At 34.1% G+C, this 62,809-nt stretch overlaps 3 long non-coding RNA genes across 3 annotated transcripts; 1 reads left to right on the top strand and 2 right to left on the bottom strand.

Moving 5' to 3' along the window:
* Positions 1 to 799: 799 nt before the first annotated feature.
* On the bottom strand, positions 800 to 8,376 carry LOC138140569 (uncharacterized). Its single transcript, XR_011162613.1, has 3 exons — positions 7,305 to 8,376; positions 2,986 to 7,255; positions 800 to 2,935 (listed from the first exon to the last, which is right to left on the bottom strand). It is a non-coding gene; the product is annotated as an uncharacterized lncRNA (long non-coding RNA).
* Positions 8,377 to 40,511: 32,135 nt separating this feature from the next.
* On the bottom strand, positions 40,512 to 41,710 carry LOC138140515 (uncharacterized). Its single transcript, XR_011162536.1, has 2 exons — positions 41,255 to 41,710; positions 40,512 to 40,784 (listed from the first exon to the last, which is right to left on the bottom strand). It is a non-coding gene; the product is annotated as an uncharacterized lncRNA (long non-coding RNA).
* A 10-nt stretch (positions 41,711 to 41,720) lies between these two features.
* On the top strand, positions 41,721 to 46,260 carry LOC138140516 (uncharacterized). Its single transcript, XR_011162537.1, has 2 exons — positions 41,721 to 45,413; positions 45,466 to 46,260. It is a non-coding gene; the product is annotated as an uncharacterized lncRNA (long non-coding RNA).
* The last annotated feature ends 16,549 nt before the right edge of the window (positions 46,261 to 62,809 follow it).

Here is a 62,809-nt window from a genome sequence, read left to right on the forward strand (position 1 = left end):
GTTTATGATAATTTTGTAAACAGTACTTTATTTGAGACATTTGTATAAAGTTTAAATACTTAGAGTTTTAAATAATGGTAATATAGAAAAATAAAAAATGGAATCTAGTAAGAAAGTAAATAAATTAATGAAAACAGAAAGCTGACGTCTCGAAAAAAAAAACTCAAGGACACAATTAAAATCCTGAATGGTATAGAGAACGATCAATTCGACTTACGGCTAGTAAATTTGGAAAGGAAAAAAGAAAATAAATTTAGATTTAAAATATGGTATAAATAAAAAAGGCAATAGAATGTGAAATTATGGAAAATCACTTTGAAAAATTTTGTTTTCGGGCTTTACTTTCGAAATTAGTGGATCCTAGACATCACAGAGGACAACCGATTAGAAAAATGCTAAAAAAGAGTTATAATTGAAAATAATTTTAATATAAAAATATTATTTCAGGAGGAAAGTTATTTCATTATAAATCTTTACATTTAATATCTCTTATAGCCATATTTCTATTGTATCTTGAATCTAATAATTCAAATAAATATGCAGATGAATAAAATCTTTCCAATTTTCCGACCATTTGAATGAACATCCCACATTCTTCAACATGTAAACTGTAGATACTTTCAAAAAGTTCCCGAGCCGTTGTTTCATTAACAATGCCATGTTGCAATGGTGCGCTACGTTTGATATTTGTCTGGTCTGGCAAGTCTGGTAAGTATTGCTTCCCTGTTGTAACTCACCTACCGGACTCAAATTGATCATTTCCTAAAAAAAGCCCATTTGGCTTATACCTATAACCTACAGTTCATAGAAAATCACATCCCATTACGGTATCTACATTACCTGACTCGAGTTTTCCTATAATCCACAATGTAAATGCAAATAAAATCAAAATGCGAAATGGCATTTCTGAACATTCGCCTCATGAGAAAGTCATCGTGAGTGATATATACAAAAAATTTGAAAGTGCTGGGTTTGTAGGAGCCCAAAGACCTCCTTGTTTAAATGGTTGGCAATTTACCATAAACAGTGTTCTGTTACTGGCAAAAGAACTGAGGGAAGATTATGGTGTTTCCAAATTATTGACCAGGCACTTACAGCAAGATCCACTTGAGAATTTTTTTTTCAGTTGTAAGACAACAACATGGCTGCTGTAAGAATTCCAGTATTGAGCAATTTGAAAATGGATTAAGGCATACTTATATTACAAGTATTTCCAAATTGTCTTCCAATTCAAATTGTGAAGAGGATTTTAATATAATGCTGACCACTTTGAGGAGCATGTCAAATGTGCAACAGCAAGTTAGAAACATGCCTTCTGTTACAATACCAGATAACGGTCACATTCCAGAATTAGTTAACAGTGTGTCAGTTTTAGATGCAGATGCTATCTATCACGTCTCAGGCTATTTTTGTCGAAAATGTTTAAAACTTCATAATTATGACATTTGCAGATTCATTATTTTGGATAAAGAAAAACTCTTGGTGGGAGAACATCAACTTTTTACATATTTTCGACAAAGTGATGCTCTGGATTACGTCAACGAGGGCTTGTTGTTTCCATCCAATACAGTTTATCAATTTTTAAAAATTATTGAACTGGTGCATAATGAAAATTTCACCAGTTTATTAAAAAGTAACTCATTAAGTGAAGATTTCATACATATTATTCGTGCTCTGCCTAATGTGCCTATTATAAACTTATGCAGTGAAGAGGTCTCTAATTTATTTTTTATTATGTTTTTAAAAATGAGACATCATTGGGGCGCACGATTAGAAAATAGAAATAAAAGTATTAAAATTCAAAATACTAATAATCAAAACTTAAAAAACATTTGTCAGGTATAATTATACAGGGTGTCCCAGAACTCGCGGATCAAACTTACAATGCGTTTTCCTTGGTGATAACTGAAAGCAATAGCGTTTAAAAAAAAGGGCAGGGTATAATCGTTTTTTTGTAATGAATAATTAAAGTTGACCAATCAGAAGAACGCTGTTAATTTGAATTTCACGTCAATTTAACCAACGGTTTGAATTGCTTAGCAACATAATTCTAGTAAGAATAGTATGGAATTTCAAGTAAATGTTTGGGCAACTGTGAAGATTTTAACAACGTCAAGTTATAATTTGATTCGAAATTGTCAAACTTCGTATTGAAATCATGTATACAGTTGCAGAGTGTGCCGAAATGCTCATAATTTGTGGAGAGGGCCGGCGCAATGCACGTGAGGATGCAAGGGAATATGCAATACGTTTTCCACGACGTTTGCCACATCCAAATTATAACGTATTTCTATGGTTGGTGTACCGTGCTCGAGACACTGGGTCCTTGGTGCGTACCTGACAAGAAATTGGTGGTCCCCCGCGCGAAGTTAGAACGCCAGAGACTGAAGATGCTGTTCTTCAGTCCTTTCATGACGACGGTAGAAGCATATTTGAAGAACTATATTTACCGCGAACCTATCAATATTTTAGAACTAAATGACCAAATTCACGAAACACTGGCTACTCTTATTCCTAATATGTTTAGACTGGCAAAGGAAAATTTAATAAAACGAGCTCGCCTATTCCTTCAGATGAAAGGTGGTCATTTTGAACACACTTTATTTTGCATGTTTCTTATTTCATTTGTTGCATTCTACATCGTTTAGTTATAAAATTAGTCCTTAAATTTTTACTAATAATAATGCTAAAATAAATAGGTTAGTTCAATCCAGTTTTGTCTTCTTTCTTTCAGAACTGCCACTATGCTTGATCTGTTGTTCAAAACCTACGTGTAACTCCTTTTTTTGCAATGTCAAGAATGTTCCTAAAAGTCTTTTCTTTCATTTGGACGATGAAAAGTCCCGCTCGTGTAGCTGCGCTAATACGTTGCAGATGCAGAGTGTGCACAGGGGTCAGGATAAATTTCTTGTGATTCCGATTCACTTCACAGGCCCTGCATATTTCACTTTTTACTAAGATTTTTAAGGTAGTAATATTACTCACTTGACGCTACGTCGCCATTTTACCTTCCATCAACAAAGGTTCAGTTCATCATATCCCTCCCGTCAATTTCCCATACCCCTCAAGGTTACAATTGCTCTGGAAATTTTCACTCATAACAAACCATATTTCATTCATTGCCGGAAGAAGAAACATCTTGTGTTGCCTGATTTAGATTCTATACATTTGTTCACCTCCTTTTGGCGAAATTATCCCATTTTTGGTTATTTAAAAGTACCTGCCACTTTTGACGTTTGTTCCGACAAGTCGACCAGATAAATATTGAATATAATTTTATGATTCTTCGAATTATACGTTGCTTGGCAATTGAGGGAAGGTACTCAGTTTTCTCATAAAGGAAAAATTAGATCGAGCTCTATTGGTCAATTTGATTAATTCATAACTAAAAAGCTGTTGCACCCTGACTATTTTTCTAAACGTTTTTTACCTTCATTACGATCAAGGAATATACGGTTTAAATTTGATCCGCGAGTTCTGGGACACCTGTATATTATAATAATTGACAATATTACTTTACCTTTCAGTACATACATACTTACTTCCATTCATTTATCAGGCAAAATATACCTGTTACTGTTATTAAATAACAATGATAAAAAATATGGCAACAAATAAAAATATAAATTCTTGTTTTCAAATTTGCCGCGTTCTTCTCATGAAGACGCCTAGAACGCCACATGCCTTGCATTCCGTCATTTGATTGATCAAAATATGTCACGTGATCTTGTGATCTTGATGTGTTTTTTCATCGTGTTTTTGTCGTGTTGGAGTTCGAGTACCAATTCCTAACTTTGACAAGATAAGTTTTCGTGTTTTTCTATTGTTGATTTTACTATTTAGTTCAGAGAGATGGGTGTCATGTGCTTTGTGTGTGAAAAACGTTTTTCAACCCAATTCAATTTAAACAAACATACCATAAAAAAAAAGAAAATTACAAAAAGTAATTGGAAAAAACCCACTGATTCTGAAATTTTGGATATTGGTAAAAATATAAAAAATAACTTTTCCAGTTTATACAGGGTTATTCACCTAAGATGACGAGCCTGACAAGGTAAAAATACAACCCAAAAGACAATTTACAAAGCAATCTCGACCCCTATTACATTATTCGGCATTATCATAATGCACATAAAACAAAGACAGCTTTTAACGTCAGCCTAATGAATGTCAAGTTCTGACAGAAAAATACCTCTCTCAACAAAGTATGATTTAATAACAATAATAAGCAATTGAAATCACGAAAGTAATGGGTAGGTAGGATCATATCGGTTCTGTCATCGTGCGAAAACCTTTTTAAACACTAAATATGAATGAAAAATGCAATGACAGTATCTGGCTCAAAATCACCAAGGCGGCAAATTTGCTTCGCCAGCAAATAAATTACAAAAATTACCATTTTATTGCACAAGTGAACATTAGTAAATACTAAAATTTATTTGTTTTAACTGTACATCACACAATATACTTCAAAAGTAGATAATATTTAATATTATTTCAAGATACACTCGCCGGCAAAATTAGCAAGACACGCAGAAAAATAATATTTTTGTTAGGTTTTTCGGATCACGGTTGAGTTTGATATTGTTTTCAAATCAAGTTGCCTTATTACTAATATTTGATACCAAATTGAGAGCTGTCAACCGTTCATGACGAAGTCATAGCATCCTTTGAATATTTATTAAGAATTTCGGCATCTCAGTAACTTCGAAAAAGTTGGGTTTTAATTTCTTGGGTAGCCTATCAAAGGTTAGTTCATTTGCTCTGTTGAACTTTATAAGAAGACGAACATGATATGAGAGATTTAGCCCCGACACATGTTGCTAGGGCTGTGGCGTTGATTGAAAGTGCTCAAACGTATCGCCCAGTGGCTAGAGCCCTCGGAGCATCAAAATCAACCATTAATCGCAATGTTTTGAGGTATAGAGCGACTGGTTCGTATGACAGAAGGCGAGGGCAGGGCAGAAAACGGTCAACCACAGTCAGGGATGATCGTTTCATAGTGTTGCAAACTCTGAGAAACAGAAGTCAAACAGCAGTGCAGACCAGAAGTGCTTTAGAAGAGGTCCGAGGAGTCCAGATAAGTGAACGAACGGTGAGAAGAAGGCTCAAGGAAGTTGAACTGGGGTCATACGTACCAGCAAAAGTTCCAAAACTTGAGGTACGTCCTCGAGTATCACGACTAGCTTTTGGCCGTGAACATGAGAATTGGAATATTGACCAATGGAGTCAAGTTTTGTTCACCGACGAAAGCCGTTTTTGTGTAAACACAATCTACGGGAGGGAAAGAATATGGCGACGTCGAGGAGAACGATATTCCCAATGTAATTTCACTCCAAAAGTCCCTTTTGGTGGAGGCTCAATTATGATCTGGGGCGGAATAGGTTTAGGAGCGCGCACAGAATTAGTAATCGTTGACATGGGCACTTTGAATGCTGATCGGTACATAACAAACTTTTTACAAGATCATGTGGTACCTTTTGCTCCACATATTGGCGATAATTTCATCTTAATGCAGGACAATGCCCGTCCGCACATCGCTCGCTGCGTAACAAACTTTATAACCGAGACAGAGATAACCAAGATGGACTGGCCTGCTAGGTCTCCAGACATGAATCCTATAGAACATGTCTGGGACATGTTGGGCAAAAGGGTTAAGGCTAGAATTCCTGCGCCCCAAACTACCCAAGCGCTGCAAACCATGTTATTGGAAGAATGGGACAATTTGCCTCAAGAGTTGATTGACAATAGCATCAGGAGCATGCCAAGGCGAATGATTGCATTAATACGAGCTCGTGGAGGAAACACACGTTATTAAAATTAAATGTCTTTGTCATACACAAAAAAATAACAAAAAAGGAAAAAAAATGTTTAAACGCCTTTTTTTTGCTTTCTCATACATTTTTTCTTTAAATTGGTGTCGTTGTGTTTAGTTATTGTTGTTTACTCTAGATTATTTTGATTTTTTGTAAAATTAGCAAATACATTATTTTTTTTGGAAAAAAATTAAATTTTTTCCCGTTTCCCGCTAATTTTGCCGGTGAGTGTATATGTATGGAAAGTCATTTCGAGAACGCGTCCCAAGGATCGATCCTTAGAAACATACACCAGGAATTCCCATAAAATAAACGATATTTAACAATTTCCACTACTTATCAGCGGCCAATTTTATTTAACATCTAATTTTTTTAACTATTATTCAAAAAATCTAATTAATTTAAATAGAAATATGCTTAAATATTTTGTCATGTGACCAAAAGTTGGCCAGTGACAGCTCCGGGCTCTCAGGGGGTTTTTCGGGGCAGAGGGCGTGGGTTCGGAAAATAAAAAATGGGCGCCAGGCAGCTATTGTTTTGAGCTTGTTGTTAAGCTTGTCCAGCTGCCGGGACAAGTGCTCAGTACTCCCTTATACTTCGGAGACAGTACACAAATAAAAAAACTTAATCCCTTGGAATTAAATAAATGAGTTTATTCAATTTTAGGGCCAACAGTCCAGGAAATGAGATGTGCTTATTTAGGGTGCACTGGTCCGTGGAATTGGCAAACGTTACTCTACGTAATTCTGTGCAATTGGAAATTTCGAACCAGTTCACCTTGATGATCTTATATAATACTCTTATTCTGGTCTTATTAAGAAAGCTTTCCCTTACAGGTGACCTTGTAACTTATTGTTGTGAATAAACTTAAAATTAATACAACTCCGATGTAAAAAAGGAGAATCTGTTACATATGTGAAACAAAAAAACGAAACGCAGTCTTCCGCTTTTATAAATTTACAACGTTGATTTAGCTGTGATTTTATGCTAACAAATGTCAGATTACTGCGGTCGGACAAGTTCCGAAAATTCGACTATTTGGCTATTTGAAAATTGCAAATTCTCTGAAAGTAGAAGAACTGCGGTAAATGATTGAAATGCAAAATTGAAAACTTGAACTTTGTGAAATCTTACTAAAAACTTGAGATAATTGAAATATGAAATTTTACAAATATGAGAAGGTTTTAATTGATGAGAAGCGGGAAATTTGAGGCGCAAACTTTTATGATTCCGCTAAAAAAATGTGGCGACTTATCTTATGCCGGTAATGTGGTGTGTCCTCGATTGCGTCCATTCGACTTGCGGCGTGACCTTGACGATACTCTTTAGTCCTTCCGAAACGATATCCAATGAAACGATGCGTGGTCCGACGACCTTAATGAGCGATATGCGGTCTGGCGATGACCACTCTAAAGAACGATCGCCCCTGCGAACGACCCCTAACGAATTGTCGTTAGTGTTGTGAAAATCGGAAGATTCGGTAATTACCTTTCAGCGAAAAATGGGGTTCTTGGCGCTAAATTGAAGTCCTTCCGGTACTCCGCTACTCAAAAATTTTCGGTACTATAAAGATGCGGTACGGTAAGGCACGGTACGGTACTGGATCAAATTATCCAAACTGGATCAAACTTTAAACTGGATCGAACTCTAAACTGGATCGAACTCTAAACTGGATCGAACTCTAAACTGGATCGAACTACCCCTCTACAAGACGAGGGGTCACTCGACCACGAACTCTGAAATGCGCTTCGCTGGCGTCGCTTCGACGGCTCTCGACGAAGTGTCCGACTTCCGCATTTTTAATCTCGGCACCGCAGTCCCATAAATCGCGAAAATCGTCACGCGCGCGATTCTCGACCTTATTCACTTGTGCGTTAAGGCGTGCTGCGCTTGCGTGGTACTGCGCAATCAAAAATGTGCATTTCCGGTGGTACTACACGTGCGCGTGTCATGACAGGTGGACCGTCATGGCGTCGGTTTGTTTACCGTCGAAATTATACCGAGCGGGAATATTCAGATTTTGGAGCGGTATTGTGTCGGTAAGTCGTGCACGTCTATCCTGATGTTAATTGCCGTAACTCGCAGGTCAAAAAAAAAAGGACAGGAAGAAAGATGGGGTTGAAAAGAAGGAGATGACTTTCCGGCAAGTTACTAAAGAGGAAAAGGGACCCAACATCGCCGTACGGTCACCTATCGCTGAGAAGAGAAGAAGAGAAAGTGAAGAGAAAGAGAAAGTGAAAGTGGGGTTCTGAAAGATAGGTTGCAGCTCGCCAACCTAGAGGCGTGAGGCCACCTCAGCCTGACATTTGCGGGGGTAACATGTGTTCTTCCAGCCCCCCCGTGGTGGCTGGCACCAGTGACTCTACTAAATTGATCTTTCCGCTTCCGGAATGAGCGACGTAAAAAAAACTTGAAGGCAGGGTGGGCGCGTCGCGTTGCCAAATGCCGTGCGTTATCTGCTAGTTCCGGGTCTTCGAACAGCGATCTATTAGTCCCGCGAGCATAAGTAGGACCTCGTGGCCTCCTACTCCGGCCAATCGCCATTGTGGCGTTTTGTAACGCTACAGTCACACAAAGTATGCATCATTTCAGTGAACGCAGTAACTAACTGAAAAGAATTTATGATGAACACAGCCTTTAGGTGCTAGCCGCAGTTTGTGGTAGGAGATGATATTATAACCGGCCGTCATAAGTGTTTTTCGCCAAATTAATTATAATTAAGTGATAAGTACCTTTCAATTCACTATTTACAGAGCGTACATCAATAGGTCATCATTCCGGGAATGCGTTTATAAGTTTGGAATATTGAAAAAATTCCTTTTAGATTACAACATTAAAACAATAACCTGAAATATTTTACACTAACCATGTCAGACCGCGTCGAAAATGGCTGCCGTCAAAAAAAAAACAGCGTTTAGTTGAAAACGTCATTTCGTGAACGGTCATTTCGGGAACGTTCCCGGACATGATAGTATGTTCTCAAAATGATAATGATGTTCCCAGGATGACTGTTTCGTTCCTGGAGTGATATCTGCTATTGCAAATTCTCAATAAATTTATTGTTTATGTTGTGTTTACGCAATTTTCAACAAGATATTATACTTGTTGTTTTTATCATAGCAATATGGCACCACGAGGCTGAAAATACAAAAACAAGGCCGAAAAAGTTACTAAAAAAAGATAGTTCGTCTTATTTGCGCTAATTTGCGCCGAAGAAAAAAAGCTAATGCTAGAAAAAGAAAGTTATCGAAATGACGATTTTTTGCGATGGCTTTTTTGAAAAACAAATTAGAAAAAAATTAATGTGTTTTGTGCTTGCCCAATTTAAATATTATATATACACAAGTTTAGTGACGATTTAAGCTAATTTTCATAATCATAGCTTCCAAGTTTTTTCATCATAAAACCAAACTTGTAATTTGCCACCTTGGTTGTTTATTTTTTTAATGTTTTTTATTTACGTTACGTTTGAATATTGGCATAAGTATAAATAAATGCAAGTTGATCAGAACTTAGTTTTTTTTAATATTAAGTGGGTAGGTACTTTCACTTATTGTATTTAGAAAAATTAAGCAACCGAAAGTAACAACATACATCAGATTCATCCATTTCACAAGTTTACGTGCCAAAAATAACTATTACATGCTAAAAGTTTCATATTACGAATTTGTTTAACAGGTTCGTAAATTTCTTATTTTTCCCAGTGAAAAGTTAAAAAGGCGGATGTAGTTTTGGAGATTTTTTGTTGTGATTTGGGGATTTTTCAGCAAGACTTCTGGGGGCAATTTTTTTTTAACATGACAACACTGATCTTCATCTCCGTAGTCTTTGATTGCAGCTAGGTTAAGTCGTTAAGTGAAACTTAACTGATGAAACTGTGCCAATGACTGGAAAAACTCAAGTGCCGATCGATTTTAGATAATGTGTGGGGAAAAAATAAGTAATACAAGTACTAGTTGGGAAAATATAAAAGGATTCATTACTTTAGAAGAGTTTCGAGGCATCATTGGTGAACAAAAATATCAACTACTTGCCTCTATGAATGCTGACCATACCGAAAATGAAGATTTAGCCTTATAAAAGAATTTGTATGATGAAATGCATGGCACTCACAATGCACAACATTCAGCAGATCAAAACATAGAAACAGAAGATTTCAATAACGATAAATACGATGAAGCAGATCATACTGAAGAAGGACATTTGGACAAGCAGGATCAGAATCAAGATACACAGAATTTGGCTGATCAAAATATTATTCAAGGTGAAGATATAAACAACTCTGAAATTTATTGGAATGAAGATGCACAGAATTCGGCTAATCAAAATACTATTGAAGCTGATGATTTGAAAAACGATTCTTACTTTGACATAGAATATATGCCCGTTATAATTGATAATTTTACTACCGACGAAATGCCACTCTCTAATTTTTTGGCTAGCACCTCAGAAAAATGTGTGCCCTCAAAAAGAGAAAAAAGAAACGGGAAGAATCTCTAAAGCAAAGACGTAAAACCGAGGGAATTCGGAAACAACAGAAGAAGCAACAAAAGCAACAAAACAAATTAAAAGATAAATTGGAAAAAAAAAGGTAAAAAGTTCAAATTATTGAAAACAGCAATGATGAGGCAGCAAATTGTCCTACACAACAAACTATTGATATATTACTTGTTAAAAAAGAAAACAAATCAGACAAGTTCACCTCTCCAAAAAATGCTGAAGCTGCAAGTGAAAATAACACAGAAAGTCATATGATAAACCAAAGTTAAAGCAAAATCAAATTTCTAATAGTTCTGTTGTAAGAAAGATTTTTCAGAATGTTGACAATGATTCCCCAGGCAAAAAAAATTAAAATTATTTCAGATATTTTACTGACAAGTGAAAAAGGTTACACGGATCATGCAATGCAAGAACGTCAAAACATCCATAATCCTTTCAAGAATACTACCATAACTACTGGAATATCCTTTACTTGTGTAAAAAATATAAACATGAGCCAGAATGGCGTAAAATGCACGACCTGTCGAAGAACGTACCACATACCCTGCGTTCTCAAATTCAAAAAGGACACGATAACTTCAAATGATTATTTTAAGTGTTTTTCCTGCTTGCATTGTGCAATTTTGAATAAATGTGTTGGAATTGTTATGTAAACATTTATCTTGAGTAAATGCAGTAGCACCATCTGATTTTCCACAATTCTTAGCGTATAATGTGCTATTTATTATACAGGGTGGAACAAAAGTATCAAATATTGGCTGTAACTTTTTAGTTTGACAATTTATGAAAAAATGTTTAATATAACAGTTGATTGGTGTATCCTGCATCATCTGGTCTTTCTAGTTTGTTCCTATCTTCTTTTGTTTCGCTGCTATGGCAACCAACTTTGGTTTTTTAAATAGCACCCATACATTTTTTGTGTGATTTTCAAACAAGCGTATCTTTCTGTATTCATAAATACAGTTTTTCCATTATGGGGAAAAAGAATGAAATTTAAAAAAAAAAAAAATTAACTTACTAAGTGATAAAATGCAATATCAAGAATGCCATGGAAATTTGACAATTTTTGTTGAACGTCATGCATGATAATAAACCAAACATTTTTTATATTAAACATTTTTCAAATTAAAAAATAGCCATAGCAGCGAAACAAAAGAAGATAGGAACAAACTAGAAAGACCAGATGATGCAGGATAATACACCAATCAACTTTTATATTAAACATTTTTTCATAAATTGTCAAATTAAAAAGTTACAGCCAATATTTGATACTTTTGTTCCATCCTGTATATGTACATATATACTCTCGTGTCAAAAATAAATTACTCCCTAGAATTTGAACTTTTAGGGAAATAACATTTTTCATGTTGTGTGTAACTAGAATTTTCAAAAGTTATTTGAATGCCTAAGGTTGGTTACTTTGAATTGAGAGATAAAATCCAAATAAATATGCCGCCAGTAACCAAAATTGATTGTGAAACCAAAAATCATCTATCACTTAGCGAGAAAGTAGTCATTTGCAACTGTTACAATTAATTTACTGTCTTACATTTTTTACATATCTTTTGTTTGTCACCAGAAACCACATAGCCTCCAACCTAACCAAATTTATGGCAACCTAGTAACGAATATCGCTAAATCCTAGGGAGTAATTTATTTTTGACACGACAGTATAAAATACTTTATGTTTTAATCTGTCAAAGTTTAGGTAGATGCTTAAGTGGCCAATCACTGTACCCGTTACCCTATTTGATTAAGAAATGAACTTCAACATCAAAATTAGGAACCAACATCCCTGAGTGCGACAAACAGTCAAAATTTTGATTTTACATTGGTAGGTATTAAAATCAACGGTTTTATTAGTTTCTGTGACCTTAAGGTGCCAATCGTTGAGGGATTAACCCCAAGACTAAGTACCTATGTTAGGAAAGACTGCGCATAAGTAGGGTTAACTAACGGAAAATTAATTTAACTTTCCTAAACTGGAAGTATGAAGACACAAAAAATAAACTTTTGGGACAATAAGTAAAATCGTTACTGTTAGAAGATAGGTACATTTACTTACCGATGGAAAAATGCCTGGTCGAGAAACTTCCTTTTCGTATCTCCTGATTCAAATCGGATCTGCACCTCAGCACTATTGAATAGTTAGTTGAACATGAAAAGTCACCAAACTTCCCACTTCGACAGCGATTTCTTGCGTCTTCATGAAGTAAAAAATCACCAATTGATTCTTACTCGAAATCCTGTTCGTGCTCGTTATCGATTTTTATTAATAGAATTATTGAGACATCATACCGAATTTTAAAACCTTTCGCTTTAACCTAACCACACTAAAAGAAATATCTCTGAACACCAAAACCGTCACTAACGTAACGACCACACACCACATAACCACAACGTTTTCTCCGTTTTCTAATGTCTATCACCTGTCCATGTCAGTGACGTGGAAATAGAATAGACGGAGCATCACCATGTAAAACGTTGATTCCTATATGCAACATTATAAGTAAGGGCAAGTTATGCAGCAATAATAGCAAATCTGTTCTTTATTTGCCTAACATTTATGTGGCAGTTGCGCGGGTTGCGGAGGTATCGTATTTGTTGTTTTTATAAATTGGAAAAAAGAACAATAATCCTTCTATAGATAATATCATTACAAGGATCTGTAATGTTGTTTTTGCTACTTTACCCTCTAACTTATTTTATATTAATCAAACAAATACTTTTTAGTTATACCAAAATTAGACTTCAAAAAACGTTGTATTCAACTCGTTCGTGTGTAAATTGGGCCTTTTTTAAACTGGCCGACTCATGCCAAAAAAATCCCAATTTACACACAAATTCGTTAAATTTACTACTATGTATTTAACAAAGGTTGTACTTTTTAAACATCGATAAATTGATTTGGCTTTTGTCCGTTTTTATTTAATGTATCTTTTATTTATTTTGTTATCCCCATCACTATAAAACTTTCGCAATAGCAATCAGCAATACAATCGGTGGCCATCTTGGTAAGGGCAAAAATGTACAGGTGGGAATCAAAGCGGTGTAAAGTCCATTCATTTTGTATTGGACTTTTCAAGGTCAAATAATTTTATTTTTTGGCTTTGTAATTATGTTTTGTATATAGTGACATGCAGGTAAACACCGTAAACGTTGAATTGAGCATTGCTAAATCACATTATGTTGGTTATAGGCACGTCACTATTTACAAAACATAATTACAGTGCCAAAATTTAAATTATTTGGCCTTGAAAAGTTCAATACAAAATGAATGGACTTTATCTTACGCTCCGTCTATTCTATTTCCACGTCACTGGTCCATGTATGCAGTACACAGCACATGCGTCGCGGTCTCACGCTTGTCCTTGTCTATATTTACGCTCACGAGAAAACATTTCTGTGTATAGAGTGTTGTCTACGAGTGGTAACAAATTCTCTCATTTTAGTTTGAAAGAAGGGAGTGCAGCTACGGCATTTTCGAATTTCGGAATGAATAAAAGGTCGCCGGCACCCGGTGCCAGTAGCCAGTGTGACATTTATGTTAAGGCTCGCGTTTACCTGAAAGAAATTTCGAAGCTGATGTACAGTGGGTCCTCTATTTACAAATTTATATTTTGGTCAAACCTCCTTGGGTCAAACAAACCGAGAGACGCAGGTACCTTGAATTAGTCACAGACGCTCAGTAGGGGGTAGAGGATTACGATCCTGTCCTGTTCCGTACCTAAATACGGACATAAAATGAAATTTTGTGTTGGAAAGACAAGTCCTACAATGCCAAATCTGAATTGGCTTTGGCTGCACTGCAAACTGTTGTTTTATTCCATTTTATTATTTATTAGCTGACCCGACAGACGTTGTCTTGTCCAATCCAAATTTCAGCAAATTAGTTTGTGATGATGATTTATTTTCTTCCATTAAATTTGAATTTACAATGAATCTCAAGGTGTTTTATTTACATTTCGATTGCAAGATCGATGTTCAAGTGAACAATCCGATAGCGAAATAAATTGGTAGGTATTGAAATAAAACAACTACATTTGTTGGACAGATCGCAAAACAACGCAAAAGTAAAAACGGATGTAATTTTAATTTAGGGTAGCATGCGTTTTTCCAGATTTTTCTCCAAATTTTCCAAAAACATTTTTTCAATAGAGTTATTTCCATCCCGGGAACAAACCGAACAAAAAAAAAGAGTCAATTACAAATGTCGTCAGTTATGATCGAGAGTGCATACAACAATTATAATTTTTGAAGTTTGTCCGAATTATCCGACTTTCCTTTGTATTTCTCCCAATTTTTTTTTTAACAAAAGAAACATTAAATTTTAAAAAATTAAAAATATTGAGCTAAGAATTAGTTTTATTATTTTTTGTAGGTACATAATATACCTACAATTTGATCGTATAGGACATTTTTCTGACTTTCAAGGCCGGACTAATAAAACCATAACATTCACCAAATACAGCGAGCAGCATTGTGTAGTTGTATTTTCCCAAAGTATTACGATTAAATCTGCATTTACTCCCTGCAGATGAGGAAATGAATATTAGTTCGGAGTTTCTACCTGATTTGTCAAGAATTATGAATGAGACAAAAATGACCCTTATGGCAAAATATTTTTAAGGTAAAATTACAATGAAATGGTTGGTTGTTGGTTTCATCGTGTGTCCCTTCGGTGAATAATTGAACACTATTGGTTTATTAGTCGGGCTTTTAGAGTCAGATAAATTTGCTATAGATAAAGTATAGGATTATAGGTACTGGCAAGTAACGATTTTTATTCTTTACTTATTCTGTACTTGCTCATCATGTTATAATAATACACTATTATTTCATACTGGAAGTCTGTTCTGTATCATAATTTTATTTCAAAAATCACATTATTTTGTGAAAATCGGATCATCTTTTTTCCTGGGGCAATGGCCGTTACTATTGTTTTTTACAATGATTATTTCATTCATCATCGTTTTCGACCAATCGTAGGTAAGGCTTTATTTTTTGGATTACAGCGATAATTTTTCGAAAATTTTTTATTGTCCTTTTTCAAATGTTTTTTTTTTATTTTTAAGACAATGGTGAATACTAGTGTCACATTTTTTATTTTTATATCAAATGTCAACTTGAATCGTCAACTTCTGACGAGCAACTTGCAACCATTTTAAAGGACTTTAATTGTACAACTTTATTCATGAAATAATCTTACCGAATTACATACATTCGTCCTTCTGAAATAATCTGTTGTAATACTCAAGTTGATTAAAACGCAACACTCGTATCGTTTTTCCACAAATTTCTCTCGGCTACTGCCTCGAGAAATTAAAACGTCAAAAAATGACACTCGTGGTTGCTAATCAACTTTCGTATTGCAAATCGATCATTTCGAAGCACTCAAGTGAATATTTTTCGACTTTTGCACTTTTCAGTGTCAGATTTGATTTGTAAAAATAAAACAGTCCGGTAAGTGTTGCTTAGCGACTCAAATTGATAATGTAATCGAACATCTACCGGACAGTATAAAATAAAATATTTAGAGATCGTGAATTTTGACATGAAATAAAGGAAAAAATTGTGCTTATTACTGGAAATTATTATTCTACTTAAAAAAAAGGACCGAGATTTGCGTAATATTAAAATGGGTGATATAATACTCGTAATCTGATGAAGCTTTTCCTGATGGAGCAGCAGTATTATTGACTGTTGTTAATAAAGCTCAAATCGTTTGTTACAAATTTGGAATAAAAATGCAAATACCTATTATAAGTATCTCCTAATTTCTTAAGAGGAGGCTGATGTAATTTGTACCCTTGTATAGTCCCCTTTCCGTAAGCTGTTAGCTCAGGTAGCATGTAGGGTTGGTTGTCTACAACGTAAAATGACTTCATTTTTTTCGTTTTTTTCAAGTAGTATTCAAGTAGGAAACACCACTTTTCGTCTGCGTCACATTCACAACAATATCTAGTGAATGACGTGAGATATTTTCGATATCTCTTTTCGTTTTGCCTACACAGCTTCTAAGCAGAGCATTTTATTTGTGGTTTTTTAACAAATTCGTCAAAACAAAATTATATTATTCTCTTCATAGTTCACTAATAGAAATGTTCATAATTTATGTAGTAAAGAGAGAAAACGTTCATCTCGTACTATTTTCTCAAAAAACGTGATCGAAAATCCACTTTTTCGACCGTTTCAAACTCCGGTAAACGCGAGCCTTAATGCGTATCCCTTCCCTATGATTTCTAACCTCAAACAACATTGTCACTTGTCACTCTTGTCAGTTGTCACAAACACGTGAAAAATTGAGTCTGCAAAAAATAGTAAGTTATAAATGATAATGGGCCGGGCAATTGGACCGTCCCGTATCACGACACCGTTATTAAAGTTGCCGTTAACTAAATTCGTGATTGAAGTAAATATAAAACTACATATTTATATAGATTTTGGCAAATATAACCTGCAAGAAAGAGTCGTCACCATGGTAATTAGAGTCATGATTAAATTTAAGGCTGTTGCACAGTAATAAAACTTTTGGGCGAGGTGTAGTTCAAGTTGCAGAAGTATTCAGAATTCTTGGATCGGTCAAACACTGCAACAGGTACCCTCTCGAGACCCGTCAGTCATAAAATTAGCATTTTACAAGAGCATTGTGAACAAATTTGTCGGCAAATTTTAGATTTTCTTATTTCTTGTAGTTTGGATGTATTTATCTGTGCACTTTAGTGGCTGAATCTCTTACTTGCAGAAAATTCTTTTGAAGAAAATAACGGACAATGATTAATACAAATGTAAAGGCTATGATTTTGACAGTGTCAGATTTTTCGTATCTCTGCTATCTTTATAATTGATTTCATATAAATGTTCATCAAGTGAGCTGTGCATTTGTAAAAGCACCTTTAATTTAGTCACATTACAAAAGTCACATTTATGAAGGTCATGTCCAATAAATCTTTACTTGGTAAAAATACAAAGACAAAAACAAATAAAAATTACTTTAATTTAATCAGTAAAAAGACGTAACATTGCTTTTGAAATCAGCAATGTTAAAATGGACAAAAACTAAAAAATTAGTCAAATCGGGTTCGCGCAGAGCAAGCAACTTTGAAAGTTAAAGTCACTAGCTTTAGCTTTACTACCAACAGAAAATCAGATTTTCATGGCTTGCTTAGATGCACATTTATATGAAATTGAGTATAGCTAATAAACGTCAAACAACTGACACTATTAATCAAATTTTAACGCAAAAATAGTTATTAGAGTCCAATTTTTACCCATTTGCGATGACGTCACGATTTCCTTCATCGCTTTCTCTCTATTGAAACGACAGAAAGAGTAAAAAACAAAATAGCGGTGCAATGGCGGACAAAAAATTTCGTCCACTGTCATTCCACTCACATATGCTATAAAGCGACCTTTAGGAACGAATAACCTCGCTTCACATGTTGACATGTGTCAATCAAATTATGTCTATAATTTATGTTTTTATGGGTGACAGTAATAAATTTCAAATTTTAATTTGCAAACGTCAATCATAATGACAATAAAGCTTAAACTACACCAAATTTTTGTGAAATGATAGGAAAAGGGTGGACAACATTTTTTGTCCGGAACATACGTTTATTTATTGCTGGTTACTTTGTGGTTATTTTATGTTCCTGTCAATTTGACAATTTTTAATTTCTTCCACTTATTACATTACCTTTCGAAGCAGTTGTCAGAAAATTTCATAACATCGGTATGGCTTGCGACTACAATCGTTTTAATACCTAACCTTATAGTTATTTATGATCAATTCAAATTAGTTTCTGATCCTAGCTCAAACATACGTGAAGTTACTACATAATGACGTCATCGCAAATGGGTAATAATTGGACTCTAGGATCAGAAATAAATTTGGATTGATCAAAAATAACTATCAAATTTCAATTTTTTCAATTTTGTTGACAATTGCTTCGAAAGTTTACGATTGTAATCAATGTAATAACTAATAAGTGAAATATAAAAAAATGTCAAATTGTCAAGAGCATAAAATAACCACAAGTAATCAATAATAAATAAACGCATCCCATTTTTTTGTTTGTTCCTGTTGTTTCAATAAAGAGAAAGCGAGAAAGGAAATCGTGACGTCATCCCAAAAGGGTAAAAATTGGACCATAACTTCAGAGTTCAGAGATTGAATCTTATTTTCGTAATCCTAGGGATTATTTAGCGTAAGAAAGGTGGGATTACAATAGCGCCCGTTTTCATTACCTGTATGTACAAATCATTTCCATTAAAAAAAACCTGTTATCGGATAATACTTACAACTTTTCTCCAATTGCAGAAAAATACTTAGAACTCTGTCAGAATCATTTAGACATTTATTGGAAAAAATTATAGTTTCTGTATAAATTAGTAGGGGTTTTAATATTCTATATTCAATCGTTACTGAGAACAACTAATTACCTACAGCTTGGCCGTTTACTCGACGTTACTAGACGCAGGTAGTTTGGCCCAAACGACCGATACCGGTTCGATATTGGAATGGATGGGAACCAGGGGCGTAGCTACCGCCGCATCAGCCGTATCAATGATACGGGGCCCCCAAGCTACAGGGTCCCGACGTGTGTAAGCAAAATTTCGTCAAATGTTATCCACAACCTCAAATTCTTATTGATAATTTTTGAGAAAATCTATGAGTAAATTTATCAGAAACTGGCACGTAGTCTGTTTGCAACGTGTTCTAAAATTTTGAGGAAAAATGTCAGGAAATCTGCGCAGAAGCCACAAATTGGTACAAGCATCAGCTGATCTTTATGTTATAGCTTCACAATGTGAAATCGCTAAAGACCGGAATCCGGATAGAATAGAACGAATTCAAAGTTTCAAAGGCAGCGCATGCGTTCTGGCTTAACTGTTTCAATTTGTGGCTTGTGTGCAAATTTTCGCACATTTTTATTTGGATTTAGAACACGTACTGGTAAATTTCTGTAAAAATGTACACTTCTGTTCACTGAAAAAGCATACAATTAACATTTTGCTTGTGTAAATCAGATTTACCATTCGATTTCAGTCAGTAAAAGTGGCCTTAATGCCCCCTCTAATGTTACTGTTATCAACATTATAGGTATTATTCTTCATTTTCAAGGTTTATTGTTGGTTCTTTTAAGTCTGACATAATCAAAATTCGTTTGTAAGTTCTTACCTGATAACTCAATATGGGTAAGTACGTACACATGGAAACAAACATCAAGTAAATTTACACAACCAAAAAATCGCAAAAATCTCTCTCAAGACTTGTATGCTTTTTCCGTGAACAGAAGTGTACTATCGAATTCATGAAAAACTAGTAGAGCAAAATTTTGTTGGGCTACATGAAAATTTCAAATATAAACGTCTGTCATTATGACAGTTTGAATTTAGCAATACTCGATCCAACGTCCAACGTCAAACCTATTTAGGTTATCTACTTGACATGTTGGACATTAGTAACCAGTTAACATAAAGCACGTAAAAACGTTACACTACAACATTTTGGAAAAGTTGATATACCTAACTATGACGTTTTGCTGTCCTAGTTTTTCACGAATTCAATAGTATCGGGTATTCTTTTTAATTTCACCTCGTAGTAGGCGTTGAAGAGTCGATGTGAACGCAGCACTCGTGTAAAACGTCAGATTTAAACAGCTGATCGGTGATCCGTAACCTGTATAGTGCATTCACAATCGACTCTTCAACGCCTACTATGAGGTGAAATTTAAAAAAACACCCCATACATACTTAGGCCCGGTTGTATAAAGCGATGTCAAGTTCTTGTTAAAGTTAATATAATGTCAAGCGATCTGATTGGGGGATATTTAAAATTGGATTTGAATCAGCCAATCAAATAGGCGGGTTTCCGACTTGACGCGTTGTTAGCTGACACGATGTTAACTAAGCTTTATACAACCGGCCCTTAATGAATTTATTTGCTTATTTTGTGTATGACACGGTGTTCTAAATTTTCTCAAAAATGTACCAGTAAATTTTCCGTGTCACACTAGCTCTAAATATACTTTTTTTATTAATGCAAGTGTTTTTGTTTATTTTTTTAGGACTTGCACTTTTTAAATAGTCTCTAAATAAAAAATTGAGCAAAAATAGCTAGAATTACTGAAAAACGTTATTAATTTTTTTATAAAGAATGAAGCGATTTTTCAAAAAACTGAGAAAGTAGCCCGGTGAGATACGTTAATGTTTAACAAAAAATATAGTCACCATAGCTTCAAACATAAAACTGTGGAAAAATAATTAGAATCCTTTTAGCGCGCTTTAACATTGCTTGGCCATCCACTAGGCAACAGCCTTAAACTCGTCGCGCGTGCTTTAAAGGCTTCCTTATAAACTTGTATCATAATATACTATTTTATGGGCAGATATTTATAAAAAACTGTTTTGTAAAAAATTTTAATGTTTAAATTTTTGCATCAGAATATGGCTTATGGCGTATTAAATCAATATCTGCAATCCGTTTCGAAAAATGTTTGATAGTTTTTGAATTAAATCGATTTTAATGGAAAAATTGCTTTTATTGGTACTCATTGACCTTTAGTGTTGTAAATTTTCTTTAACAATGACTACCCTGTAAAACTGACCTGCTTAGGTGAATTTGTTCGATTTTACGAATAGAGTTGTAAAGGACCCACTGCGGTGGCAATAAAGATCCCCTAATAGATCTTATTGTTAAGATATTGGGACATTATGTCGTAAATCATGAAGCAAATACAAATTTGAATATCAAAATGCCTTTATTTCAATAATACCATATGCTAAAATTAATTTAACACGGTAAAATTGTGTGAAAATATCTGAGTGTGCATATGCCACAAGGATGAATAAATTAAACAACTAATAATTGAGAAAATGCCAAAATTTGACCTAATTAACTTATAAATTTCATTTTTCGATATTATGTGCCTTATGAATAATAAATTAGGTCTGCAAAATATGAAAACGAAATTATAATTTTTAAGATCAATTTTGCCACCGGCGGTAAAAGATGAATCACCTTGTATATACAGTTACTCCTGCAGCTCTGCACTGAGGTCAGTCAGGTCACAACACAACGTACAATGAAAATTTAAAATTGACAAGTGACGCACAGTTGATTGTTTTTCGCTCGCTCCGCTAAAAAACATGACTCCCTTGATTTTAGCTTGCCGGGCCGCGAACGATTTTCCGATTTTAGCTTGTGCTGCGAACGATTCTACCGTGTCGTATGAAACTAATTCATTGCCCGGGAATAAAATGTATGTGGCGCGCCTAAGGAAGTTTTCACTTCAAAAATGGGAAACATTTGAAGTTTTACGGCAAAATTTTGTTTGAAAAATAAACGTTCTAAAAAAAATGTTTACGCAAACAGAAAATTATTTATCAAGCTGATAGTGATTACGGTACACCTACAGTTGAAGATTTAACTGCAGATGAATTTGAAATAATTAAAAATGAGTTTTTGATTAATATTGAAAATGCCAAAATACTCAGGGACAATCTGTAAATCCAAAATGGCTTCAAGAACGGATGTATCGATTAACCTCTAGCAATTTTGGAAAAATTTGCAAGCTTCGACCAACCACTTCGACTGCATCGACGGTAAAAAATTTAATTTATAGTACACATATTAAACGTAGCGCACCATTGCAACATGGCATTGTTCATGAAACAACGGCTCGAGAACTTTTTTAAAGTATCTACAGTTTACATGTTGAAGAATGTGGGATGTTCATTTATCCACAACATAAATTTTTGGCTGCTTTTCCAGATGGTCTTATCGACCAAGATGCCATTTTGGAAATAAAATGTTCCCTACGCCGCTCGAAATATGGAAGTAGAAGATGCAGTAAAAAAATGTAATTTGAGAGGAGGTGTAGACGTCTTGGAGGCGCTAGTGTCGACATGAAACACTTATTATGACGTTGCAAGTGAAAATGTATTTGTTTTTTACAGCTTCACGACATTTTTCATGATCCCACCCTCTACCTCGCTCTCGCAAATAAAAACCATTTTAGAGAACGAATAGAGTTCGTGCAATTTTTGGCTTACGGTTTAGAGAACCGCCTTTTATCTTCCACATATAAAAGGTTCGAGAGACTAAATGCGAAATATAAAAGCGGAAGGTATGTATTGTATAGTATTTATTTTGTGACGTTAAGTTAGGCACACGTTAATTTCAATCATTGGCAGGTCACAGGACTCTCAAGCACGCTCAAGACACCACCTCAGTGGCGGCTTGTGAGGGAGGGCTCTGGGGCTGCGACCCCCCAGGAATTAATAATATGTCTTTATTAACCCTTTAACGCGCAAAATTTTTCTGACTAGTGTTTGCAATTTTTTTAAATAAAGGTGTAAATTAACTAATAAATTAATGAAAAAATGGTATTGGATATACAGGGTTATTCTAAATGATTGTAGTCGAAGTAGGTCATGCCCATGTTATTACATTTTTGCCGCTTTCATGTGAACTGTCAGTTTTGTCGCTGTCACTGTCATTTTTCAGGTGAAAAGTGGGGTGATAAGATTTTTATTTATTTTTGTTAAATTAACGACTGAATCCAGAAATATTGAGTTGTTTTGCACCCAATTAACTCCCGTGTGTGAACGGTGTGTACTCACTTATTCACATCATTTTGATGTTTTTTTATGTGGAGCGGCAACCATAAATTTTACATTCAGTTTTCACGCCTACTTCGACTACAATCATTTAGAATAACCCTGTATTTTTGCATTGTACACTTTCAATCAAAAGTTGTGTATCGGCTTTCAGCCGGGTGTACATTGTATACAGCACAAATTAGAGATAGGGGAATTGAACGTGTGTTTAGTGTCATGTAAAGTATATATTTTGTTGCTGATTGTTATGTGTTGCAGAGGTTAAACGTTTTGCTACCGTGGACGATACCACCGCTTCATTTAATAGCAACGAGATTGACTGTATCACCCACAACGCGCCAGAAACTGCTGATAGCAGCGCTTCACAATTGAAGTGAAAAAGTTCAGTCAAGCAGAAGACCAACAGATCAAGAAGAACTGGCACGAGTTCTGCCATGTAAGTGAAACGTTTTTTGAAATACATATTGTAATTGGTGTCGAGAGAGTAGTTCGTAAGGTTCTGGATAATAAATAAGGTAACGACGAATATTTCCATCTCACTTAATTTTTACTTAATGTTAAGTTAATCTGTTTGACACGTAAAATTTCAAGTCACAAAAATCCCTAAAAAATAGTGTACTTTGTCTTTGTCACACCCACATCATTTATCGATAATTTGGAGTCCAAAAATGAACAATGAGTTGTCGCTACCTTATTTTTCATCGAGAACCTTAGTAGTTCGGCGTCGGCAGCGTCCTTAACCGATGGATGTTTAGTCGCGGACTACCTATTGTCCAAGCCAACTAAGTTTCTTTACCAAAAAAAAAAGCATCAAAATGTCATTTGAGAGGAGGTGTAGACGTCTCGGTGGCGCTAGTGTCGACATGAAACACTCTTTTGAAAATTATGACGTTGCAAGTGAAAATGTATTTTTTTTACAGCTTCACGACATTTCTCACGATCCCACTCCCTTCTTCGCTCTCGGAAATAAAAACTGTTTTAGAGAACGAATAGAGCTCGTTCAATTTTTGGCTCACGGTTTAGAGAACCGCCTTTTATCTTTCACGTATAAAAGGTTCAAGAGACTAAACGCGAAATATAAAAGCAGAAGGTATGTATTGACTTTTGTGACCTTAAGTTAGGCACACGTTAATTTCAATGGTTGACAGGTCACAGGACCTCCAAGGACGCTCAAAACACCACCTCAGTGGCGGCTCGTGAGGGAGGGCTCTGGGGCGGCGCGGATTTTTTTTAAATGTGTTAAATATTTTTTAATTAAAGATAGCTATTGAATTAGTTGATTTATTTATTTTATGTCAATAATATAAATTTATCGTATGCAAAGGTTGCAATAATCGAACTTAGCGATAAGTTTCATATTATTCATTCTCCTTTCTTAGGCGAGGGCGGCCAGCTCGGAGCCCGCGATCGCGTATACTGCATTAATGCAGCGTAGGGTGGCGTTGGCATGACAACATCACCTGTCACCAACGATCTTATAATAGGTAGATGAAGCGTTGGTATATCTTGCGCGTATGCGGCATTGTCGTGAACATTAGAGAGAGAGAGTGACAACGTACAAATTCCAAGAGCGACAAAGAAGGAGATATTGATACCACGTGGGTACGGGCAACTTTTAAACCGTTTGTATTAACCAGATTACTAATTTAATTTAAAAATCGTTATATCGACGAGATATGCATGTTAATTGTTAAAGACAATTTGAATAACAGAAATAAAGTGTGACAGAAATTTTGTTAAAAACAATGCAAGTACAAATTAAGTACATAATTAACTATTTATTTATTAATTAGATATTTTAAGTAATACGATGGATTAAGATTAAATTAAATTATGTTATATTAATTAACCGATAATAATTCATTATTTTTAATTTTAATTCTTCTGAATTAACGAAACAAAAAAAACAAAAAAATTGTATTAAAAAAAAACGAAAACACAATTTTTTTTTAATGAAACCCCCAATACTTTTTCTTGATTCTGATAGCGCCTTTTAATTGTCTAAACGACAGTATAAAAATTAAAATTAACTTACATAAGGAAATTTTTGAGAAAAAAATATGGAATTAAATGTTCGATTTGCCATCCTCCAGTTTGTTGACAAGAAGCAAGTCTATGAAGAAATTTCTCCTGTTTTAGCTTTTATTATTTAGTTTTATCCCCACACCCATTCAAAATTAAAATTTCTAAACCTACGTTGTGTTTGTATTAAATGAGCCTTTTTGGAAAACGTTTTGTAAAACAAATAACATACAAAAAAGTATGCCATGCCTATGTCAACATCATCTAATATTTCTCTTGACGAAAATGATAGTTTTTTTGAATTTAAATATCCTCAAGACTCAAGATTTCGTTTACGAACTACCCACTGGAAAATTAGTGATAAAGATTTAACCGACGCAGGTCCTTCGAACGTTAATATCAATCTTGACGAAAAATTCGGAAATGTCAAGAAATGTCAAAATACAATTTATGAAGATAAATTAGTTTTTCAATGTGAAGAGTGCAACAGGAACTTTAAAAATGAAAAGGGTCTTAAAATTCATAGAACAAGAATCCATGGACTAATGGGACAATCTTTTTTGTGTGAATCATTTTCATCAAAAATTGATAAAACAAGAAGGAAAAATGAAACAATCCATCAATCTCTACTTACTTCCATGGACTATGAGAAACAATCCGGATCACAAGATAGTCAACCTGATGGATCTCAACGATTACGTTGTACTCTATGTCCTGGAAAATCATTTAAGGATAACAACAGATTGAAAATTCACGTAGATAAGTATCATGTCGATAATAATCTATCAACTTTTTCTACTTCTTCTTCAACCGATTCAATAACAAATTTGCTAATTAATTTGAAACTTCAGTTACCAACTATTAGAAGAATTCCAAAAGCTTGCAGACATTTAGCTGCAGATAAATTAAGTTCCATTATTAATAATTGTCTTTCAACCAAATCATTATCATCCTTTGAGAATCTTTTGCTTTTTTCGTATAGAGCTTTCAATGTAGCGGAGAAATCTGATAAGTCGTTGAATAAGCATATAAAAGAAAATCTTTCTAATTTTGAAGTACCTCAAATACGAACTGGTTCTAAGAAACGTACAAATTTATCATTAGCTAAGAAAGTAGAAGCAAAAGTAGCCGATTTTGATATCAGAGGAGCTGTTAAATTATTGTCCTCGGATGACTCATTAGCTTCATTCAACGAAGATGTTGCTGAAGAACTTAAAAAAAAACATCCTTCACCATCTCGCGAACTTTTTTTCCCAGACCCTTTCAAACCAGGAGACATTAGTTTAATAGTCAATGAGCAAAACGTTCGAGAAGCTATCAATTCATTTCCTGCTGGTTCTTCACCAGGTTTAGATGGCATGAGACCACAATACTTGAAAGATATCATATCTTTGTCAGCCGGTGAAGCAGGTCAGAAGGCACTAAGAGCTTTAACCAAACTGTGCAATTTTTTATTATCTGGGCAACTTCCTTCAGAAATCTGCCATTTATTGTATGGCGCGTCTTTATGTGCCCTTAACAAAAAAGATGGAGGAATTAGACCGATCGCTATCGGAAACTGTTTGCGAAGATTGACCTCAAAGCTAGCCTGTTTTCAAAGTCGAAATATTGTAAATTCGTATTTATCTCCACACCAACTTGGAGTTGCAACTAAACTAGGATGCGAAGCAGCAATTCATACCACACGAACCTTTGTTAATAACGATCAAAACCGTGGCAAAGTTCTTCTTAAATTAGATTTCAAAAATGCCTTTAACTCAGTCGAACGGGATTGTATTCTGAAAGAAGTCCAATGTCATACCCCACTTCTGTACCCTTATCTTTATCAATGCTATAGAAATCCTTCAACTTTATTTTTCGGTAATCATTTAATTTCTTCTTCTGTTGGAGCTCAGCAAGGAGATCCCTGCGGTCCCATGATTTTTAGTCTTGCCATTCAACCAATTATTTTATCTTTGGATTCTCAAATGAATATATGGTATTTAGATGATGGAACCTTAGCTGATTACCCAGAAGTAGTTTTATCCGACTTTAAGAAAGTTATAAATTTATCTCAGGAAATTGGCCTTGAATTAAACTTTAACAAATGCGAGATCTTTTGCTGTTCTGGAGACACAGATTTAAAAGTCATAAAGGAATTTCAAAATTTAGCACCAGGCATTAAAATCTGTGACCGTGAAAGTTTATCTCTTTTAGGCTCTCCAATCTTTGACCAAGGTTTCAAAAACACCGTCGAAAAAACTATAATTACAGTTGAAAATCTTTTAAACAAAGCTGAACTCCTTAACAGACACGTGGCTTATACTTTAATCAAAAACTGTCTTTTCATACCAAAATTTAATTTTTTATTAAGAACAACTCCATTTTGGAAATTTTCTAATTATGTTAATTCAATTGATTCTTCTTTAAAGTCTTGTTTAGAGAGAATACTTAATTTACGTTTAACTGATTTACAATGGCGTCAGTCCACTTTACCGATTAGATTTGGTGGTCTGGGAATTCGTCGCATTTCCGATATTTGCCTCCCTGCATTCCTATCTTCAATTAATGGGGTTAAAAAGCTTGTTTCTTTATTACTAAACTCAAAGGATAATGAGCTTAATATTCACCATTATGATGAAGCTTTAGCAGCCTGGGGTGTAGCAAATGAGAACGAAATACCAACAATTCCACAATTTCAGAAGAATTGGGATAATATTAATATCAAAGGAATAATTGCCAATGACTTAATCTTTAATTCACCTAGAGACTTGGCTCGTTTTAAAGCTTTGCAATGCAGAGAATCAGGATCTTGGTTACATGCAATACCTTCTCCTAATATTGGTACTCTTTTAGATAACACTTCCTTCCAAGTTTGTATTGGTTTAAGATTGGGTTGTAATCTTTGTACACCTCATATTTGCAAATGCAATGCGAAAGTTGACGAAATTGGCACCCACGGTCTAAGTTGTTTCAAAAGCAGTGGTAGATTTTCAAGACACACTGAAATTAATTCCATTATCAATCGGTCTTTAACTTCAATTCATGTGAATTCAACTTTAGAACCAAACGGACTGTCTCGGGATGACGGAAAACGCCCAGATGGGATGACTTTAGTACCGTGGATTAAAGGTCAACCTTTGGTTTGGGACGTTACTGTTGTAGATACACTTGCAGACAGTTACGTATTGAAATCATCTGAAGTCTCAGGTTTTGCCGCTGAAATGGCTTGCAAACGCAAACATAGCAAATATAGTTCAATCATTTCGTCAAACTACGTGTTTAAAGGTTTAGCATTTGAAACCTTAGGCCCTTGGTGCAAAGAAGCCATCGATTTCATTAATGTCATCGGAAACCGACTTATCGCGGAATCAGGCGATTCAAAATCAAAGAAATTCCTTTTCGAGAGGATTTCCCTTGCCATTCAACGTGGAAACGCTGCAAGCATTCGAGGCACTTTTCCAGATTCCGCAATATTATCGGAAATTTTTGTATTATAAAACAAAAATGTTTATGTAATTATGTTATACTTAATTTCTATTAATGTTTCATTATATTCGATGAATAATAAAACATACGAAGTATACTCAAAATAATGTAAAAAGTCCCATTGCAAAAATATGCACAAATGGACATTTATGGCAACGGCTTAAAAAATTTAAAGTAGGAACATTCAAAACTACTTTATTTGACATCCGCTTTTCATTTCTGTTGCAAATCGAAACTTTTACTAGCTCAAAATTTTATTTTTAATAAAATTACACATCCATTGTCACGTTTAACATGGAACTTCTTACATTATTTAGATTATAAATTGACAGTACCATTTGACTGTTTGATTTACCTACTTGATTTTTTTTACTTGTTTTTGTTCGTTATAAATTTTTTTTTGGTTCGACACTGTCCGAATTTGAGAATTTTCTCCTATGTGAACGGATTTTGATAAATGTCACAACTTGTCAAAACGAAACGTCAAGCTAATTTTAAAGATTTTAAACGATTTGGAGCTTTTAAGGGGCTCGTCGAACCAAAAAACGTTGTATTCAACTCGTTCGTGTGTAAAATGGCCCACACGTGCCAAAAAAGGCCCAATTTACACACAAACTGGGAGTGAGTGAGTGTGGTGCACAGACGTGTTCTTCGTGCTCTCCGTTTTTAGCGCTCATACTGTGATTTACGCAAGTATATTTACATCTAAATTTGTATATCGTCGATTCCTCGTGAGTCTCATAAGAAACACCCAAATTGGTGCAATTGTGATTTGCAGCAGTTAATTGATTCATGACATTGGTGGCGTTTACTTGCTGGTATTATCGCCCGAGTTTTTGTTCACCGGAGATAAGTTTCTTTTAACGGCAACTCGGTGGACGTACTGTATTTGGATTTCTCCAAGGCTTTTGATCGGGTTCCTAAGCGACGGCTAATCTCCAAACTACAGCATCTGGGAATATCAGGAAATCTCTTGGCGTGGATCAACGCTTTCTTAAGCGAACGTACTTTTTGTGTAAGGGTGGGCGAGTCATATAGTCGCCCTGTCAGGGTACACAGTGGGGTGCCGCAGGGTTCAGTGCTGGGACCCCTGCTTTTTATAGCCTATACTGCTGACCTTGGATGCATATTGAGATCGCCTTTTGCAATGTATGCTGACGATATCAAAGTATACAACATAAGCAACCAAAGTATGGCATTGGAGCAGGATCTCTTGGCCATTCATGACTGGTCCTGTGACTGGTTACTCCCCTTGAACTCGGATAAATGTGGCGTACTGCACATAGGTAACACTAACCCCAAACATATATATCGCATCAACGGCAAGGAACTGGCCAGTTTTGACAACTATCGTGATCTGGGTGTTACAGTCTCCTTTGATCTGTCTTGGTCCAATCATATTCTAAAAATAACTAAGAAGGCCAACTCCATGCTGTTCCTTCTAAACAAAGTCTTCCGCAAAAGTAGTCCAGCAATATTTGCGAAACTGTACAAGACATATGTCAGGCCTGTCTTGGAATTTGCGAACTGTGTTTGGACTCCTGTTTTACAGCGGGATATTCAATTGCTTGAGTCGGTTCAACGGAGAGCAACTAGAGTGCCGTTTGGCAGAAGCAGACCCCAGTATACAGCCAGGCTTTCTTTGATGGGCATTCCGAGTCTGTCAGCTAGGCGTGTGAGAGGTGACCTCCTGGTAGTTTTTCGCGCCTTGTCCTCTGAACAATCCCCCATTAGGCATTTGTTTACTCTGCACGAAGGGGGTCGCACACGTGGACACTCTTTGAAACTATTAAAGGACAGGTTCGTGACAACTGCAAGACAGTACTTTCTTACAAATAGAATTTTTGACCAATGGAATTCTCTTCCACCAGAGATTGTCAACTGTAAAACCGCTGATTCCTTTAAAGCAAAATATGACAGTCTCTTAAAGTCTAGACCACCAGATGGACCATAACGCTAAGCGCTACCTATACCAATAGCGCGGGCATAACAGGCTTCTGCCTCTGCCCGATCGCTGATCATAATAATAATAATAAAAAAACTCGTCAAATAAACTACTATTTTCCAACTTTATTTTTTTTTCTCAAAAACTTCCTTATGTAAGTGCTTATTCACAATGGACATAAGGCATAAGAAATTCATGATACATGTAGTGTGTATACGTCGTGGTGTATACTATTAATTTTTACGTAACTTATGAGAAATGATCATTATTGTTGTGTACAAAAAGGCATGGAGAATCATATTCGAGTTATATGGACACATAAATTATTTTCTAATTGCCCAAATTTACAAATTATTCTTAGGTATCTCTTATGTCCATTGTGAATAAGCAATAAGTTAAAAACAGTTTTACACAGTCGTTTAGACAATTAAAACGGCTATCAGAATCAAGAAAAAAAAACTGCGGGTTTTCATTAAGAAAAATATCGATGACGTCATCACTCGAAAACAAATGACTGCTTGGAATTTTATTTGGCACTAAAATATGTATTTTTATAAACTAAAATTGATCTATGCAAAGATTATTTTGAAAAAACAATTTGTTTAATTTTTAATTAATTTATTCCATACTTTTGCCGCAATAAGCACAACAAGATTGAACCATTTTGTTATATGTAATACCTAAATAATTAAAATAATCAGAGTAAAAAGGTACCTACTTTTTGTGGGTATACCCACAATAATTAAACATGTAATTGTTTTTTACGATAGTCTGTAACGCTATCCTAATACACTAAACACTAGAAAAAGTCAATTAATTGTATCAAATAATAATTGTTCACTGTAAAATCTTGTTTTCTAACACATCGAATCATCAGAAAAGCTAAAACTAAAATTAAAACTAGAAAACATCCAAAAAATTACGCAGACATCGACCAGCTCTGTAGTTTTTAAATGACGGTTCCCAATGTTTTGCCCGTACCCAGCTGATCGCGGCTCTGCCCATCTCACTCTAGTGTTCATCGCAATACCTCTCACTCGTCTACCCATCTATGTAACTATAAGATCATTGCATGTCACCAATCGATCCTTGGGCGGAGAAGTCACTTACCACTATTTAATCAATTAAATTTAGAGCATGGCCAACTGTATCGATATACACTAGACCGTCTCTTTTGTGGAGTACCCAGCTTTCATTTTACAAAAAAATCACTATAGGTAGTGTTACGTTAATTTATTTTCCCTGATGGGGAAATTTTCCCAAAATAACGATTTAACAGACTTCGGGTCGAGATGCACTGGAGACTGCTCGAGAGTACAACCTAAATATGGGGGTGGGTGGTGATAATCGGAAGAAAGTAAGCTCCGAGTGATTTAAACGAAATGAATATATTTTCACTCAGTTCAGCACACGTACAAATCTGATTATTTGACAACAAAAAAACGTTTCTCACACTCAATAATTATGTACAAAAATGAAGGGTTGCGCCCTCGCCGCGACAAAAAAAAGGAAAAACTCTCGAAAAATAAATTGATTTCAAAAACTAAATTAAAAAAAGGGGAGAGCCGAATGTGAAGCCCGATATCGTCCTCGACGCTATTCTTCTACGCCGCCCACGATCGGCGGGGCCGTTCCCTCGGGCCTCACCTCGTTTCCCAAAAAAAAAAGCTAAATTCGAAATAGAAAAGCAAGTCGGGCGGCGGACGAGGACACAAAAGATAAAGAAATAAATTAAACAAGAACTCTTACAAAAAAAAAAAAACTGTTATCGGCCTGACCGGCCGTTTGCAGGCGAGGTCACTAGCAGACCGATAACTCAACCCGAGCAAAAAAAAACGTTCTGCCTGAAACGACGCGCTGGCTTCGCTAAAACTAAAAAATTTTCTTTCACCCTGGCCTTGATCGTCACGAGGCGGTCGACGTCTCTGGAGACCTGGACTTTCTCGGGCCCACGGTAAACGACGAAATCCAGGCGTGGAATTTGACTCCGCACTCCGGCGTTTGGTTCTTCACGAACCTTCCGTCAGGGATCCCTAAATCCGCTCCTCGGCGTCTGGGTTTGGACTCTTCTTCCAGCCTCACCCTCTTCGGACCCTCGACGTCTCCACACCCTTTTCTCGCCGTTCAACCACTCGCCGTTTCAGCCCCTTTCACAGTCTCGCACCGATCTGACCTCTCTAGACAAAAAGCCCTTCCCCGCGCTCTCTCCTGTCTTTTATAGTTTCGCCCCTCTCAATTCGGATTATTATTATTTTTGGCGGAAAACGTCGTGCGCACGGAGATCGAAACATTGACAAAACTTGCATTTTTTTAAAATGTAACGGTAGGTACAATAGAAAATTGAAAATTCATTTCATGTTGACAGTTTGGGTCAGTGGTGTGCAGACATGGTGGAGATTCCTGTGGAGATTGCTGTACTTCACACTTTTCTGACGACAACCAATAAAAACTTGGCTGTTTATTAAAAAAAAAAGCCCAAAAGGTAAGTGCATTTAAAATTTTTATGAAACTTTTGTAGAGTATCCAGATTTCATTTTACAAAAAAATCACTATAGACTCAGTAAAAAAAAAGAAAAGGTTCTAAAAATGTTTTTACAGATAAACATATCATAAACATTAATGGTATGTAATTCCAACAATGATACCTATAAGTTTAAATGACAGTTTGGAAAACTTAGATGACGATGTTTTTTCATAAGAAAGTGATATTTTAATTGCATTTTCTATGATATAGATAGTCTATGAAAGACGATATGGCTGAAAGTTATTTCAGTTATATACAAATGTACTGTTTGCGGCTTAGAAGGGACATTTAGTAGTGAACCCGATACCGATTCTTCCGAAATTAATAAATCGGTAGTATATGGAATTGTTGCGATGGATTCAAGTTTTACTCAATTTTCCTATTTATCTGCAGCATTTTGAAAATACATTTAGGTTATTTCAAAAGTATGTACAAATAATAATTATAATTAAAAATTTGTTACACAGTCTAGGACTGGTTTACAAATCTATGAGGGGCATGATGACCAACTCAATAGACCGGGACCAATGGCTTAACGTGACTTCCGAATCACGAGATACAATATAGCCTTTTTTTCCGCCCTAGGTCGGAATCGAACCCGCGACCCTCGCGTCCCTGAGCCGAAACGGACTCCCTTAGGCTATATTCTACATATAAATAGATAAAATTAAAGCAAATAAAATAATTCTTTAAAAGTAGAACAGTCCCAATAACACTGGCAGCATTACCCCTCTGAATCTGCAGCATTAGATATCCCCATGACCTCGGAAACATATTTTGCTGTAGAAAATGAAGTATTAAATAGTGTTAAAGAAGTCGCAAGAAATGAAATGATTGATGCAGGACAAGTAGACTTTAGATTAGCGATTCAAATGTAGTGGCAATGGTTACAGTTATTCATTTCTGACGGAGCATGAAGTAAACGGTCTGACTCTAAAGGCCCGACTACTTGAAGTAAAAATCAATGTCAGAAACACCGAATCGAATCGCCAACGATCTGCCAACTATACTGCCGAGGAGAAAACATCTTGCTAAATCTGATTTATCAAGAAAAACATATAATAAAGTGCAAAAAATCTGATGGAGTCACATGCCGTCATAAAGAAGACAGTTGGGCCAGAGTAACAAAATTATTCAAGTCAATAAAGGGTGTTTTTTTAAATTCGGCGTCGAAGTAGGCGTGGGAGAGTCGATTGAGATCGCACCACTCGTGTATGGTGCGTTCACAATCGACAGTTCAACGCCTACTGCCAACTTATGTCCTGCCCAAGTTTATCGGCGAACAATATTCAGTACGGTTGGCAACTATGTTCGATTCGGCGCAAGTGCAGTTGGTTGAACTGTAAACATTCAAATTTGACAGCTGTGCCCGTGAGCTATTCTGGACAGCATTAAAAACAATGGACAATGAGGTTATAGTTTTGTTCGTATGTGTTTCGCTAATGGTGATAAGATTTCCCATTCTGAGTAACGGTATCAATTTAAACATCGCCAAAGTGCAAAGAATAGTAGTGGCAACTGCAGTGTTGCACAACACTGCAATTGAAAACAATGAAGACCCACCCCCATTAAAGCAGCGGGAAGAAGCATTATTTAATCAAGCAATTGACGTTTCGGTAGATTTGATAGCAAATACAAACGACGGCAAATAATTTTAGAACTCAGCCATTTTTAATTCATATTTATGGCAACAGTAGACCTTTTCCAATTAAATGGAGATGGTTTTGTATTTGGCAAAAAACATTACAAATTTATTTTCAAAGGGTTTTATTTGTGGTGCCCCGGCAAGGGCCTTCATAAAGTTTATAAAGGGCCATGCAGGATTTAATATTGTGAACGGTGTGTTGCTCGAGGAAGCTGGATTAATCATAAATTGGTTTTCTTAGAAAGCAATTGCGAAAGAAGAACGGATGAATCTTTTGTCAATCAATTAGACAAAGCACATCACAAAGGCATTTCTCTGTTAGTAAATATTAAAAACTCGGAATTAATAACTGGTTGTGCGCTTGATTACATGCACATGGCATGTTTAGGTGTCATGCGCAAATTGTTAAATTTTTGGATAAATGGCAGTATCATCTTCACAAAAAACTAATGTCTAATAAGTACACGATGACAACAAAAAGGTAAATAAATCAGTAAATTTGTTGCTGAGTTTCTTAACACAGTGTGTCCCCGGATAGGTGAAACGACTCTTGTAAAAGATTTTAAAAAATTCATTTTTTGGGGTTTAACCCTGCTTGGTTAAAGACTAATTTTTAATACGGCGAGAATATGTCCATTCTACACTGAAATAATAAGATTAACAATAAAAAAATACATATTTTGCATAAAATATGGTTTTAGTACATATTTTTAGTTTTTGTGGATAAAGTGAATATTTTGTTCTTTTCCGACATAAAATCCGATATTTTTGACAAATTCTTTAGTTTATTACTTTATTACAGTTTTTCCCACTGACAAGATAAGAAATGCAACTTATTTTAGTTTCTATGAATTCTGTTGATTTACAAGAGGAACTATATTTTACAAGCCGACGGCGACAGTCGGTCCATTGAAGGTAAACGAGCTACTTTACGACTTTACCTGCAGGATTTCGAGTAAAAGCCTTTGAACCCTTTTAACCGCCTTTACTTACTTGTTATCCGCCAGAATTCCTTTCTAGTTTACATTTGTCTAATTGTATTTTATTTTTATAACTGTTTCAAAAATTACGTACCTTCGTGTTTAAAAGGTTTTGAGATTTTTCAAACAATTTATGGTTTTTTAAGTAGCTTAATTAAAAAATTAGAGACAGACCTTTATGCGAATCAATTTCTGTTGTAAGACATTGCGAAAATTGATTGAAAAAGGGTCCAGACTGAGTTGATAAAATCATTCTAGATAAATTTAGTAGTATTTTAGCGATGCCACTGATAAAGATAACAATGATTTAGATCCGGAACATATTTCGTCATTAAAATACGCACCATACACTTCAGTCGACGTTGAAAGAATATTTTCGACATATAAATAGTTATTCTTTATACAGGTGTCCCAAAAATGGCGTACTAACGGTGCACTACGGTAGTAGTTATATAGTGCTGGTTCTGGCTCACTCAAAAATCACGTTTTAGAATCATGTGTTTTGCGTGATCTCTTCAAAACGCCAGTTTCAGAATCATGTGTTTTGCGTGACCTTCAACTGTATCAGTCATGTCGCGATCAAAACGCTAGTTTTAATTTGCGTTTGTAGTTTAGTCAAAACATAGTTTTTGATTCAGAGTAAATTATCTGATCATTACATCCGTTTTGGTTCCATCAAATACATGGTTTTTGATTAATGTAAGTAAACGGTATTTTGCGTGACCTATATTTTTCCAAACAGGTGTTGTGTGTATGTGTTCATGTACATAACATTGAGGTAGGTAATGGAGTTTCATATCTCTGTGCGTGCATTGCATTTTATAGTAAGTAAATCATAAAAAATATTTTCAATCTAATTGTTGAATTCTAATAAAAGATAAAAAATTTGCATTGTTTGTGACTTGGAAAAGTGTTTTGTTCGAGGGTAGGGTATTGCGTAAGAAATACTGGGCGTTATTTTGTTAACAAGGAGGGGATATGGAGTATTAATTAAGGAAGATTTATCGTTTGATATCAGTTTAATATCAACAGTAAGAATATTTTGCTAAAGACTTTTAATATGAGTTCATTTTTGCAAAGTGTTAATGAAGCAACTTTTTTCGTGCCGTTTGTAAAATCAAGCCAGCTGGAAGTTAATAAAAAATTTCAAGTTAATCGGTTTAGTAAAGAGGATTCACAGTTTGGTAAACAAGTTGTGGTTGATTGTGGGGATTTTAAAACATCCTTACCCCAGCGTTTTACATCGCAATTCACTGAAGAGGCCATTACAACTCTCAACCAGGAGTTAAGAGACGGAAAAACAATTTTTATGATTAGTCGGGGGAACGTTGGCAAAACAACAAATATATCTTTCATTGAAGAATAAAGGTGACAACAATGAAAAATCAGAAGAAATTTGTTCAAGATCTGAAAGTAGTGAATAAGAAGAAAAATTTGTTATTATTGTCACATATACAGTCAATAAAAAACTTAAAATATTTAATTGCAATGTATGAAATTAATAAAAAAATTCAAAGTGTTAAAATATAAATAAACTTTTATAAAAGTGAATATGTGGTGTTTTGTTTGTTTATGAGTGGGGAATAAAATTTGATTATTTTATCTTAATTAAATGACAAGAGCTATAATCACAATGGAAAAATCAATCAATAATGAAGAAAGTTAAATTTAGTGATAAAGTTATTATTCATAATTTAGATGACACTGATGACTTTCGAAAATCAGCCTGGGAAATGTATGCTAGAGATAGATTAAGATTTCAAAAACGAATTAGTGAATTAAGGAAAATTATCGATCCTGTGTTAAATAATCTATTAATGAAACAAAAAATAAAGAAAGATGTCAACAAAACACTGTGTTAAATAAGAGCCACAGCATCCGGCTGTGTTGGGTGAAATAAAAAGCGATGGCAACAAAACATCACATGAAATAGGAGACACATTATCCGGTTGTGTTGTTTGATTTTTTTTTATCTTTTAATAATAATTTTTAATTGAAAATTCTCTGTACTTTAGGTTACAAACAATGTAAAATAAAACAAATTTATTTTTTAAGTATATTTTTTATTTATACATAAAACTATACACTAAAACACATTTTATCTACTATTTTTTCTAATTTTTCTAATTCTACTAAATTTTGTTTTTTTTTTTTCTAACTAATTGTTGCTTTACCACTAAATATTTGTTAATTTTTTGAATTTTTATGTCAATTTTTTTATTCATTTTTATAATATCCTGATACATATGCTTAACTTTAGTTTCAAATTCTTGTTGAATTTGATCAACTGAAGATTTTTCATCCTCCATATAAAATGAGGAAGTCGAGGAACATGGAGACGCCTCTGGAGGTGTTGTAATTGTTTTACCCTTGCCCTTGCCCTTGCCTTTACCCCTAGTTGGCGGCTGGGTGGTAAAGGCCTCCGCTTCCTCATTGTCGTCCACCTGTTCCATAAATCCAATCTGAAAATAATTAAGTTTCTATTATTAATAAAAATTACAATTTTAATAAATATTTAGAGCTGTCCGTTGCTATGAGAAATCTTTGGTGTTTAGAAAAAATTTCGATTTTACCACTTGTAATTTCAGCAACGGGAATAGTACCGCAATCTCTTTTTAAAAATTTAAAAATTCTGGATTTAGATAACACATTGGTAGTTGAAATTCAAAAAGGTATATTATTATACTCATGTCACATCGTGAGGAAGTTCCTTAACATTGACACAGAACATAATACACAACAAAGTCAAAATGCGGAGGCGAGACGCCGGTAATTATGTTGATAAGCACTGCACTATTACTTGATAGTAATATCCGTAATAGTGTATGTACTCCGGCAAAATTGCCGTGCCGCCGGGTGGAGGTGGGATAGTAATAAATATAAACTTATCAATAATCGGAAAAATTTGAATAAAAAAATTACCTCTTGCAACAATGATTCGGAATCAATCAATGAAGGTAGACTAAAGTTAGTTTCTTCATCCTCCATAGGCTGTTGATAAATTTTATTGTTAGTTATTAATTTAATAATAATTAAAAAATACATACCTTAATAACTTTATTTTGAAGGATGTTCACTTTTTGAGTAGACATTTTTTTTTTCGTGAAATTACCAACAATTGAACAAATGAAAACTAGTAATTGAAATAAACAAGAATCATGATTTATATAATAAAAAAATGCAAAGTTTACAAAAAACCCCAACAATTTTTCTGCATGTGCCTTGGTCGTTTAAGTCTACCTCTAAATGGGTGGGGGCTAAGAGTGAACGAATGAAACGTCTTATGTGATAACGCGTAGATGAACAGTGGGAGAGAACGTTAATTACTCATTTGTAGCATAATTTTTTATGTTACCGCCCACAGACGTACAGAGCCATTACAGAATGATTTCTTTTGTATTTATTTTGAATGTGACCAACCCCCAATAAAAGTTGCACCAAAGAAGATGAATGCACCCTTAAATGAAGAGATTGAAGGAAAGAAAAATGTGCCAATTAACACAGGACAACATAAAATGTTTACAATTGAAAATGAATTAAATGCCGATATTGGCAAAAGTTTATTAGGAAATAATTTTGATTTTTATTTTGCTTTTATGGCTGTGTACATTTTCAATTGGATTGGATATTTATTGGTGATAACATTTTGGCATAAACTTGCAGCAAAATTTGGTGTTCTATCAGGACTTAGATTATCAATATCAAAGTGGACGTTTTTGATTCAATATTCAACAGACTGGATATTAAAAGACTACAGCTGGTTTTGTTGGCTTTTAATAATTTTAGGATTAATCGTTTGCATATTTTCATGTAAACGATATTTAAAAATAGTAAGGAACTGGGACATGCTGTCTGTTAATCAACAAATAACTTTAATTTTTAATTAAGTTTCAACCAATGTAATATTTATAAATGTCATGAATAAAATATTAAAAACAAACAATCGTTTAATTTTTTCTTGATTTTTATTCGTAATATGTATTTGTAATTTTTCACTATACAAAATTACATTTACAATATAAATTCAAACAGCAAATATATTTGAAAGGGTGGTTTAAGATCAAAAATAATAAAGGAAAAAAAGCTGCATATAGACGATTGAAATTAAATGAAACAAAATTGAAGTTAATAGAATCATAAATATAACCTCAAATTATATTTTAAAGAAAATTTTTTGAAACTTTATTTCGTAAACGGTACGTTGGAGCCCAAAATAATAGAGGAAAAAAAGTTGCAAAAAGTTGTTATAAATCGAATGGTAAAAACTAAAAGTTGATTGATTCACGTGCATAAGCTCAAATCACAATTAAAGAGTAAAATTGTAAAACTTTAATAGCGTTTATCTCAAAAACTATTCGTTTTATTGAAAAATGATCTATATAAAAAAACATGCGCAAAGAAATGGAAAATCGATTTATTTAAATCAAAATTTTTTTAGGGTTGATCATTTTGTATTTTCTACACCTATCAATATTTTTTGAATTTGAGTTTTTATTTAAATTTGTGGGTTTAAGCGATGAAGTTTGATATGCAACTCGATATGGTTCTGACAACATTTAAAAAAACTACCCTTAGCTTAAATTAATTTAATTTTGAGATAAAAATTTGAAATTAAAACCACAAGTAGCATTTTTTATGGAGAATTCAAGGATTTAATTAAAAAAATTTTAAAATGTTTTTAAGTGCCTTTTTTTGGTAAAAAAACATCACTTTTTAAAGAAAAAAAATTAAAAAAGTAACAATTTAAAAACATGAATTTTTCTAAATCCAACCATCATAAACATTTTAAAAAATAAAAATGTTTTAAGTGCCAAAAAGTATAAAATTAAAGTCATTTCCGCCCGACCAAAAACGGGGATTAAACTTTGTTACTGATGTAGGTTCTCCTAAGATATGTCTCATAGCTGGATTGAAAAGTCAGGACTCTTTTTTTTTTTTTTTTAAATAGGGGTGTTATATGGTTATTTAATAATAATAACAAAGATAAAAGTATAAACATTTATTTATTTATTCTCAAATACATTATTTTCATCGCAATCATCCCAATTTTCATCATCGGGAGTGTAATTTACTTGAGGGATGACAATTTTTGGTCTCTTCTTCATTTCTTCCCATAATCTTTGCCGTTCCGCAGCACCCTCTTTCCACTTGCGGTCCATGTCTTTCATGTACTCCTCACGATGAGCCTTGTACATGTGGATCGACAAACGATGCTCCAAGCATTTATGGAAGGGGTTGTAGGGACATTGAACAATTCCTTTAAAATAATAAATATATGAAATACAGTTTTTTCTAATTTTGACATATAAAGTGACACTTTTCAAAATTAATTGACGTTGGGAAACGTCACACTTTTCGTAACTGGTTACGAAAAGTAAAATCTTTCCTAACTGGTTAGGAAAAATTTATTGTATCATCAATTTGACACTGTCATATTTTTTGTTTTTAAGCAAAATAACCATGCCTACTTACCTACTTTATATTTTAACGCAATAATAATTTATTATTAATGAAATCCATTACTTCGTTTAACGTTTGAAGAAACTTTTTTTGTCAAAATTAGAAAAAATCTTGTATGTAACACTTTAGGAAATGCAATTTTGTGTAACTCGTGTGATTTTGCGGGATCTCGCTGCGCTCGTCCCGCAAATATTCCACTCGTTACACAAAATAACGCATTTCCTAGCTGGTTACATAAATAGCTATTATATTAAAAAAAAAACTTACCATTTTGATTATTGTAACTATCAAAATTTTGGAAATTCATGGTTGTAGTACTCGCAAGTTGACAATTATCAAAGTGTATAAAACTAAGCCAATTACTGCTATATTTATTTCAATGTCCCCACTCTTGTTACATCCCTCTTTTTGTCTCCCACCAACTTTTAAAGAAAGAAACATTTTGTTTATCTTCGGCAAAATATATCCCAATTTATTTTTACTTTAGGTAATTAACATGTTGTCACCATTATTTTATTCTTTTTATCTCACTATAAATAAGAATCTTTTTTTGAATATTGACATTGTTTGTGCAGCTTCTTTATTAAACTTCAATGGAAACCGTCACACGTTTATGTAAAAGAGTCTTAAAAGTGGTACGTGAATATTTCTCAAAATTAAAAACTATAGATGAGTTAAATAAATTTCAAATTCATATAAATAATACAATCAAAATTGTTAATAAAGCAACAAATTGCATAAAAATAATGTTTTAGAGTCACTTCATTCTTTAGAATCTAGTTTATCATATTTAAAATATTATCGTTTAAAATTAAAAAAACTTAAACAAAATTTAATTTTGAAAACGGGAGGAAAACTTTCAACTAATTTAAATCGAAATTGCTCTAATGTAAAATGGGAAAATATTGAATCAGCTTTTAATGGAAGAATTCGTACTGGTTTTATATCAACATTAAATATAAAAGACCCTTTAATTTTTTTCAATAAAGCTTTTAAGTGTTTTTCAATTAAAATTAAAAAAATCTTAAAGGAGTCTATGATAAAAGTGAATGTTATTTTCTCCGCTTATTTCATAAAACCTCAAACTGGTGAAATTGACATAAAAAGCTTTTGCACAAAAAATGTTCCAATTGACACTTCAACTAATTTAAAACGGTGGTACAAAGAAAACGTTACCGATAAATTAATGAATAAATTAGAAGAGTTTGCAGAAAAGGATTCTGGATGGGCTCTTCATGAAGTTATAGGGCTTAAAGTAAATATTAACAGGTATGATCCATTAAAGATAGGTTTTTCAACGTTTGTAACTGTACCAAATTTTATTAAAAAAAAACATGCAGTAATTAATGTTGAAAATGATGATAATTTTTGTTTTTTATGGTCAGTTGTATCTGCTTTGTATCCTGCAAAGAAAAACGCTAATAGAATTTCTTCTTATCCACATTTTAAAGATGTGTTAAAATATCAAAATATCCAGTTTCCAATTACAATTAAAGATGTTAGAAAGTTTGAAAAACATAACAATCTTGCCATTAACTTATATTGTTTTGGCCGTTCAAAAATTTTGCCTTGTTCTTTAAGTTCACAAACACATAAAGCTGATATTAAAGTTATCAATTTATTAATGTTGCCAATTAATACTAAACCAAATTTGTCTTTTGCTTCTAAAAAGTCCTTACTTTATCACTTTGTGTGGATTAAAAATTTATCTCGTTTGTTATCTAAACAATTATCAAATCATAATAATAAATGTTTTGTTTGTGAGAGATGTTTAAATTCTTTTACCACTGACAATCTACTCCAAAATCATTTGCGTTATTGCCTAAAGTCAAATCAATGTTGTGTCAAATTACCTGATGAAACAAAGAAATTTTTGCAGTTTGAAAATCATTCTTATAAAGAAAAAGTTCCCTTTGTTATATACGCAGATTTAGAAAGTATTTTAGAAAAGGCATCAGACAATAATTACTCTACCAAATCTAATTCTAAAATATATCAAAATCATGTTGCATTTAGTGTAGCCTATTATCTAAAATGCTCTTATAACGATTCATTCTCTAAATTTAATATTTATCGTGGTAAAGATTGCATTCAGTGGTTTGTTAAAGAGTTGGAAGAAATTTCACAGTTTTGTGATGAACAGCTTAAAATAATTTTACCAATGACAACAATAACAACAACAACAACAACAACAAATGACAATTGTCACATCTGCAAACAAACATTTCAACCAAACCAAATGAAAGTACGAGATCATAATCATCAAACAGGAGAATTTCGTGGTTTAGCGCATCAAGCTTGTAACTTAAATTATAAAGATGCTCATTACATTCCTGTTGTTTTTCACAACTTAAGTGGATATGATGCTCATTTTATAATTAAAGAACTATCAACACAGTTTCAAGGAACAATCAAATTGCTACCTATAAATAAAGAAAAATACATTTCTTTTACTAAATATGTTGCAGGCACAAATGTATCTTTACGATTTGTTGATTCTTTTCGTTTTATGTCTCAAGCTCTAGGAAAACTTTCATCAAATTTACAAAACGAACAAAAATCTATAACAAAATTATTTTGTAATACCGAAGAAGAATTCTTGTTATTAACAAAAAAAGGTATATTTCCTTATGATTACATTGATTCATTTGAACGTTTAGAGGAAACCGTTTTACCTTGTAAAGAAGCATTTTACAGTGAACTTACTGAGGAACCTATTAGTGACAGCGACTATTATCATGCTAAAAAAGTTTGGGACTGCTTTCATATTAAAACAATAGGAGAGTATGCTGATTTGTATTTAAAGACTGATGTTCTTTTACTTGCAGATGTTTTTGAAGCTTTTCGTGATACATGCAAAAAAACATATGATTTAGATCCTTTACATTACTTTACTACTCCCGGACTTACATTTGATGCTATGCTCAAAACCACAAATATAACATTAGAACGTTTGATGGATATTGATCAAATATTATTTATAGAAAAAGGAATAAGAGGTGGTGTATCACAGTGTTCAAATAGATATGCAAAAGCAAATAATAAATATATGAGAGAAAATTTTATACAAAATTTAGACAGCAAGTACTTAATGTATTTTGACGTGAATAATTTATATGGTGCAGCAATGTCAGAATATTTGCCATATGGTGAATTTGAGTTTTTAGAAAATTTTAACATTCAACAAATATTATATACCTCCAATACTTCTCAAATTGGTTACATACTTGAATGTGATTTAGATTATCCCATTTGCATACATGATATGCATAGCGATTTACCATTGGCGCCTGAACATATGGTGCCACCAAATTCTACATCCAAAATTAAAAAACTGCTTTTAACATTATTTCCAAAAAAAAATTATATTATTCATTATAGAAATTTGAAAATGTATTTAGACCTGGGAATGAAATTAACTAAAGTTCACAAAGTTTTAAAATTCAAACAATCACCATGGCTTAAACAATATATTGACTTAAATACCAAACTCAGGCAACAGTCTAAAAATGATTTTGAAAAAGATTTCTATAAATTAATGATTAATGCTATTTATGGTAAATGTATGGAGAATGTTAGAAAACATAGAGACATTCGATTGGTAACGAAATGGAATGGAGGACGCCGGGGACTACCCGCATTAATTTCAAGACCTAATTTTCATAGCTCCATTATTTTTGATGAAAATATTGTTGTTGTTGAAATGAATAAATTAGAAGTTTATCTGAATAAACCAATATACGTTGGTTTTAGTATCTTAGATATTTCGAAAACTTTCTTATATCATTTTCATTACAACTATGTTATTAAAACCTTCCAAAACTCTGCAAAATTACTTTATACCGATACTGACAGTTTAATCTATGAATTTAAAGTTTATGACATATATGAATATATTAAAAAAGATTTTCATCTTTTTGATACCTCAGATTATGAAACTAACAATATTTATAACATTATACAAAGAAACAAAAAAGTACCCGGCCTTATGAAAGATGAAAACAATGGTAAAATTATGTTAGAATTTGTTGGTTTAAGATCAAAAATGTATGCTTACACTGTAGATGACGATAAATCAAAAGAGTATTTAGTTAAAAAATCAAAAGGATCTACAAAATCTTCAATAAAAGCCATCACATTTAATGATTATAAAAATTGTTTGTTCGATCAAACAATTTTAGAAAAAGTACAAAAGTTAATAAGATCTAAAAACCACAAGGTCTCATCTATCAAACAGAAAAAAATTGTCTTAAGTCCATTTGATGATAAACGTATTCTTAATTTTGATACAACTGACACTAAGCCTTGGGGCTATATGTATCAAGCGACACCTAACAGAGAAAAAGAAGAAGAAAATATTAATTATGAGTAAAGTACATATGTGTACATAAGTAAATAATGGAAGGGATATCAACTACAAAATGAGGTACTGCATACAAACTAGCAACACAAATAATTTTATTTTATTGTTGTTGCAGTGCTAACCAGTGTTTCCAAGATGGATCTTTTGTTACAAATCAAAATCGAAGCCCAAGATGCTCTACAGAAAATTTATATGAAACATTTAAATAACCTGATCCTGTATGAAGACACTCATCAAACGAAACTTAAACTTTTTACTCTGATGAACCGAGAAGACTTTATTATTCCAAGTGAAATTTTTCCAAAAATACCTCTTTACATAAAAAATGCTAATGTTGAAATATTTGTAAAACTGTTACAGAAAAGAAAATTTTTAGATAAGTATGTACACACATTTGTAGATATCTGTAGGAAAGAAAATGTAAGTTTGCTTTCTTATTCGAAATTATATGCCTTGTTAACTGCTCATGGTTTAGAGAAAAATGTATCACATATTTATTATCTGTTAGATTTATTGTCCAACCACAATTTGCAAAACATTTGCACAAAGGAATTTCCATTGTTGAATATTTTGCAAAACCATCAAACTGTTGTATCATGCATTGATCAATTTGTATGTAATGTTTCATACATAGCTGACTACAAAAAGCTTCAGATAGCGATTTTGTCGTTGAAATTAAATAAAGATGTTTTATATAGATTTAAGCCTCATGAAAATGTTAAACACTCCCAAATATTACAATGGGTAAAGGAAAACATATCCAAAGGAAACAGCGATCCAGAGGCTCAGCTAGGTTGGACTTGCGGTCCAGACTCAGCGAGATGGCCATCAACAAAGCTCCAGGATTATAAAGAAACTTTGACTCTGTTAACATTATTATCATCTATTCAATAAAACACTTTTCATATTTTTTTTGTCTTTTATTTATAAATTTTCTTACATAATTAAGGTGCTACAACTATTTATCTTAAATACTACCTAAGTAATAATAACAATAACTAAATAAATAAATAAATACATGGGTACCTACTTATAACCTATCTAACTAAAGATATTATGTTTTTAATTGGTATATATTTAGCTATTCTATCATGCAAAATTAAACAATAAGCAGTTGTTTTATCAGGTATATTTACACTTGTTTCAAATTCTATTCTAATATCCACTGCACTTCTTTTTAATTCTTCGTTTTGTTTAGAACAATCAATCACTGCAATTGGTGCAATATCTTTAAACTCTTTTGGAGTAAAAATAGATTCACTTTCTTTGTAAAGAAAAGAATTTTGAAAATTAGTAAACATTTCATATAAGAGAGCATATTGATTGTTAACAAAATTTATATTTAAATTGTCATATGGATAATGTGTATCATTAAGGAAAACTTTAATATTTCTTAAATAACAATGATCAAAACGACTACAATTTTTAGTAAGTTGATTTTTTCGATCTGTTTGTAATGCAAACATTACATATTGAGGTTTTTCTATAGCAGATTTAATAGCCCATGTATGTTTTTGTGTTTGAGGTAAAACTGGATATTCATGTAATTCTCGACTTCGAAAAGGAATGTACAATTCTTTTGCACTTTTAACAATATCCAATAATTTTAATTGTTCTTTTATTGTTGTTGTAATATGAGGAACTCTCCATGATATTTTTTCTAAAGACAATTTTACTGTCTTATCTAAATCATCATCAAGCAAAAATGCATTACTATCATCACTACCGCGACGTAGTACTAATTCTTGTCGAGCATTTACCAAAACTTTTTTAAAGTCTTCACACAAACCCAAAACCATGTGAAGTGGAATTATAACATCAAAACTACCACTCACTCCATCAATAATAGTAGATTGTTCTTTGGGAAACCAACCACTGTTTTGAAGAGCCTTACTTTGTGATTCGTTGTATGTTGCATATCCTTTTAAAACAGACGCAATTCCCGGATTTCTAACAGTATCAATGGAATCTCCTGATATTTCATAACGTATTTCATTAAACAAAAATAAAATTCCCATGTTAACAAATTCAACGCTTGAAGGTGGTAAAACAGCATTATCTTTACCATACACTTTTACTTTTCCTTGAACATGTAACGTACTGTACCAAGGTAAAGTGTATATGTCTTGTTGTTGTATTGGAATTCTAATTTCATCATTGTTATTAAAAGAACTAGATGCATAAGGTGGATGAGTACGTTTTTCAGCATAAGCAATTGTCATATCAAACAACGGTGGTTCCTGAACATTCAGAATTTCAAAATTCATTTTGCTAAATTTATACTTTTACTCGAAATCCTAAAGATTTTAAAAACAAACGGTTTGCTGTAGTTAACACTTTCACGTTTTTCACTCGACTAGAAATTTTATTTGTTTTTGAGATATTTATATTTTTACCCTTGTATGCTGCACCAATTTTACTATTAACATTAAACACTATTCCCATTGCAGGATCGCTATTTTACTTTACGCAAATGCAACCTTACTGTTAGCACTTCTCCTCTAAAATTGACAATATTTCCATCTTGATCAGTTATTTTAATTGTTATCTCATCTATTTGTTTAGTGTTAACTGGTAGATAAATAACACTAGAAGGTGTTTCTATTATTTTGTATCCAGGAGGTACACAAGGAAAAAATTCATGAATAACATGCACTTCTTTACCATTGCGATACGCACCAGATACAATATTACACTCCACACATAATGCATTTACTTTGAATATTTTACAAGGATTATCTGATATATGTTTTTTGTTTGCTCTAAGTGTATTACTGCTGAAACCTAGTAAACTACCAATAGTGTCTTTTTTTGTAAAGTCAATATCAAGACTACATTTAATTTCACATTTTAAGGTATTGTTATTTCCTTCTATAAGTAAAGTAGGTTGTTGCATGTAGTGATTTGTTTTTAATGATTCGTTTTTAACATATCTAATAAGTTCTTGACTTAAAAAAGCATTGAGTTCATCAATTTCATAAGAACCCTCAGGAATTTCAATAAAACCTTTTGTTTGATTTATTAAGGTAAAATAAAATTTGTTATTTGAATTAGTTACGTTTGCTATTGAATTAAATGTTTCTAAGTTTATTAAACCTAAAGCGTATTCACTGTTATCCAATACTAAAGGAGGATAATATTTACTTGAAAGTATTGAACTTGTTCCTGTTAAAGTAAACGTAACAGACATGATACAAACACATACAAAAGACTGTGCTAAACTAAAAACTATCTACATCCGTTATTAATTATTATAGTTGTACAAAAATTTTAAACACAAATGTCCACAAATTACTGTATCAAACTTTTGTAATGTTTGATGATTATATATTATTTCACACTTATTGTTTTTGTTTAAATATTTAACTAATTCTGTAGGTGGCGGTAAGTTGCCAAAGCTATCAAAATAAATGACCTGGTTATTAATTTTTTTATAAGCAGTCCAGTGAGTTCCATTACCTTTCTGATCATCTAAATTTATGAGACCAGTTTCGTTAACTTTTGCTCCTGATTTAGGCAATGAATCTTTCATAAATACTCCTCTAAAATTATGAATTTCTAATAGTTTTGCAAATTTTTTTAAATCAATATTTGTTAAGGCACGTTTTGGAAGCTTTATAGGAATGTCCTTGGTGATTTCCATGGTCCTAAAAAAAGACCGAATCCCTTTTTATAAGGTTTTAAAAACAATCCTTTTCCTGATTTAGACTTATTTAATGCAATGGCTTCCATATTTTGATTATGTCTTTGAGTTTCTTTAAGTTGTTCTTTAGCTGCTTTAGTATCATTTACTGCTTTTGCAATTGCTGCAGCACCACCACCTAAAGAACCTAAGGCCCCTAATGCAGCAAAAATTGGAATAAGCGGTAAAAATCCACCAGTTTTTGGTATAGGAATAGTGCGTGTATGTTTAATAGGACTTTTGTTTTTTACTGATTTTACAGCTTTTACTGCTGCTTTTATAACATCAATGTTGTTTTTAAACTTCTTTCCTTTAATTGCTGTTTTTGCAATTTTTCTTAGTTGGTTAAACCCTAATCCTTTTTTACTTTTCTTAAATTTAGTTTTTGAGCGCTGAGATTTTTTTGCTGATGAACAACCCATTCCAAGTGTTAATTTAGCTTTCATTGCAGATGCAACACCCAAAGCCGCAGTTTTTTCTCCAAGTGAAGAATTAGAAGAACGTAATCTAAGCTTTGCTTTCTCTAATAAGACACGGTCTGCTTTATGTCTATTGATTAGATCTAAACTCTTATTATAAGCGATATCATGTTCCTTGCAGGCTTCATCCAAATCATTAACTCCTTTATCGCCTCTGGAAAGCCGTTTTGATAGTTTTGTTCCTGGTCCACAATAATTATAACCCGGAATATGAAGTTCTACGGGTAGCTTATTTATCACCGAATTTAGAATACCACGCCCACTATATCTCTTTTTAACCGTTTTTACTTGACTGTTACGCTTTCGTTTTTTTACTGCCATATATAGACTTTATGAAGTTTAGGTTTTACCAACTAAAACACAACTAAAACAAAACAGGTTTGGATAAGAATATTTATAGTTTACAGAAATTTTTCTCATTAGTTTCATGCAAAATGCGAATAGTACAACAACCAATAACACTACAAGTTTCAAACAATGATTTTAAAACTATTAACAAAAAAAGACATGGAGGACTTTTTCCCTCAACTATACGTTGTCTTATTGTAGGACCATCAAACTGTGGTAAAACCAATAAAATGATAAGTTTAATTGAACATCCTAATGGATTGCGATTTGAAAACGTCTATGTTTTTTCAAAATCATTATTTCAACCAAAATATCAGTATTTAGAAACATTATTAAAACCTATAAAAGGAATGAATTTCTTTGCATTTAATAATCTAGAAAATAATATTCCCTCTTCATCAGAAGTTAAACCTAATTCCTTAATAATTTTTGATGATGTAGCTTGCGATAAACAAAATGTTATGAGAGAATATTTTAGTATGGGTAGACATAAAAATATTGACTGTTTCTATTTGTGTCAGACTTATACCAAAATTCCGAAACAATTAATTAGAGACAATGCAAATTTTTTAATAGTATTTAAACAAGATGAGTTAAATTTACTTCGCATTTATAGAGACAACGTTAGTTCGGAGCTCACTTAAAAGAAATGTGTCATTTATGTTGGCAGGATAAATTCAATTTTTTAGTAATTGACAAAGAAAAAGATTTCAATAGTGGAGGTTATAGAAAAGGTTTTGATTGCTTCATACAACCTTAATTTCAGTAAGAAAAACTATATAAACAAAACAAAGTACCAAATTCCACAGTTTTAGAAGCAGTTTGTTAACGCTTTGTAACGTTTTTACGTTTTGATAACGTTTTGCGTATTTGTATTAACTATGAATTTAAAAAGTAGAGTTAATGATACAGACACAGACAATCTAAAAAAATTAATTAAGAAAAGAGATGAAGTAAAGCGAAAAATGACTTTGCTAAAACAAGATGAGTCTAGTTATGAAAACACCTTTTCTCCTATTACCAAAAGACTTGAAACAATATCCAATCAGTTACAAGAAAAGGGCATTGTCAACAACTTTAAACCTAAAGAAGAAAAACAAGAAACATTTAAACAAATTATTCCCGTCGAAAATAAACTTACTCTTTCGGATAGAATCTCTAAACTTCAAAAAAGAATGGATTCAATAAAAGATGATAAAGTTGATTTGAATGAAATTGATAAGCTACTTCAAAGTACATCACATGATGCATCAGTTTTAAAAAGGGAGGTAGAACCAGAAAGTTTTATAGAGGAACCTGAAAATGTAGACAATATAGAACTAGATGAGTTAATTGAAAATTCAGTTGAAGAAAGTAAAAATAATATTTCAAATATTGTTGGAACAGATTTATTTACTGAGTACTTAGAAAGTTTTGATGAAATACCACGACAATATATAAGTGCTATGATTCTTGATAAGAAACGAGAATTTGATCATAGGACTGGCATAAGACACGACAGCTTTCAAGAGAAATTCTTCATTGGTTCATCTGTTGTAGAGTTTATGGGCAAAGACATTAAAGTAGATAACAACTTTTATAAAACAACACCGGGACTCTATGAACTTTTATTTAAAAACAATCCTAAAAAGTATACACAAAATGACTTGAGTACATATAAAGAGATTTTGGATTTAGGCAATGCTTGTCGTCCTAACTTTGATCCTTCTGCTCCAATTCGCCTTAGATCTGATAAATATAAATCAGTTATTGCTCCCTTATACTTTCCATCTCAAAATTATACTGAAACTCCTAAAAGACCAAGAAAAGCCATCGGTAAAGGTATGATAAAAGAAACAAATAATTATCCAATAAATTATGTTTACTGGGATGATCCAAATGAATTAGTCGAAAGACTTCGGTTATTAGTTGCTTCGCAGACAGCGGGACATTCGGGTCACAATAACGAAATAGTTTCAATTGTAGAAGAATTGCGTGAATCTGGTATTATTGAATGATGACGCTTGATAAATTTGGACGTCACTTAGTTAAAAATCCACAATTGGTATTGACAAAGTTTAGTGACAAAGAAATTCTTTCATCCTCATATATGTTTTATAACGTAATTTTAAAATTTGAAGCTAATGCCATTGTAGATAATAAATATATTATAGGATTTGACAGAGTTGATTATAAATTTCCATTAGAACAGGGTACCATTGAAAAGATTCTTCTAAACAATGAAGAGGTTCTTATAAGTTTAAATGATAAATTATTTACTAAAGAACAAGCTTTGAATTATCAAATGCAATTTGGAACAAGTATATCATTTGTTGTTAAACAAAGTACATCGAAAACTAAAAACAATAAATTTAAATGTTTATTTGCGCAAATAATTGTTAAATGTCCAATAAAATTTGAAAATCAGTCAGTCAATGATGAAAAAGCGATTATAAAACATTAATAATAAGCATGGTTTCCAAATTAAAAGATAATGGTTATAAACCTACTTCCATCAAAATGGATATCGTAAAAGAATTACATAAGCCTGCAAGAAAAAAATTCAAACGTCGTCGTATTATAATTAAAGGACTAAATGAAACATTGCAAGCTGATCTTGTGGAAATGATTCCATATGCCAAAGAAAATCAACAATTTAAATACATTTTAGTTGTAATTGATTGCTTTTCTAAGTACGTCTGGATGGCTCCATTAAAGACAAAAAATTCTATTGATGTGAGTACAGCAATGGAGAATATTTTACTAAAAGTAAAACCACCACCTAAAAACTTACAGACTGACAACGGTAAAGAGTTTTTTAATACAAAATTTCAAAGTTTAATGAAAAAACGTAAAATTAATCATTATAGTACGTTCAGTTCTATTAAAGCATCTATAGTTGAACGGGTCAACAGAACGCTAAAGCAATTAATGTGGGTACAATTTAGTTTTCAAGGAAATTATAAATGGGTCAATATATTAGATAAAATCGCCAACGAATATAACAACAAATATCACAGCACAATTAAAACTACACCCGCAAATGTTAAAAAAAGCAATGAAAGATCAATATTGAAATCAATTTATACTCATATAAAGCTTGCAAATGTACATAATAAATTTTCTGTTGGTGATCATGTACGAATAAGTAAACATCGTCAAATTTTTGATAAATCTTATATAGCCAATTGGTCAAACGAAATTTTCATTGTTAAAAAAGTAAAGCTAACTAATCCAACAACATATTTATTAAAAGATGTACAGGGCGAAGATATATTAGGAGGATTTTATGAAGAAGAATTGCAGAAAGTAAAACATTCGGATATTTACTTGGTGGAAAAAGTTTTAAGAAAAAAAGGAAAAAAAATGTATGTCAAATGGTTAGGACTAAACAACACACACAACAGTTGGATTGATAAAAGTAGCATCACATAATACATTCAAATGTAATTTATATTTTTAATAAAATTATAATAAAGAATCTAGTGTTTTATTTCATTATTTCCTTACTTTGCAGTTCATAATCATCCGGATAGAGATGACTAACCTAAGTCAGCATCTTCAACCTTCACATAATTGTGATTAAGCAATATTTTACATCACAATATGGTAGTGATAGTAGCAATAAAACAACATGAATATGTGAAAGTTTATTTATATTTACATTACTACAAAATATACAATTTCAAATAAATAATAATAACATTTAGGAACACACAAATTCACTCTTTAGTTCTATATTCTCGTAAAAAATGTTTAAAATGTTGACTCTTAATTAAATCATGCATGGCGCAAGGAAGACATCTGACACCTTCCATATCACTTTCACCTTTGCATGATGGACACTTATATTTAATCGGAACAGGCATTTTTTTTTTTCGTGTAGCTCCAGAAAAATTTATTCTTCTGTCTGTTCAACAAACTTGATATTGGTTGTTCTTCCAACTATTCCTTCACTAACCATAAAAATGTTTTTTCCTTGTTTCAATAAATTGTTTAAAGTTTGAATAACTTTTTCACTAAATTTTTCTGTAAACCGTTGTGGAAGAGGCGTTTTAAATTCACTACAATCAACGACTACTTGTTCACCAAACTGAGTTTCCGTCTTAATAAATCTTTTAATGGGGAATCTTCTGTCAATTTCTAAATAACTTGGCCTCACATATGGCACAAGATGAGTTTCTTCGTTTATAGATTTTAAGAAATGACTCATCGTTTAATTTTGATACTATGCAGCTGCTTTAATACTATGAAAATGTAAGTTCAGCATACAATTATAAAATGATCCCCCACTACCTCAATGTTTAGATGAATGAAAACACAATGACCCCTTCAGAAAAATAAAGATCATGCAAAATACTACTTATTTGCATGAATCAAAAACTATGTTTTGCAGAGAGCACAGAAATATGAAACTTCAATATCTTCCTCAATGTTTCTAGCTTATAAAAATATAAGTCACGCAAAATACCGCTTATTTACCTGAATCAAAAACCATGTATTTGATGGAACCAAAACGGATGTAATGATCAGATAATTTACTCTGAATCAAAAACTATGTTTTGAATAAACTACAAACGCAAATTAAAACAAGCGTTTTGATCGCGACATGACTGATACAGTTGAAGGTCACGCAAAACACATGATTCTGAAACTGGCGTTTTGAAGAGATCACGCAAAACACATTATTCTAAAACGTGATTTTTGAGTGAGCCAGAACCAGCACTATATAACTACTTACACAGTTGCGAGCGAAAAAACGTATTTAGAGGAAAGTTAGCGTCTTGGAACCTGGAATTCTGTAATTCTTGCGTCGTTTTACTTCGAAATGTACAAGTTCCACGACGAAATTCCGATTCGCACTTAGTTTTTCGTGATCCTACACAGTTGCGAGCGAAAAAACATATTTAGAGGAAAGTTAGCGTCTTGGAACCTGGAATTCTGTAGTTCTTGCGTCGTTTTACTTCGAAATGTACAAGTTCCACGACGAAATTCCGATTCGCACTTAGTTTTTCGTGATCCTGCACAGTTGCGAGCGAAAAAACCTATTTAGATGAAAGTTAGCGTCTTGGAACCTGGAATTCTGTAATTCTTGCGTCGTTTTACTTCGAAATGTACAAGTTCCACGACGAAATTCCGATTCGCACATAGTTTTTCGTGATCCTACATAGTTGCGAGCAAAAAAACGTATTTAGAGGAAAGTTAGCGTCTTGGAACCTGGAATTCTGTAGTTCTTGCGTCGTTTTACTTCGAAATGTACAAGTTCCACGACGAAATTCCGATTCGCACTTAGTTTTTCGTGATCCTACACAGTTGCGAGCGAAAAAACGTATTTAGAGGAAAGTTAGCGTCTTGGAACCTGGAATTCTGTAGTTCTTGCGTCGTTTTACTTCGAAATGTACAAGTTCCACGACGAAATTCCGATTCGCACTTAGTTTTTCGTGATCCTACACAGTTGCGAGCGAAAAAACGTATTTAGAGGAAAGTTAGCGTCTTGGAACCTGGAATTCTGTAGTTCTTGCGTCGTTTTCCTTCGAAATGTACAAGTTCCACGACGAAATTCCGATTCGCACTTAGTTTTTCGTGATCCTACAGAGTTGCGAGCGAAAAAACGTATTTAGAGGAAAGTTAGCGTCTTGGAACCTGGAATTCTGTAGTTCTTGCGTCGTTTTACTTCGAAATGTACAAGTTCCACGACGAAATTCCGATTCGCACTTAGTTTTTCGTGATCCTACACAGTTGCGAGCGAAAAAACGTATTTAGAGGAAAGTTAGCGTCTTGGAACCTGGAATTCTGTAGTTCTTGCGTCGTTTTACTTCGAAATGTACAAGTTCCACGACGAAATTCCGATTCGCACTTAGTTTTTCGTGATCCTACACAGTTGCGAGCGAAAAAACGTATTTAGAGGAAGGTTAGCGTCTTGGAACCTGGAATTCTGTAATTCTTGCGTCGTGTTACTTCGAAATGTACAATTTCCACGACGAAATTCCGATTCGCACTTAGTTTTTCGTGATCCTACACAGATGCGAGCGAAAAAACGTATTTAGAAGAAAGTTAGCGTCTTGGAACCTGGAATTCTGTAGTTCTTGCGTCGTTTTACTTCGAAATGTACAAGTTCCACGACGAAATTCCGATTCGCACTTAGTTTTTCGTGATCCTACACAGTTGCGAGCGAAAAAACGTATTTAGAGGAAAGTTAGCGTCTTGGAACCTGGAATTCTGTAGTTCTTGCGTCGTTTTACTTCGAAATGTACAAGTTCCACGACGAAATTCCGATTCGCACTTAGTTTTTCGTGATCCTACACAGTTGCGAGCGAAAAAACGTATTTAGAGGAAAGTTAGCGTCTTGGAACCTGGAAATCTGTAATTCTTGCGTCGTATTACTTCGAAATGTACAAGTTCCACGACGAAATTTCGATTCGCACTTAGTTTTTCGTGATCCTACACAGTTGCGAGCGAAAAAACGTATTTAGAGGAAACTTAGCGTCTTGGAACCTGGAATTCTGTAATTCTTGCGTCGTTTTACTTCTAAATGTACAAGTTCCACGACGAAATTCCGACTCGCACTTAGTTTTTCGTGATCCTACACAGTTGCGAGCGAAAAAACGTATTTAGAGGAAATTTAGCGTCTTGGAACCTGGAATTCTGTAGTTCTTGCGTCGTTTTACTTCGAAATGTACAAGTTCCACGACGAAATTCCGATTCGCACTTAGTTTTTCGTGATCCTACACATTTGCCCTGATCCTACACAGTTGCGAGCGAAAAAACGTATTTAGAGGAAAGTTAGCGTCTTGGAACATGGAATTCTGTAATTCTTGCGTCGTTTTACTTCGAAATGTACAAGTTCCACGACGAAATTCCGACTCGCACTTAGTTTTTCGTGATCCTACACAGTTGCGAGCGAAAAAACGTATTTAGAGGAAAGTTAGCGTCTTGGAACCTGGAATTCTGTAATTCTTGCGTCGTTTTACTTCGAAATGTACAAGTTCCACGACGAAATTCCGATTCGCACTTAGTTTTTCGTGATCCTACACAGTTGCGAGCGAAAAAACTTATTTAGAGGAAATTTAGCGTCTTGGAACCTGGAATTCTGTAGTTCTTGCGTCGTTTTACTTCGAAATGTACAAGTTCCACGACGAAATTCCGATTCGCACTTAGTTTTTCGTGATCCTACACAGTTGCGAGCGAAAAAACGTATTTAGAGGAAAGTTAGCGTCTTGGAACCTGGAATTCTGTAGTTCTTGCGTCGTTTTACTTCGAAATGTACAAGTTCCACGACGAAATTCCGATTCGCACTTAGTTTTTTGTGATCCTACACAGTTGCGAGCGAAAAAACGTATTTAGAGGAAAGTTAGCGTCTTGGAACTTGGAATTCTGTAGTTCTTGCTTCATTTTACTTCGAAATGTACAAGTTCCACGACGAAATTCCGACTCGCACTTAGTTTTTCGTGATCCTACAAAGTTGCGAGCGAAAAAACGTATTTAGAGGAAAGTTAGCGTCTTGGAACCTGGAATTCTGTAATTCTTGCGTCGTTTTACTTCGAAATGTACAAGTTCCACGATGAAATTCCGATTCGCACTTAGTTTTTCGTGATCCTACACAGTTGCGAGCGAATAAACCTATTTAGAGGAAAGTTAGCGTCTTGGAACCTGGAATTCTGTAGTTCTTGCGTCGTTTTACTTCGAAATGTACAAGTTCCACGACGAAATTCCGATTCGCACTTAGTTTTTCGTGATCCTACACAGTTGCGAGCGAAAAAACGTATTTAGAGGAAAGTTAGCGTCTTCGAACCTGGAATTCTGTAATTCTTGCGTCGTTTTATTTCGAAATGTACAAGTTCCACGACGAAATTCCGATTCGCACTTAGTTTTTCCTGATCCTACACAGTTGCGACCGAAAAAACGTATTTAGAGGAAAGTTAGCGTCTTGGAACCTGGAATTCTGTAGTTCTTGCGTCGTTTTACTTCGAAATGTACAAGTTCCACGACGAAATTCCGATTCGCACTTAGTTTTTCGTGATCCTACCCAGTTGCGAGCGAAAAAACGTATTTAGAGGAAAGTTAGCGTCTTGGAACCTGGAATTCTGTAGTTCTTGCGTCGTTTTACTTCGAAATGTACAAGTTCCACGACGAAATTCCGATTCGCACTTAGATTTTCTTGATCCTACACAGTTGCGAGCGAAAAAACGTATTTAGAGGAAAGTTAGCGTCTTGGAACCTGGAATTCTGTAGTTCTTGCGTCGTTTTACTTCGAAATGTACAAGTTCCACGACGAAATTCCGATTCGCACTTGGTTTTTCGTGATCCTACAAAGTTGCGAGCGAAAAAACGTATTTAGAGGAAAGTTAGCGTCTTGGAACCTGGAATTCTGCAATTCTTGCGTCGTTTTACTTCGAAATGTACAAGTTCCACGACGAAATTCCGATTCGCACTTAGTTTTTCGTGATCCTACACAGTTGCGAGCGAAAAAACGTATTTAGAGGAAAGTTAGCGTCTTGGAACCTGGAATTCTGTAGTTCTTGCGTCGTTTTACTTCGAAATGAACAAGTTCCACGACGAAATTCCGATTCGCACTTAGTTTTTCGTGATCCTACACAGTTGCGAGCGAAAAAACGTATTTAGAGGAAAGTTAGCGTCTTGGAACCTGGAATTCTGTAATTCTTGCGTCGTTTTACTTCGAAATGTACAAGTTCCACGACGAAATTCCGATTCGCACTTAGTTTTTCGTGATCCTACACAGTTGCGAGCGAAAAAACGTATTTAGAGGAAAGTTAGCGCCTTGGAACCTGGAATTCTGTAATTCTTGCGTCGTTTTACTTCGAAATGTACAAGTTCCACGACGAAATTCCGATTCGCACTTAGTTTTTCGTGATCCTACACAGTTGCGAGCGAAAAAACGTATTTAGAGGAAACTTAGCGTCTTGGAACCTGGAATTCTGTAGTTCTTGCGTCGTTTTACTTCGAAATGTACAAGTTCCACGACGAAACTCCGATTCGCACTTAGTTTTTCGTGATCCTACACAGTTGCGAGCGAAAAAACGTATTTAGAGGAAAGTTAGCTTCTTGGAACCTGGAATTCTGTAGTTCTTGAATCGTTTTACTTCGAAATGTACAAGTTCCACGACGAAATTCCGATTCGCACTTAGTTTTTCGTGATCCTACACAGTTGCGAGCGAAAAAACGTATTTAGAGGAAAGTTAGCGTCTTGGAACCTGGAATTCTGTAATTCTTGCGTCGCTTTATTTCGAAATGTACAAGTTCCACGACGAAATTCCAATTCGCACTTAGGTTTTTGTGATCCTACACAGTTGCGAGCGAAAAAACGTATTTAGAGGAAAGTTAGCGTCTTGGAACCTGGAATTCTGTAGTTCTTGCGTCGTTTTACTTCGAAATGTACAAGTTCCACGACGAAATTCCGATTCGCACTTAGTTTTTCGTGATCCTACACAGTTGCGAGCGAAAAAACGTATTTAGAGGAAAGTTAGCGTCTTGGAACCTGGAATTCTGTAGTTCTTGCGTCGTTTTACTTCGAAATGTACAAGTTCCACGACGAAATTCCGATTCGCACTTAGTTTTTCGTGATCCTACACAGTTGCGAGCGAAAAAACGTATTTAGAGGAAAGTTAGCGTCTTGGAACCTGGAATTCTGTAGTTCTTGCGTCGTTTTACTTCGAAATGTACAAGTTTCACGACGAAATTCCGATTCGCACTTGGTTTATCGTGATCCCACACAGTTGCGAGCGAAAAAACGTATTTAGAGGAAAGTTAGCGTCTTGGAACCTGGAATTCTGTAGTTCTTGCGTCGTTTTACTTCGAAATGTACAAGTTCCACGACGAAATTCCGATTCGCACTTAGTTTTTCGTGATCCTACACAGTTGCGAGCGAAAAAACGTATTTAGAGGAAAGTTAGCCTCTTGGAGCCTGGAATTCTGTAGTTCTTGCGTCGTTTTGCTTCGAAATGTACAAGTTCCACGACGAAATTCCTATTCGCACTTAGTTTTTCGTGATCCTACACAGTTGCGAGCGAAAAAACGTATTTAGAGGAAAGTTAGCGTCTTGGAACCTGGAATTCTGTAATTCTTGCGTCGTATTATTTCGAACTGTACAAGTTCCACGACGAAATTCCGATTCGCACTTAGTTTTTCGTGATCCTACACAGTTGCGAGCGAAAAAACGTATTTAGAGGAAAGTTAGCGTCTTGGAACCTGGAATTCTGTAGTTCTTGCGTCGTTTTACTTCGAAATGTACAAGTTCCACGACGAAATTCCGATTCGCACTTAGTTTTTCGTGATCCTACACAGTTGCGTGCGAAAAAACGTATTTAGAGGAAAGTTAGCGCCTTGGAACCTGGAATTCTGTAATTCTTGCGTCGTTTTACTTCGAAATGTACAAGTTCCACGACGAAATTCCGATTCGCACTTAGTTTTTCGTGATCCTACACAGTTGCGAGCGAAAAAACGTATTTAGAGGAAAGTTAGCGTCTTGGAACCTGGAATTCTGTAATTCTTGCGTCGTATTACTTCGAAATGTACAAGTTCCACGACAAAATTCCGATTCGCACTTAGTTTTTCGTGATCCTACACAGTTGCGAGCGAAAAAACCTATTTAGAGGAAAGTTAGCGTCTTGGAACCTGGAATTCTGTAGTTCTTGCGTCGTTTTACTTCGAAATGTACAAGTTCCACGACGAAATTTCAATCCGCACTTAGTTTTTCGTGATCCTACACAGTTGCGAGCGAAAAAACGTATTTAGAGGAAAGTTAGCGTCTTGGAACCTGGAATTCTGTAATTCTTGCGTGGTTTTACTTCGAAATGTACAAGTTCCACGACGAAATTCCGATTCGCACTTAGTTTTTCGTGATCCTACACAGTTGCGAGGCGAAAAAACGTATTTAGAGGAAAGTTGGCGTCTTGGAACCTGGAATTCTGTAATTCTTGCGTCGTTTTACTTCGAAATGTACAAGTTCCACGACGAAATTCCGATTCGCACTTAGTTTTTTGTGATCCTACACAGTTTCGAGCGAAAAAACGTATTTAGAGGAAAGTTAGCGTCTTGGAACCTGGAATTCTGTAGTTCTTGCGTCGTTTTACTTCGAAATGTACAAGTTCCACCACGAAATTCCGATTCGCACTTAGTTTTTTGTGATCCTACACAGTTGCGAGCGAAAAAACGTATTTAGAGGAAAGTTAGCGTCTTGGAACCTGGAATTCTGTAATTCTTGCGTCGTTTTACTTCGAAATGTACAAGTTCCACGACGAAATTCCGATTCGCACTTAGTTTTTCGTGATCCTCCACAGTTGCGAGCGAAAAAACGTATTTAGAGGAAAGTTAGCGTCTTAGAACCTGGAATTCTGTAATTCTTGCGTCGTTTTATTTCGAAATGTACAAGTTTCACGACGAAATTCCGATTCGCACTTAGTTTTTCGTGATCCTGCACAGTTGCGAGCGAAAAAACGTATTTAGAGGAAAGTTAGCGTCTTGGAACCTGGAAATTTGTAGTTCTTGCGTCGTTTTACTTCGAAATGTACAAGTTCCACGACGAAATTCCGATTCGCACTTAGTTTTTCGTGATCCTACACAGTTGCGAGCGAAAAAACGTATTTAGAGGAAAGTTAGCGTCTTGGAACCTGGAATTCTGTAATTCTTGCGTCGTTTTACTTCGAAATGTACAAGTTCCACGACGAAATTCCGATTCGCACTTAGTTTTTCGTGATCCTACACAGTTGCGAGCGAAAAAACATATTTAGAGGAAACTTAGCGTCTTGGAACCTGGAATTCTGTAGTTCTTGCGTCGTTTTACTTCGAAATGTACAAGTTCCACGACGAAACTCCGATTCGCACTTAGTTTTTCGTGATCCTCCACAGTTGCGAGCGAAAAAACGTATTTAGAGGAAAGTTAGCGTCTTAGAACCTGGAATTCTGTAATTCTTGCGTCGTTTTATTTCGAAATGTACAAGTTTCACGACGAAATTCCGATTCGCACTTAGTTTTTCGTGATCCTACACAGTTGCGAGCGAAAAAACGTATTTAGAGGAAAGTTAGCGTCTTGGAACCTGGAATTCTGTAGTTCTTGCGTCGTTTTACTTCGAAATGTACAAGTTCCACGACGAAATTCCGATTCGCACTTAATTTTTCGTGATCCTACACAGTTGCGAGCGAAAAAACGTATTTAGAGGAAAGTTAGCGACTTGGAACCTGGAATTCTGTAATTCTTGCGTCGTATTACTTCGAAATGTACAAGTTTCACGACGAAATTCCGATTCGCAATTAGTTTTTCGTGATCCTACACAGTTGCGAGCGAAAAAACGTATTTAGAGGAAAGTTAGCGTCTTGGAACCTGGAATTCTGTAGTTCTTGCGTCGTTTTACTTCGAAATGTACAAGTTCCACGACGAAATTCCGATTCGCTCTTAGTTTTTCGTGATCCTACAGAGTTGCGAGCGAAAAAACGTATTTAGAGGAAAGTTAGCGTCTTGGAATCTGGAATTCTGTAGTTCTTGCGTCGTTTTACTTCGAAATGTACAAGTTCCACGACGAAATTCCGATTCGCACTTAGTTTTTCGTGATCCTATACAGTTGCGAGTGAAAAAACGTATTTAGAGGAAAGTTAGCGACTTGGAACCTGGAATTCTGTAATTCTTGCGTCGTATTACTTCGAAATGTACAAGTTCCACGACAAAATTCCGATTCGCACTTAGTTTTTCGTGATCCTACACAGTTGCGAGCGAAAAAACCTATTTAGAGGAAAGTTAGCGTCTTGGAACCTGGAATTCTGTAGTTCTTGCGTCGTTTTACTTCGAAATGTACAAATTCCACGACGAAATTCCGATCCGCACTTAGTTTTTCGTGATCCTACACAGTTGCGAGCGAAAAAACGTATTTAGAGGAAAGTTAGCGTCTTGGAACCTGGAATTCTGTAATTCTTGCGTCGTTTTACTTCGAAATGTACAAGTTCCACGACGAAATTCCGAT

This window comes from Tenebrio molitor, chromosome Y (assembly GCF_963966145.1).
Source record: "Tenebrio molitor chromosome Y, icTenMoli1.1, whole genome shotgun sequence".
Taxonomy (NCBI): domain Eukaryota; kingdom Metazoa; phylum Arthropoda; class Insecta; order Coleoptera; family Tenebrionidae; genus Tenebrio; species Tenebrio molitor.